Genomic DNA, 72,089 nt, shown 5'->3' on the forward strand with positions numbered 1-72,089 from the left:
TCATGAGTCTAGCACTGAATTCACAAACTCCCTAGTATTTATAGGTATAGAGCAGACAACCTTCGGACAGCTTCAAAGCATGATTTAATTATCAATTTTATAAATAGTATGGTTCATTACACGAATTCATTTGGAGGTTTGTGAACCTTGCATTTGAAGGCAATTAAAGAAATCAATTCTTAGCTTTAATTGAAAGTAAACTTAAGTGAATGAACATTAGGTCTTTGTTACTAGGAGATGATGAATCCATGAAAACATATTTTACAAAATTAATTCAATGATATTGCAAAAAAATAAATCCATTAAAAAGAACTTAATGCCTCCTTAACTTACACACAAGAGGAAAAATTAGTTATTTTTAATAGCAATTGCCCTGTAGACAGGTCTTATATAAAAGAACTCACTTTTTTTTTTCAAGTCCATTTATTAACCTATGTTTATTCATTAGCATATATATATATATATATATATATTAGAACCTTTTTTTTTAAGGGTAATGTGGGACTTCTTTTCCTGACACACTCGCAATTTCAAGTTTCTACTTGACTTCCCATATAAGTTGGTTAGGGAGGGAACGGGGCTCAAATGTTCCCAAATAATGGATCTTGAGCAACATATATATGTGACTATATCTCTTTTGTAACTTAGGGACAAAACATTTATTGTAGTACTTTATAAAAGTTCAAATTATAACTTTGAAGACTATTTTCATACAACTAAAAAGATTTTATTAAAATCATGAGAATTTGAACCTTGAATCTGATCTGCATAAATCCCCTGGTCCATTGTGAACATGCTATCAGGTCCACTCTTAGAACTGAAGCAAAGTGGCGACTGAAAAGAGGACACACATTATAAAGCAACCCTGCCATCCCTTTCAGGTTTTCAGCTTTTTTTTTTTTTTTTATCGAAGGTTTTCAGCTTTAATTGTCTTTTAAAAGATATACTTCTCTTGGCTAATTACAAGGAAAAGTTTTAAAATTTTATTTGGTTCTAAATATTAGGTAAAGATGTACTCGATGTATCTTTATATATAAGATATTTTTAATTTAATTTTTTACATTAATAAAAATTTATTATTTAGTTAAAATTGTATAAAATTACAATAATTTTTTAGTTTTGTTCTTAGTAATATCATAATTAATATCATGGTAATGATAGGTCAAAACACAATTGATGTCTCTTCCATTTTTCAAAACAAGGGCAAAATCATCTAATTATTAAAAAAATATCATGGCACTTCTTATATGTAGGAGTAAAATAAACTTATAGAAAACACCTTATATATATGGAAATGGAAGGGGTAGTAATTAACTTTTTTCTAATATTATCCTTTATAATTGCATCAGGTTGTAGTTATGTTCCTAAAAAAATTTATTGTAGTAATTAGTTTTAACGAAGGGTAAAGCTGAAAAGTCAATTTTTTTTAACAAAAGGGTTAATGGGCAAAACGAATCTTGGAGTATTGTGTGAAAAGTGTCCTTGAATCCTGAATTCTTAAAATGTATAAAATGAGCTCTAAACTTTTAAATTAATAGCAAATTAATCCATACCATTACCTTTTTGATAATGCCGTTATTGTTCATCATGAACTCCTGTCAAACGCTAACATAGCAATCCCTTACTAATGTGTCATTTGTTAATTAGTATCACAGACCCTAAACTATTACGCGAGTACCTTCCTGAATCCTAAACTTTAACATTTTCAAAAAATTACCCCTATCGTTTATGTATAGAACATTCACTACTAAAAAAATATAAATTAGTGAGGAAATTTAGTGAGGGATCGTCTATTCCTCTCTAAAATGTCAAATTAGCGAGGAAATTAGTGAGGAATATTAAATTCATAGCTAAGCTTAAAATTAGCGAGGAAAAATAGCGAGGGACAATCAATTCCTCTCTAAAATAAAATAATTAGCGAGAAAATAGCGAAAAATATTTATTCCTCTCTAAAATATGATAATTAGTGAAGAAAATAGCGAGGGACTATTAATTCCCTTCTAAAATATGATAAATAGCAAGGAAAATAGCGAGAAAAATTTATTCCTCTATAAAATAAAAAAATTAGCGAGGAAAATAGTGAGGGATATTTATTCCTCTCTAAAATATTATAATTATCGAGAAAAATAGCAAGAAAAATTTATCCCTCTCTAAAATAAAATAATTAGTGATGAAAATAGCAAAAAATTATCAATTCTCTCCTAAAGTAAGATAATTAATGAAGGATATTTTTTCTCTCTAAAATAAGATAATTAATGAAAAAAATTATAAGAGATTGTTAATTCTTATCTAAAATAGATAATTAGTGAAAAAAATAGTGATGCATATGAATTCTTTTGTAAAATAAATTTAAGTAATGGTATGTTTGTGTGCAATTTTTTATTTCTCTTTCTAAAATATTCTTGATATTTCTAATATTTTTTAACATAAAATTATTATTTTTTTCATAATTTTTTTTGGAAAAATTTTGTGTCTGGCGCCAATATTTATTCTTCTCCCTCTTTTTTTTTTCATTACTCTCCCTCTAGTTCAGAATGTGAAGGCGGAAAAAACAAAAAAAAAAGAGTCCCTTCTAAAGGCAAACACTGTGTAGCACTAAACCTAACTCGCCTCTTTGCACTTCACCAAGTTCACACCATTTCTTCCTCCAGCTCTGCTCCTTGGTTCCTCCTCCGACCTCGCCACTTTGCTCCTCGATTCCTCCCGCTTTGCTCCTCGGTTCCTCCTCTAGCGACATCATTGTGGGCCTCCTGTTCCTCTTCTAGCGACAGTGTTCTCTAGCTAAAGGTACTGCTTCACCTTAATCATTGTCTTCTCCTCGAAAACACATAGAAACAAGTTGGAAGCTTAGGTTAATGAATCTCGTTTGAAAGTAGATTCCCTTCATTAGCTTTTTCTACAAGCTTTAAATGTAACCAACCTGCCAGATAGAGGAAACATAACTTCAACTCATAAGTTGCAGCTGAAATCATGACTTTATCAAACATATATAATCTCTTCGTTTCTGTCTCAAAGATTTCTAGCATGTGATATTTTGATGAATATAAAGATTCTTGCTTTCTTGTTTATTTTGTTTTGTAAATAAAGTGAAACTAACATTCAAACATAAGTGCTTAACTCTTGAGTTTGATATTCAGTTGCTTTTCTCTCTTCATTGTCTATATTGTGTACATGTATTGGTGTATTCTTTTATTGCTTGCTCTTTGTTCCTTACTCTACTAGTAGACTATTTTCTATAACTTCTGAGCTTATGTGCTACTTTTAATTTAGAGATTATATCATTGGGAGGAAAATGAAACAAAGATAATAAGATATGCCTTTGAGGCCATTGGCTCTAGACGACTTAGTGATATTCTTGGTAAAGAAAGGAAAAAGCATAGGGAAAATGAAAATTATGTTCCCAATTGGATAAGTGGAGCTCACTGAAATGAACTTGTGCGGTATTGGAATACCCTAAAATCCAAAAAGATTTCAACAATCAATTCAAACAATAGATTGGCAAATCCATCTCTTCATACAGGAGGATCTATTCCCACACATTTACATGCTGCAAAATTGGTAAGTTCTAATTTATATAGCTGTAAAATCTGTTTCTTTGCATTATTAATGATTTGATGCTAATTATATAACAATGATTATTACATTTATAGGAAAAAAGCACCGGAAAGAGAGTGATGTTTCCCAATTATATGTGACTACACATAAGAAAAAGAAAGACAATCAATGGGTTGATGAGAAATCAAAAAACACCTATGTAAGTTTAGATTCTCAAAAACTAAAATGATATCTTCATGTTTTGATTATTTATTAATTCATTTGAACTTTTTAGGTGACATTCAAAAAAAATATTCAGCAAGCTGCTGGAATTTCTGAAGAGATTATTGAGGAGCAAGATGGACAACAACGAAATAGTGATGCTGCTGTAGAACTTGAAAATGAACGTGCAGGAGAACAGCCAACCCAACAAGTTGCAGACGATGACTTTCTTCAAACTCAAGCCTCTCTCCCTTCAGAAGAAGTAGCTCAAGCATGGTTGAAGGCTATCGGGGGGACAAAAAAAGTGGTAGAGTTTATGGATTAGGATTACATGCTGCTGTAGTATGTGGCTTTGCTGGCAACTCTGTATTCCACATTAACAATGCTCCATCTCCTGCTGCTCCCCATTCTACAACTGTAGATAATGTTGTTCAAACGCCTGCATTTGAAGAAGCTGTTAACCGTGCTGTAGAGGAAAGGGTACAACGTGTTCTTGAAGAAAAGATGAACTAAGCATTAGATCAAAGATTGTCAATATGAGACTTTCAATACGGCAAGACATATTTAGAGTTATTCGAACTCTAGGTGAAAGGGTCTTAACTCCACAGCAAAATGCCAATAGCTCTAATTCCTCTAGGCAACAAGATTCTAATCATGATTGTGGAAAATAACTTATGTATGAAGTGTTTTGAACTTGCTGTGTACTTTTTTTATATTTTGCATAACTCTTTATGTATGAATTAGCTTGAACTTTATGACTATAATTGATATAGTATCACATTTTTGTTATATTAATGTGATTATTGTTTATGATTAAAAATTTGGATGGATGATTAGCTGTGTGGTTATATAGGAACCAAAATATTAAAACTTTAGAATTTGCTAAATTAAATTAGTGAGGGATTATTGGAGGATTTTGTCAAAAAATTTTATAGTTTTAGCGAGGGATTTAGCGAGGAAAAAATTCCTCGCTAAAACAAAATTAGCGAGGGAATGGCGAAGGTAGAAACAAAATTGCAGGGATTGGTCTCGCCAAAATGTTGAATTATAACCTCAATTAGCGACAGATTAGCGAGGACAGGTTCGTCGTTAAGTTTAGCGAGGGAATTAACCCCTCGCTATTGCCTCGCTAAATGAAAAAATATATCCTTAAATAGCGAGGGATTTAGCGAGGGATATATCCCTCTCTAATTTAGTGAGGGATATATCCCTCGCTAAAATCCCTCGCTACATTTAACGAGGAATATATGTCCTCACTAAATCCCTCGCTATTTAGCGAGGGGATAGCCATCCGTCGCTAAATTTAGCGAGCTTGTTTTTTGCAACGAATTTAGCAAGGGTCTGAATCCCTTGCTAAATAGTATTTAGCGAGGAAATATGGGCATTTAGTGAGTGATTTTTCCCTCGCTAAATCCTGTTTTTCTAGTAGTGATTAACTATTATGTTAACTCTGACTTATTCTTATTTTGAATAATATTTATTTATTTAATGGTAAAAACTTAAAATCCTATTAGAAAAGAAGTTTAAATATCAAAGAGTTTTAATTAATTGGTAAATTTGGGTTTTAAATTTATTGATAAAATTGTCAGCTTTCGCATCTATCATCTATAAAATCCTATGATACTTAAACTTCTTTTCAAATGAGATCCTAAGTTTTCACCATTAAATAAATAAATATTGTTCAAAATAAGATTAAATCAAAGTTATAAAATATATGGAAGCATGAGATAACAAGCATTTGGAAAACATTGCAAAAAAGGGCAAATAATGTCATTTCAAAAAATTATGGGTCATTCGCCACGGCTAATGATGCAATTACTGCGATGAACTACGCTGATACTAATTTGGTCTACATCATAGTCAATATTTCATACATAAATAGTGGGGGTGGTAATTTGTTTAAAATTTTAAAGTTTATGGTCAAGGACGCTACTCGTGTAATAGTTTAGGATTTGTAATACTAATTAATAAATGACATATCAATAGGGGACTCCTATGTCAGCATTTGACTGGGGCCCATGGTGAACAATAATGGTGTTAACAAAAAGATAACAGTAGGGTTTAATTTGTTATAATTTTAAAATTTTAGGGTTTATTTTGCTTATTAATCCATTTAAGAATGTTAACTATTACTTCTTAATAAGAGTAAAATTGATTAATTTTATCTTATAATTAGACCTTGAATGTATAAGGGGAAAATAGTGATGAAAGACCATTGAAAGAAATTTATATTAATCAAGAACTAGTTGTTATCAAAATTTAAATGGAAAAAATCCCAAATGGATAGCTGTTAATTTAAAAAAAATTATTGTTAAAACTTAAATGAATATTTATTAATAAAAAATTAAACTAAATTAATGAATATTCATTTAAATTTTGATGATAAGCAATCCTTAACTAATATAATATTTTTTTAATAGTCCTTCATTGATATTTTTTCAATGTAAAAACTATAGTAAATGCCACAATGAATCCGTGGGAATGGCCATATCCAAATTGCCCTTGAAAATTTCGGCCAAAAAAAGGGCCTTTGAAAACGTGACCTGCAAAAGTTAAATGCATATCCCCAATATTCCGTGAACCTTTTTTCACGTCACTTCAAATTAGTTTGCAAATTTGGCATTATGATTCGAAACAAGATCGCTATTCCATCTGTGAGCCGCTTTATCATTAATACTATGATGCTGTCATTAGTTTAATAGTGGCTAGAGAAAAATGCCAAACCCAAAAGTAAATGGAAACAAATCAAACATATGTCATACCAGCATGAAAATTTTAAAGGAATAACATTTTGAGCCCATAACATCGATCCGCGTCTAAGCCTTTAATAATCTCTCAGCACATATGCACACTTTGAGAAGGTTGGCTCAACTACATTGTTTTCTTAATCATAATTAAAGTACTTTTTATGTACTTTTACTACTAAAAAATAACTTATATATTGTGTCTTTTATATAACGATTATTTAAATAATTATTATATAGAGGAGGTAAGATTTTATTTCAGAGATTATATAACAGTGATATAAAATAACTGTTATATAATCTCTTGATTTATATAACAATTAAAAGCATATCCATTATATAGTCTTTACTTTTTTTAAGGTTAGCATCTGAAAATTATTTAGTGATTGTTTATAAATAACTGCTAAATATATTCTAAGACTATACAGCAGTTATTATAAAGTAACCATTGTATAGTATTTTTTAATATAAATACTATTTAGCAGTTATTTCATAATCATTAAGTAGTTTCAATTTATTTAACAATTATTTTGAAATACCGCTAAATAGCTTCATTTAAAAACTCTTTGCTTTCTCAAATATTCATAGGCATTAAAGATTCTAACTCTTCAAACATCTCTTCCTCTCGCAAACCTCCCCCATTCTCTACAAAACCACTCCCATATTTGTCATGAATTTTTGGCCAAGCCCAGCCTTCTTCTGCCGTCGCTGTCGCCTGTCATGGGTTTTTGCTTTAATTCTATGGTGTTTTCATCATCTTCATGTGCTATCATTTCCTTGTCAAAACTCTTCTCTCTTCTTCAATATTTGAGACTAAGATTAGTGATTTTTATCCTTAATATCTATCCATGATCATTTTTATTCTATTTTGTTTCATTCTTTGAATATATATAGTATATAAGTGAATGCGTTTGGCATTGTTGTACTCCTCTATTTCTCTATTTTTTTAATATAACAAATGATATATTTAATAGGAAAAATTAAATCTTTTAATTCTTCAACTTTTAACTCATTTGTAACTCAGTCCCTCAACTATAATTTACTGTGACTTAGTCCCTCAACTTTTGATTCACCTATAACTTGGTCCTTATTTTTTATTTTTTTTAAAAAATTTCTTATCAAATAAGAGGGATAAAAAATGCTCATATATTATTTTAAAACACTCTTCTCTTGCTCATTGATGTGAGATATAAGTCAATATAAAAAAAATTAACAAAAATTAAGGGACTAATTTGTAAGTGATTCAAAAGTTAAAGGACTAAGTCATAGGCGAGTCATAGTTAAGGGATTGAGTCACAAGTGAATTAAAAGTTGGAGGACTAAAAGATTAATTTTTCCTATTTAATAATTTGAACCTTTGCTTTATTAAATTTTCGATATTTATACGTTTAATTTACTCGCTTTTCATAATGCCTAGCTGAATGCATTGATTGGGTTGCTCTGTGTCACGTATCGCAATGAGAGGCTACGTGCGCCATGACGTATGATCAAAAATCAGACTTAATTTGCTCATCTTTACATGCGAAATCAGAAGAGGAGGAAGGGAGAAAACGAAAGGCACATTTAAGGCCTTGCTAGGCACGACATTGGTTCCTATTGGTAATATTTTGAGGCTTCCAAACACTCAAGGTAAGTAATTCATGCTTTTCTCTTCCCTTTTCTACCATATTTATGAAGAGTCAAGTTAAGGTTTGAGTTGGGAGATTAATTTTTGGTCTATAGGAGCTATGGGTCTAAACCCATTAACTAAAATGGATATAATAAGAGTGGTTTAGAGTGTTTAAATCCTACCTTAATGATTTTATATATGGTTAGCTGATGGGAGTTATTAATATGCAAAAATTGTAATAAATGAGGTTGTTGATGGTGTTTATGGCCCATTAATGGTGGTTTAATGTCTCAATAGTGGTAATGTGAGTTAATGAAACCTAGTGAACCTAATGGGGATGATTTTATGATATTGATAAGAAAGGGATATAAGGTATTTAGTGTTAATAAATTTCCTAAAATGGGATAATAATGTTATCCTTATGGAATTATTTGTAGATCATTGTTATTGGACCATTCTAGAAATCATGCAAAATGGGCATCCTAGTAAAGTTGAAGAAATGAATTGGTCTCAAATTCTAATTAGTTTTAATTTGATTTTTATATATACAATCATATCCATATTCTCCTTATTTACCATATATAATTTGCCATCTCTATTTATTCGGTTCCAACTTTTCATTGATTATTGAAGCCGTTGGCTTCACGTCCATAAGCATATAGACTCACATTATGTTCAACATTCCTCATTCATCATAAGAATTAACTTTTAACATAACAGCTATTTTTGGCCAAAATAATTATTTTAATAATTGCAATATAATTATATATTATTCACAAAACAAAGTTAACTAAAGGGTTCTTAGACTAATGTACTCTTCTATGCACGGAAAATTGAATACATTGTTTATTGGAAAATTATTGAAATTAAAACTTGATATATTTCAGTATTCTCTCTTAGCTTTTTGTTGATAGGGATAAAATTTAGTATTCTATTTATGAAGGAGTTGGTGAATCTAGGGAACGAACAGGGAAATTCATGAATTTTGTCCATACAAGTATAACAGTACCAGAATGGAGTTCAAATTTAGCTAATTGTTAGTTTTTCTCTCCCTGAGTTTGGTAAGAACCAAAAACAGAAAACCTCCCTCTTTCTAACTTAGCTAGATTGTTAGACACTAAATACTAACCACTTCATCCTATATAATCCCCTTCCAATCCATTTCTTCTTCATTCTTTAGTAATTAATTAACAAATAGCTTGGAGAGATCTAGATATCATACAAGGACAAGTGCTTAGCTTACATATATATCATCATGGCTTTTCAGGGCATCCATGAAACTGTTTGGCACTTTGTTTTGACAATAATGATTGTGGCCATTTTTGCTACCAAGCTTGGTGATGCGAAGCAAGCAAAGATGAGTGGGTTAAGAATGAATGTGATTGATCAGTGTTGGAGATTGAACCCAGAATGGAGGAGACATAGGATACAGCTTGCCATGTGCTCTGTGGGCTATGCAGGCAAGATGACAAATAACATTGGGAAGGACGTGATCCACTATAAAGTCACGGATCCAAATGATGACCCCGTTAACCCAAAACCCGGAACATTGAGATACGGAGCCTCTGTGATCCAAGGCAAGGTTTGGATCACCTTCCAAAGAGACATGCACATCAAGCTTGCTAGACCCCTTCTTATCAGCAGCTTCACTGCTATTGATGGCCGAGGCGTTGAGGTCCACATTGCTCACAACGCATGCTTCATGATCTACAAGGTAACATCTATATATATGTGTATAGAGATCACTTCCATTGAATCACAAGCTTAAAGTTTAATGCACTCAAATTTGTTATGTGAATTCTAGGCAACCAACATTATCATCCATGGGCTTAGGATCCATCACTGCAAGCCTCAAGGTCCAGGGATGGTGATGGGTGGTGAAGGGAAGGTGATATCTCTGGGTCATGTAGATGGAGACGCAGTCAGATTGGTTTCCGCTTCAAAGATTTGGATTGATCACAACACTCTCTACAGATGCTCAGACGGCCTTCTGGATGTCACGAGAGGTTCCACTGACGTGACGGTGTCCAATAATTGGTTCAGAGATCAGGACAAGGTCATGCTCCTTGGGCACGATGATGGTTATATCAGAGACCAGAATATGAAGGTCACTGTAGTCTACAACCATTTTGGACCTAATTGCAACCAACGCATGCCCAGGTGATCCTCAATCATGCACAAATCAATATCAACTTCATCAGAAAAGACATTAAAATATGTGACTGTAACAAACATTCTTATAAACTTGTGTATGTTGCAGGATACGACATGGGTATGCTCATGTAGCCAACAATCTGTACCAAGGATGGCTACAATACGCCATTGGTGGCAGCATGGAGCCCAGCCTCAAAAGTGAAGCTAATCTCTTCATAGCACCAACCTCAGGAAGTAAAGAGGTAGACAACTAGACTTGTTTAACATGAATGTGAAACATGATACGACTCCATTCTATTCTTTTGAAGTATGGATGCTAGCTTCGTGGATTGATTAACATATTTATATATATAATGTGAGCAGGTGACGTGGAGGAAAAGTAGTAATGGGAATGACAAAGCATTGGAATTTCATTCCGTGAGGGACGTCTTTGAGAACGGAGCTTCCTTCACTGTAACAAAAGGTGGACAAGTGCCAAAGCCTAATTATAACGCCAACAAAGATTCAAAGTTGCAGATGCTTCATGTGTAAGGCCACTGACTATCTCAGCTGGCGCATTACGATGCAGTAAAACCTCAAGGTGCTGACTTCAGTTACAATGCGGGGATTTCAAATCTGAAGCAAGATTATTCTCTCAATTCGATTTGATGACTTGATTGATGAACCTGTGTATATATTAGCGGGCATTGTACCTTAAGAAGAATGTTGACATCATTTTAATGTTGCTGCTGATTACTCCATGTATTTATTTGTTCCATTTGGGACCCATAATATCTGGAAGTGATGATGAGTTATTTCATTTTATGTTACGTCACAAAGTGTTCAGAATATTCCGATAAACTAAACTACCCATATTTTCTCTAACAAAGCAATCTCGTCTTGAATCTAAACTCCGTCAACGAGCTGCAGGACTGCTTAGTGAAGCAACCTCGATATCTAATGTGCAAGATCCCTTTAAGGCGGCAGCATCAGATGATGACTGAATGAGAAGAGAGAGGCTCAGTACGATTTCTCCCATGCTTGGTCTTGACATTGACTTGCCCACTATGCAAGCCAGTGCCAGAGAAGCCAAGCCAAGAGCATCATCAATGGGATAAAAGCTTCCAAGCTTAGGATCCATCCATTTTCTAAGTCTCTCTTCTCTCTCTTCTTCCAAATCAAACATCCCCTTAAATTCCTTCCACAGCATCATCACCTCTCCTTTTTCATTCGTTTCCATGCCTTTCTTCCCCGTGAGCAACTCCAACAGAACAACCCCAAATGCAAAAATGTCTATTTTAAGCATCACAAGATTCGTGCAAGTTCTAGCCATGGAGAAATTAGCTATCTTGGCCTTGAATTTGGAGTCTAGAAGGATATTACTCGCTGTGATGTTTCTATGGACTATTCTGGGTTGAGTGTGATCGTGCAGGTATTGCAGACCCATGGCAACATCTAGTGCTATGCTTATCCTCTGACTCCATGTGAGAAATGACATACAATTTGAAGAATGGTCGGGATAAAGCCAATCATCAAGAGAACCATTTTCCGCATATTCATTAACAAGGAAGTAATTTCCATCATTGTCTGAAGAGACACCCCTTAACTTCACCAAATTTGCGTGATTCATCTTCTGCATCATTCTTAACTCCTCCTTGGCATTTTGGTCCCTCACTTTTTTAACTGCCACAACCTGCCCTTGAATTCTGGCTCGGTACACTGATTTCCCAATCTTGCACCTTTCACTGAGCTTCTTGGTAGCTTCCATGATCACACCTGCTTCGTACATGATTGGCTTACTTACATAGCAAGAAACCCCATGGAGTAGCTTGTCTGTCGTCTCCGACCTCAAATTATTCCTATTCAAACCCATCCTTTTCCTCCTCATACGGTAAGCGTATAGTAGAATCACTACAACAGAAATGAGAACAGCAAATCCCAAGAATGTACCAATGAAAATTGGAGCATGGTTTGTTTTGCCGTTGTTCTGAGATGAAGGGTGAGGTTGGGAAAGCGCAGGTAAGCTTCTAACAGGGATCAAAACTGGAAGGCTGGCTGAATTTGTGAAGTTCAGATAGTTATTTGCGGTTACAATGTCTATTGAAGAAGCATTAAACTTTGAACTTGTAATAAACAAGTTGTCATTGGGTTGCCACACATAGGTGATTAGAAACTTGATCCCCTTCTGCAATTGGGTCTTTGAAGGGCAACCGCAGAACAAAGGGAAAATTACAGTGGTCCCTGCTAGCAAGAGATTAGGGTCAAGAGTATCATTAAAAGCTTCTGCTGCTCGCCAATTGGTGAGATTCTCGAACTGAGAGGTTGAAACAAAGTGGAAGCTGTCACCTTTCTGCATGACATAGGAGATGTTAGCGAAGGAATGACTACCAGTGCAGCCACAAGTCACAGGTACAAGTAAGAGCTGGCCAGGAATCAGCTTATGGTTATCCTCAAACACTATATTACTGGCCCTCGCAATTGATAGAGGACTGACCCGAAATAAATCAGATATGTTGATTATGCTCAGAAAATTGGGAGACTGAGCAAAGTATGTGACGTATGTTTCACAGGAAGAAGGGGCATCAACAGGGCATGAAAAGTTTGCTCCTTTGTCAATGCTCAGTGGCTGAGCTGCTCTATGGGAAGTGGAAGAGACAAGAATTACTGAAAGAAAAAAATTTGCGGAGAAAATGAAGAAGCGGTCCGCCATTTTTGTTTGGGTTTGTAAAACCGGGAATGGAGGGTTTACGAGACAAGAAACTTTGGGCAAAGGTAGTGAATCTCAGCACAAGTTGATCATTTTTATATCCTAGGACAATGAATGTCTGTGTTGGTTTAGATTTTGACGTTTCTACTGAGAATCATTGATGTGGAAGAGAATGTTGAACTGCCCCGAACGTATACGCGTGAAGACGAAACCAGTTTGACGTCTTCACAAGATTTTAAAGGGACAAGGAGAATAAAATGATTAAATTAAATCTCGTTAGTTAACCCTTGCTGTGCTCTTCAGAGGTTGGACAGAATATAGAATATAATAAAATGGAATTCACCGAGTAACGATTATATGTTCGACTGTGCAGTGTTCATGCAAATAGCTATAAAAGTAAGCATCAGCAGTCAGAGTCACTTCTTCAGCTTAGCACGTTGAAACACTCATTAACTTACATTTTGCTTCGGAAGTATATTTCTTCCACTTTTAATTGGGTAAATTATTTATATCCTTTTTAATTTTCAATTACATGGCGAAAATTCTATATAATTTGATTTTCTTTCAAACAATTCATTTTCTAAAATTTTGATTATATATCCATGCTTCAAATTGATATGGAAAATATGATTTTGAGAGGAGTAGGCAAGTGACACTGAGAGGACGAAGAAAATATTGATTTGATACAGCCGACTGGGAATATAATATAGAATGATGCAGCATTAGACACGTGGAAGCGCATAATCTTTTTATGAAGCATCGAATAGTTTCTTGCCGGAGGAAAAAAATTAAATTAATTAATTAGTGAACCTCCAGAAAACAAAAGGTGTCGAGACCGAAACGGAACAGAATTCTCTCTTTGAGAACTGCTCAAGAGGCAAGTTTTCTCGTCGATAGTTGTTAAAAGCCAACCAGCATTCTTCACAGTTGTTAAATTATACAACTGAGTTTAAAAAACAGAACTTCTCAATTAAGACTAGTTGGATTTTCCTAACTTTCTTCCTAAATTTATTGTTATTTTCAGCCGAATACAAAAAGTCAGATAACATTCCACAAATACTAAAAGCAGAACTAGCCCCAATTCTTCTTTTGATTCTGACCTAAAATCATGTTTTTGGCATCCAATTTTTGTTTATAAATTTATAGTCCCTAAATACTTGACTTTTATTTCATCCCTACATTGCTTATGATAATTTGAACTTTAAATAATTTATATAATACTTGTAATAATATAAATATAAATTTGTATGTATCTTTAACTACAACAAAATATTCGGCATATATCCATTATTAATATTTTAAACATTCAAAATATTTTGTTTAATCTATTTTTTCCAAAACTTATTTTTATTTCCATTAAAAAAATAATAATTTCTATTACTTGAGCAAGACTTAATTTTACCATTCCTATATAATAGATTTTTGCACGAGAAGCATGGCAAAACAGCAATTGAAAAGGAATATTATAAATTTAAAATCCCCTTGAAATCTCACTAATTAATTTCATAAAAACCTTCTTACCGGAGATATTCAACCAGCCTACTTTATTATTAACTTACTACAAAACTTCGATTTATTCAATGACTGAGAGGAAAAGATACTTATTTCTCATGTCGAATTTCTTTCACTGCTTCCAAACCGACATCATGAGGACCACAGTTAATAAATTAATTTTATAAAAAGAAAGACAGAGAATAAACATAGTAGTACAGAAGAAAGTCCACGCCACTTTGCGAGCTAGCAGTAGAGTTGATGAATTGAATGCCAGCGGCCAGCAGGAAAGACCTAAGCCTGAAGGAAACTAGCAAACTTGGCACCTAAGAAAAGCCTTTGGATGCACAGCAGCGCATTTTTAGTGACCTCAGAGTTCTCATGATTCATCAGTTTCATCACTCGTTCTTTGGCTTTAAGGTTCGTCACGATGATCCTCCCAGCAGAATGGTAATTTATGAACTGTGAAAGATCAAAGCAAGCAACAGCCAGAGTCCTCGGATCCCCAGACGTGTCCAAAATTGTTATTAGGACTTTTAGAATCTGCAACATAGACCAACGATATCAGCACATTCATAGATAAACCCTTCTCTTCTCAGGAGATTATATATCATGGTACAATTAATGAACATGCAACAATTAAGGGCAATTCTAATTCTTCGTTTACTTGTTTCTCCTAATTAGATAATGAATTTGAATGATGTGGCTGGATTTTTTGTTAGTTTTTTTTTTTTTTTTGGATTCTCTGAATGATTTTTTGATTTATGATCATCCATGGATTGTTATGTGATTTGTTGATTTTTCCAAGGATTTTTCTTTTGTTTAGATTTTGGTTTGATTTTATCATATCTAATATATAATTTTGTTGTTTGGATTTTCCTTTCTCTTCTATGCTTTTTGTACCCCTCCCTATGGATTCTTTTTTTTCAACATTTTTATTATTTCTTCTCTCTGGGCCTCTTCCCATATCTTTTTGTAATGAATTTTTCCCTTTTAATTTGGTTCTAGGATTGAAGAGTTTTGGAAATAGGAACATGTTCTTGGGTTTTTTTTTTTTTTCATTAAAAAAGGTCCATTTTCAAACAGGCTGAAACGAGCCACTTTGGCCCAGCCCGTTTTGTGCAAAAGAGGACAAGGTTGCTGGCAGCCCGTTAGGCTAGCTCGTCCCTCTTTTCATAGGATTCAAAACCTTCTATCCATCTCTTCTCATTAGTGCCTCCATTAGTCTTATTTGAAACCTTAAATAATTGTCTATCATCTTCTCAACTATAAATGTCATGCAACACTTTCTTAAATATGGTCAAAATCTTATCTTTTCCTGCATGACCATGCATCTATCTCAACAGCCTTATCTTTGCTATCCCCATTTTTTTCCTACCATCTTCATCAGACCTATTAGAAATGGGAAACATTTAAACACACAATTATAATTACGTTTCTGCTGTAATCTGAGGTATTTGATGCAACGAAACACAAAAATATTCCAAAATATACAAAAAATGACACACATGTTGTGGTCATAGCTTTTCTTACATTCCAGGTATATCTCACCCATTATTTCTTTCTTTAAAAAACTACTGAATCAAGGGTCAAAATGCTATGAAACTCTCGAAGTGTCATGTCATGTGTAATCTATCCAATAAAAACAATCAAAATATAATGAGAAGTTGAAAAAGAAATACTTAGAGAGGGTAATAGTTATGCATTGAAAAGATAAATTGGATTCTCTTCATTGGATATAATATAAATAACATAGCACTTTTGGAGTATTCGATAAATTTTCTAAAGCTATATTTGAACTAAATTGTTAGACCATACTTTGCACAGAATGAGGTGAGCCATATTGTTCATGGCTTATTTTATTAAAAAAAAAAAAAACAGCTTCTCAGAAATTCTATATAGATATAAAAATTACTCATGCACAAAAAGAACTTAAATAATGCAATAAAGAAAAGAAATTGATTAATTTTGTCAAGGAGGGTTTTCTAGTCTGTTATCCTACTTCTACTCAGTTTTCTCCACTCATACCCCCTTTCTTTCTAGGACACTCATGTCTGAGCCATCGAGATGAAAAAAAATAAACTACTTTGCATTGACACGCCTTGGACCCACAAAAAATAAAAAGGTATTCGCAAGTCTGCATGGATGCCAACAGTGTATCATGGTGGTGGTGCTAGTCAAAGACAAGTCTGACACGTGACACATCTGAAATTAGGCAGATTGGTGCTTCAAAGGGTAATCTTACTATGAGGACTTAGACAGGGAAGCCAGACACTACGATATTTTAGGTGTCCAGATACTTCATGGATAATAGAAAGTAGTAAAATTTTTTTTTTTTTTTGGGCCGCCCAAGTGGTTAAATGTTAAATCTATATAAGGCGAAGTTTCAAAGACCAAGGCATTTGGCTTGCAGTTAGCATTATGTAATAAACATTTCCCATAAAACGGGAGCCCCATAAGCAACAATTGTATTCTTTTGGTGAACCAGGATAATGACTTCAACTTTTTCCTCCATATTCCACAAAATAATTAAAAAACAAAAACTAAATGAAAGTATTGTTATTCTTACAGTCGAAATAAGTGCATGATTAAATTAGTGACATGAGAAAAAAAAAAAAGGCAACGGAGAGATACCTGGAAGTCATTCTCTTCGAAATTGGTAATATTTTCTCGCCAAAATATGGGATCTTTGTGCATGGGAGACCAGTCCAGATTGCCAAAAAGAACTTCTTGCTTATACTTATCAAAAGAACTTAGTTTCTTAATGTTATCCTTAAGCCCTTCTTCCAGGTAATTTAGTGCCTCCAACAAGTCCTATGACAAGCCCATTGTCAATAAAAGTGTGTTGAGGAAGCACCAGGAAGTATATTCTCTCGAAAGAAAATACAGCAAGGCTACTCAACATCCAGATTTTACAAACTTCATGATGCATAATCTCAGATAATTCGAGCAAAACAATATGAATGTAATAAATATGGTCGATTCAAGGCAAAAAGAAGAGCTAATATAGAGGCATCTCATAATCAAAGAAAAGTGTATGCTTTATGAACATTCCTCAGTATGCCAGTGAGTTGACGACATATTTCAGGAATGCCAGCGGCAAACATGCAAAAGGAAAGAAGAGATCAAATAAATTCTTGGCAGCTATACAAGCCAATCATTAATAAATACCCGGGTAACAAATCATCACATAGGTAACCAAATTTCATTTACCACCATGAGAAGGCAAAAGTCATCAATTGCCTAGCAGTAAATTTTTCAATGGCCAATGGATCTAAGCAGATCTGATTTGAATAACTATTTTATGCATCCAAGAAAAAAAAATTGTGTGCTCTCTAATTAGAGGCAAGATTTTGAAAATTGAGACGAGAGTTTCCATCAAAAGAAATGCAAGTTGCAACAAGTAACTTTATTGTTTCCACAGGCCAGTGTACCTGTATATAACTAAACCTAAAGATTGTAAATATTGTCACAATAGTTTGAACCATATCTAAAACATAATAATTAAAAAAAATCAAATATGATATGACAATAACTACAGAAATAAACACCAAGATTCAAATGAAGAATAATTTCTAATGATTATTTATTCTTAATGATCAATCTTGGCATGACAGACACTAGACCAACTACATCTTTATTTGCACAGCACAATAAGTAGATAATCAGAAGAAGGAAGTTAGTCTAGGTCCATCTTCTTCTCTCACCTCATCACTCCATGCTTGTGCTTTCAAATTCTGAACAACTTGCGGTAGCTGAAGGTCAACCATTTGAGCACCCAATGTTCCTCTTGACAGCAAGTTTTTAAAAGTCAAGGCAACAACTCTAACAACCTAACAAAAATTGACAAAACAATTTTGTTAAGATCACAGACATATACCTCACACAGTTATAAACATAGCATGCATAAAAATATTTATAGAATAATAATTGAAGGCAACAGAAAATCTAACAGAAAGTCAATGTATATTCAACAGGGGAGTATCACATAACACTTGAACAGAGAATAAGAAAGCCAATAACAAAGAAAAGAGATTAATAAACTCCATAAGCAAGTCATACCTTTTCTTTTGTAGAACTCTTTATGACGTCAATAAGTCGCGGAAGGGATCTTGAAGTAGCCAAGTATTCAATTGCAGGCTCATAATAGGACAATAGCCATATGCAGAGACACGTTTCATAAAGAAGCTGTGGCAGAGAAAATTCAAAATTGACTCTCATTTCTAATTTCAACACAAGTTCCTTCAATTCTAACTTTGCAAGTCCCAATATTTAATCTGGCTATTAATACATCAATCATAAAGTCACCAATTCTTTAATTCCTCAACCATCCTCTCTTCCATTGTTTGCAAAAGAAAGAAGAGCCATTCATTATGGACTGAATCCATCATAGGTGTTTAGCCATCTATTAGCAAATGCTCTGGAGGCTATGGGACATCCAGCATACACATCAGGTATAAATAGATGCAAAAACCCTACCCATATTGGCAGAACCAACATGGACCAACTAATGTTTAAACCAGCTTTAAGCCTCTTGGTGGTCAAATTATGAAAAATTACCTGAATCGATTGTTGAGTGGATGCTGGTGAAATCAAAGGTACAAGCAACTTGAACCCATCTGCTCTAACAAAAGAAGATCTAACCATGGGTTCCTTGAGTAAAGTTGACAAGCAATTGACAGCGGTTGGAACACCACGACTAGGGTGAGAAGGCTTCTTCAGCTGCAGATAGTAATAAAATGAAGGTGAGAAAGCGTACATGTGCATGTGCATGTATGTGAGTTCTATTAAACAAGATGAAACATAATTGCCCACAGATCTGAGTGTCTATTTGCATGTACGCCTATCCAGATATGAGGTCCAGATTAAGAGAGAGCCATAAAAGTTCAACATGTTTTCTGTCAACCACATCCACTTAAGTTCAAAATCTTATAAATTCTCAGAATCTCTTCAAGTACTTCTGGCATCTTCTTTTGCAAATTAAAATGAGTACATGTATCCTCAACAAGTTTGTGGGCTTCTCTCATGTAATCACAAGTGAGAAAGAAGCTATCTTTTTTATGGAGCATGATAAATCTTATGATGTTTAGATATGTATAACGTGGAATTGGATTGATACCTTTCTAGGCTACTCTACTCTGTCCTTATTGTAGGATATTCTGAATTACAAATACAATAATACCCAACAAAACTTCTACATGGATTGTGTGTTTTAACGTATCCCCTACTTTTGATCCACCCTTAGTAAGTTTCTAATAATCTAGAAATTATCTAAGACTAGCTTAATTTGTAGTGTGAAGGGAATGCTAGTGACTAAATTGTTTAACAAAGCTATCCTGCATAGACATCAAGTCAATTATCCTATTAAAAGTCCTCGATGATTAGATTACAATTTCTAATTAGATGGAAGAAAGGGAAGAATCTTGGAGTGATGACATGCCTGTTCACAAAGCCATTTCACCAATGCTGTCAAAACATCGTCAATAGTAGTAAGTGGTTTCTTTGAGTTTGACGCTTCTCCATTTGTAACAAAGCCATTTTGATTTTTTGGCCGGACACTATAATCACAGAAGTGGTTAAAAAAGCAATTAGTGAAAAGGAGACATCTTGTGGGGGAATAAGTTGAGATCCTGCAATGTGTTTGAGGTCTTAAAAACTGTGCCCTTAAATTTGCAAATGTATTATGTTTATATTACCTAACTATTGAAGCAAGGATCTTACAACTTTTTTCCTGTATGAACCAATTCCCTTTCCAGAGCAATCTGAAAGATGGATAATATGTTATTTATAACATATATACTTTAAAACTTTGGATTACAGGGGATAGAAGCCACTAACTATCAAATGAAATCACATCAATCATAAACAAATGAACATTTTTTCTCGAAGGCATGCATAAACAGAAACTAGTTCAACTTAAAAAGGCACTGAATTTTATTTTAGGAAGAAATGCATTACAACTTGACTGATATAATATGGAATAATATATAAGCACCAAAAGTGAGCTTCCATAACTTTCAAAGTAATAATTAATATTCAGAGCATAGTTGAGCAGTTACTGACCTTAAGAAAGGTTCATAGGCATCTACATCAGCAAGGGACTTATCATGAAACAATCTAGCCCTTTTTGGGTTTGCTGTGAAAGATGAAAAGGTTAGCATTCACAATTCATAAAGAAATGAGATACCATCATCACCAAAAAGAAAGAAAGAAAGAAATGAGATGCCATATTCCTTCAAATTACCTGCAAGCATTTCATCCACCAACGCCAAAACATATTCTACAGTCTCCTCTTTAAAAATATCACGCAAAACATGAACGAATACACGAATATAAGCTGGACCATCCTGCAACAATGATATTGAATTTTCAATACCATCGCATCAGACAGTAAACTTGGCAACCATTGTTACGATCAATTTGACACCAAGGTCAACTAGAGAGATTGTTTATATTAAAAAATAAACAAACAAAAATTACATCATCCAGCAACTGTTCTCTGTGACTTCGCGATCGATGATCATAACGCCTCAAGAGCTGAAGGCTTGTGCCTGAGATCAGCTTAGTCGCCATGTACGTCTCCCATGGGATATCCCTCCTCAAAACCTTTAGAACATTGAGCGTAATGTCAAAGGAAACAGCAACATAAGTCCACACTGGATAATCAACAACATTCAATACATAACAATACGCCAAACTATGTCAAAACAATCAGAAAAAATAAATCTAAAACCGAATCAGATAGAATAAACGACAATGAACAGAGAAACTAAACAAAGAACAGAAGAGGGATAAAGTGTAACGATCGCGAACCTGTTCGGAGGCTAATTCCGCTATCTCCATATCAATGAAATCCTAGAACCAGAATTTTACTTCTGATTGTAATTGAAAGTCAGAAAAGAGTAATTGATGGAAAATATGAAAAGAGCGTAGCGGGCAAAGAAAGAATTGAGAGAGTTAGGACCAATGATGGATAGACAAGGGCTTACCTCTCCCACAATCGCGATTCGGGCAGTTTTTCCCCCTTCCGGAACAGAACGGGCCAGTGATCTTCGCAAGATAGATCAGAGTGTTGGCTTATGGGAGAGGTGGTTCGGGACGGTCAAGTTCCAGTGTCACTTGGGATATGGATGCCCAGGTAAAACTGAGGCCGTTTGGCAACTCTGAATAACCCATTCAAAAAATATTTGAAATATGTTTTTATTAAATTTAACAAATAATTGAATCTTTTAAATATGTTTTTGCCAGATACAAATTAAAAATCAAACACATAATCTTTAATTTGATTAGAGCACATTCAGCGCTTACAAGATTAGGAACATAATTACTTTAAAATTTAGATTTTCTGAATAAAATTATATTTTATCTATTTGTTCACTTTAAAAATAAACAAAAATAATATTTTAATGGTCATTTCTGAAATATAATAATTAAAAATATAATATTTCAATATAATACTTTGATGATTCTTATCTTATGACTGGTACAAAATCCATTCACTGGCTGGTCATGCTCAAGATTTTTTAAAAAAGCTTTTCCACTTCTGATCATTCTTTAACTTGTAGATAAAAAGTGGTGATTAATAAAAGGAGACTTTTTAAGGAAACTAGTAAAGTACCTGTGTATTTTATATTATAATTTTTATAAATAAGTTTAAAAGAATAATTTGTAGAAGATATTTTATTTATATATATCATCATATATACAGTAGAGTTGTATGACTATAATCATTAATATTATATATACATATTCAAATAAAGCAAATGGTAAAAACTAAATGTATATTGTATAAATGGATATGATGGGAGATAAATTAACAAATTTTTATAATTATTTAAATCAAATTATCGAATATATTTTTGTAAACGACATTAAAAGTTATATTTTTATAGGGACTATCCTCATCAAGAATTAATAGTTTTAGATTCTCCATGCTTTGAACATGAGAAACAACATATAATTGATCATTGGTGAAAATAAAATGAGTTATGTACAAAACAATATGACATGAAATTAAATCCTAGCTCTTATTAATAGGAACTGCAAAGACTAACATAATGAGAAATTGCTTCCTTCTCATAATAAATGACAATCTTAAATGATGAGGTAGATACATAGCAATACCTGATATACATACTTTCATCCTTATAGTTGATCCAGACATTTATTAAGCTTCAATAACATGTTTTCTAGCTCATGTAACTATAAGACATGTATCATTGCACAACTCATAAACTTCTCAATGATTCAATTCACATTAAAATTAGGGCACCTATTTTAAGTCTTATTTTATAATTCAGGAGGTTTGACATTATAATTTAATTTAGAAAATGTTTAAAATGCAAGTCATTGAGTAAATTCATATTTCCAACATGTTTAATAATACTATCAAAGCTCATGTATTCAACTTTCTCTCAAGAAGTAAGAATAACATGTACTTGTTTATTTCTTTAGTCACAAGCTACATAAGAGCTAATGTAGCCCTATCTCTAAAATATGAAGAATTATATATATTGGCAAGGAAAATCAGGAAAGTTGAATTAACAATAGACTTTGTGATTATCTCAACTATCCTATAACAAATAATCTAAGATCTTGATATCCATAAATCTTTCATTAGCTCCAGCAGCTGTTGCATCACCAATTGAGATAACCCAATTAGTAAAATTTTAAAGAGCACTAATAGATACCCTATTATTTGTTCATAGAAGTCTCATGTCTATTGTTAGTGTCAAAAGTTGACAATTGTCCCAAAACAAAAAGTTAATAGTTATAAAAATATCTCTTAACTCACCTAGAATAACAGGAAGGCCAAATTTGCCTTAGATCTCTACCAAACATAGCAACTTTAAGAAAGATCACCAACTAATAGGCTATTTAATTTTAGAATATCCTTTAGGCATCTGTCAAGAGTTTCAAAACAAAACTTGTATGCCATTAGAGCTTCATCTCATATGATCAATGATATGCAAACAAATAATTCAGCCAAGTCGCTTCCATGTTTCATGCTACGTAGAGTATCTTCATTCATAAAAAGAGAAAACAAAATTTGAATGAGTTGTATGTCCTCCTAGTAGGCTATCCTGCTTAATGCTATATTGAGAACTATTTTGCCTCTAGATCTTAATGAAGTAGAAAGTGTCCTCCAAATATATGTCTTCCTAACACCACCATATCCATACATTAAAAAAAAAATATCTTCTTTATCAAATTCAATAGCATTATCAGAGATCTTCTTTTTTATAAAAAGTTAGGCTTTAAAGCAATCTTATCAATTCATCATATAATGCAACCTTATTATAATTTAGCTCATTTCTTATTAATTTGTTTTCACTTGCATCCAAACTTAACATGTCAAGTAAAAGTATAAGCTTTAATCTCTAAGACTTTTTCCATTAGATTGTAGTATTTTTTTGATTTCAATTAGAGTTGGTAATATAAATCAAGCTCGTGAGTCGAACCTTGCCAAAGAGTGGCAGGTTAGGTTGTATAATCTGGAGCTCAATTAGATATTGGCTAGTTTTGGCTCACACCATTTAACCCAAACCCGCCAACCTGTGAGCTAACCCGCTTATAATTTTTTATTGTTTAATTATTCAATCCTTCCTCTTCCAATCTTTATCATTTTGTTCCAACATCTAATTAAATTAACCTTCCTTATTTGATTAGTATAATATATAGCTAGAATAAAATGGTAGCCAATACCATTTATTTTAATTAGAGTAAAATACAATCTTCTCCCTCCATTTTTCTAAAATTACACAAATCTCTCTTTTGATTTTAAAACCTACACTTTACTCCACTTTTTAGCCCCATTAGGAATATTCAATTAAAAATTTTAAAATAATTTAATTTTTTAAATTTTATTATATTAAAAAACTTAAAAGTATTAATTTGTCCTCGTAATGTATTTGTATATTCTCTCTCCTCCTCAAGTTAAGGAACTTTAAATAATTAAATGTGAAAATTTTAAACTAAGTAATTTAGAAATTTTGTGATCAAACTAATAACATTTAAAAAAAAAGAAAGCATAAATTATACTGACTAATTTATTCTCATTATGAATTACTTCCCTATTTCATTAAGCTTTTTTCATATACATATTTAAAATATTATTTTAGATATATTAAATGATTGCTACAAAACATCTACATTTAAATAGACTATTTTAATTTAATATATGACTTAATAGTTAATTAATAATTGAATAAATGAAAATAAAAATTTTAAAATAGAAAGAAAATTTTTGTTAAAAAATTATTAATTCTAGAAAAAGTTCGTGTATGTTTAAAAAATAAAAAAGGATGCATATTTAATGAAATTAAATTAGAAAAGAAGTTAATGTATTCTATTTTTTAATTATTATAATATATACATGGATGAAAATTTAAATTAAAATTGATAATATTTTCTAATCATCATATATTAAAATTTTAATTTATCTAGCTTAAAATTTCAAATTTAAACTTAAAGATTTTTTTTATTAATAACTTAAAGTCTTTTTATTATTAACTACATTATATTGGCAATCCAAAATAGTTAAATATATTGACCAATATTATTAACTTATCCTATTCAAATTATAGCATGCCAAAATTTTAAATACTCCTCAAAGTTATGATTAATTTAGGAGAATTATTTTATCAAAGATATATTTTAAAGATAATTTTTTGTACATTCAATTGGTCGATGTTTTGCACTTTTAACTTATTTTGATAACATATTTGAATTTCAAATCTCAATATTTACTAATTAAATAAAATTATTAGTTATTTAAAAATATCATTAAATTAAGTAATACTATTTTTAATAAGCAAATAGAAATAACATTATTTAATTAAAAATATTACTATTTTTAGATTTTAAACTTTACACAAGAAACAATCAATATCTTAACCTTAAGAAAATATTAAATTTTATGAAAGTTCATCAAATTTTAATATTTCACAATAATTTGAGTTTTAAAGATTTAAATATAGATGAAAATGGATAAAAAATTATATTATATAAGATAGTCGAGAATTTGTTATATAAAATAAGATTATTTAATATATGTACACAATCTTTATATATTAAATAATATTAGACAATCCACAATTAAAATTTTTGAATTGATAATAAAGAATTAAGATAAGGTATTATCTTAAACATGCTAAATAGGGTTTTCAAAGAACAAATTTAAAAAATTTAAATAAATACTAACAAAGTAATTATCATTTATTGCCTCTCTATTTGTAAGTTCCGGAATGTTAGTAAAATTAAACTTAAAGTGATGGATGGATGGAATCCATTTCAAAATGCAATTTTCACATAAAGAACATGAAGCTAATCCTGTAAGGACAATATGTTGTCCGATATGATCAGGAGCACTAGGAGACATGCAATATATCTCTAGAACATTTCACAAAAGGCTTCCAAATGACTGTAGAGATTCGGCCACCCTATAGTAATGTTGTCCTACAGATAGAATAAGTATTATATATTGGATGTAATTCATGAGATTCAAATTATAAAAAAACAAATACAAAAAACATAAACACTTACTCAAACATTCTAAAAGACTAATTCAACACTCCATTGGATTCTTCGAATATATTTCTACCTAGCAATCTCTAAATATGAATCACCCTAACCATAATGCGTTAATCTTTTTTTATTGTATTAATGAAGTGAATTGCATGCATCTTAGACGTAGAAACCATTGATAGTATGAATAACAATTGAGAGAAAAATAAACCAAACATAATTAAAGAAGTGAGATGAATGTGAAGGTGTGAAATGTGTTATTGACCTAATCTAGTAATTTATAATTGAATAAGGCTGAATTGAGAGAGAAAATTAAGAGGTAATTTTTAAAAATCAAGATGATATATATTAAATAATTATTGTTGTGAGTATAGATATTTAATATATTTGAATTTTAATAAACTTCACGAGGGCTTTTTTAACATGTTAGTATTATTCAAAATTTAACATCTTAATACCATAGATAACAAACAATAGTTCTAAATATTTTATTGTTAAATAAATTAATACCTATATTATGAAATTTATAATATATGAAATTTTAACATCATGAGATCTAAATTATTAAATAGATTAATATCTATTCTTTATCATATTTATAACTTTCTAAAATCATGAGGATAGTCTAAATATTCAAACACATATTCTATTTTCTAAATATTTAGATAGATAAATATTAGTTTAAATTTGAATACCAATATATTTACATATATATACTCGATCATATGAATCTATATTTTTGACATATTTTTAGAGTGGATGAAAACTTTAAATGGATAGATATTAATTTGAATTCAAATATGATGAGATTTGAATTTCAAATAGGTAAAAAATAATTTTTATATATATCTAAAAATTAGTAAGCCATCCCACACCTAACTCCAAATTTAAATAACATATTTTATAGATATTAAAAAATAATAATTAGCCTGAACCTAACACCAAACCTAACTCCAGAGCACGAAATCGCAGGAAAGACATTTCAAAATATGAGATTACAACAAACCTAAAAATAAACATGTGGCAATTTCTCATAGCCTTTAACCTTATATATATATATATAATGATTGGTTAATTCTTCATAATAGAGTGAATTTAAGATTTGAATCTTTGCTATAAGATATGCTCTCATTTAGCACTTAGCATTAGCAATATCTAAAACAGAATACCCTCCAAAAAGAGAATTCCTATGTGTAATTAAAATAAAAGAATACTTTGTTGACTTTCAAATGTAATTTATGATTAATGAATCCTCGTTTTATCTAAGTTTTTGTTCTGGAAAATTTAACATAAATCTCATTAATTATAATTTATAAATATATTACTTTTATATATCTTATTATACACATTGATTAACATCAATATATTGGCATACTGATATATAATTTATAATAAATTATATAAACCGCATTCCTTATGAAAATATAAACATCTCAAAGTGACAGAGTAACGCACTGTTAGCAGATTTTTTTTTTTTTATTTCAGAGATACGCTCCATACTCGAAGTTCTTGCTTTTTTGGTTTATTTTTATGTTCAAAACTCTTGCACTGATAACGAATTTTGAGAAATCCATTCTCTACAGTCCATTTTCCCATTTGTCTGGAAAACAAATGAATCAATGTCGCCGTCGTGGTCAACAAGAATTTTTGCAATAATATAAAAATAATCATTATTATAAGAAAAAACATAGCTTTTGATTTTTGTTATCTACTCGCGTTTTTCCTTTAATTTTTATACTTTTTTAATATTTTAATTCCTTATATTTTTATTTTTTATTATTTTTGATTTCCGCAAAATTCTCATACTTTATTCATAGATCAAAAATAATAAAAAATAAAAATATAAGAACTTAAAATAAAAAAAAATATAGAGACAAAAAATAAAACACAAACAAAATATAAGAATTAAAAGCTATATTTTTTCTTTTCAAATAATAAGCTCCCCCTACCTTCCCACCCGACCAAAAAAAAAAAAGGAAGAAGAAGAAAACTTCCCTATTTATCAACACTCCCGAAGGCTTTCTCAACTAGAAGGATAAACTTCCCTCTGAACCAACTGAATATAAACTAAAATATTAAACATTGAAATAAATACAAAATGCAAACATCATTACACCAAACACGCGAATATTAATTCCATATATTCACTGTTTAATTTTCTCAATACCTGTATAGCATCCGTAAAGCATATATAAATGCAGTGACAAACATTTCACATATTACAGCATCTGCACGTTAGAACGGACTACTTATTTTCTCTAAATAAGTTTTAAATGATACGATTTTGGAATCTTTGCATTCTATAGAGTTTATAATTACATGACAAAAAGTTGTGGTATAGGTCCTTGTAATAGTAAAGCAATTTTATTTTCTATCATCTTCATAACGGAAAACTTCCTGTTAGTTGGATATGGTCAAGGGTCCTTCTAAGCCCATACTTGTGCACTGCCTGGTTACCCAATCTGAATCCATCTCCATAAGCTGATGAGGCATCTGACTCAATCTGGTGTTTAAAAAACTCGCCCAGTTTCTTCTCAAAGTCGGATCTTTTGCCTTTCTTTGATGACGTGGAGGAAGAGGAGGAAGGTGAGGATGATGATGAAGATGATGATGAGGATGATGCACCATCGCTCCCAGATCCAGAATACATTTCTGAATCCAACCACATATGAGCCAAAACTTGGCAAATTCCTTCTTCAACTTGAGGGCTCAGATTGGGGTAACCTATCAAAATCCCATAAAATTCAGTGGAACATAACACCCTAGAAAATGATTTTGGGAGGTTTTATTGTTCTTATGGGGTTCATCACAAGATAGCAGGATAAATACCTTTAAGCCTTAGCCATGCATGCATCATCTCATGAGCCAGGATTGATCCTGTTAACAGCCTATTAATAGAAAATTGTTGCATCATATTCAGTGAAATTTCTATGCCGGCGGTGCATAATGAGCATAGATTGAATCATAAAGATACCTCGGAAGGCCATATAAAATAAGAATGGCAGTAACTTCACAGCGACGGATCAGCCTATAAGGTTCAGTTATCATGTCTACGATTCGGTAGCCTGCTCCGATCCTCGGTCTCCTTAAAATCTGGTATAGGATGAAAATAAATAAATAAATAAATAAGGGCAGATATTTGTACAGAGTCTTCTCAGAATTCAGATTGTCTATGAAGACTCAAAAGTTGCAAGGAAGAAATTCCTACAGTGGTGACAGTCTGCTCTTCTGACAAGCAAAGTCCTCTAGTTTCAGGTAAATGGTGATGACCCTGCATTGAAATATAAAAATTAACTCCAACATCAATACACTAGAAAGAGGACCCAAAATAAAGAAAATGTTCAACACACTATAATTTACATTCTTTTCTCCCTCCATGGCCTCATTCAGTGCTTGTCTCTCAACCAAAAGCATAGGAATTTGCTGCTCCACTTTCATGTTTAAGCCTTCATAAAACTCTTGTATCTCAAGGTAGAGTGGCTGGCATTCATGAGTATCCATTATCGCAGAGTCTAGACACTCTAGACATAGCTTCCGGCCATCATCCAGCAAAAGATATTTTGCGTCCCTTGACTGCATTGATTGGAAAAATCATATCAGATAGCACAAAAGGAAAGAAACAAGTAGAGAGAGGGGTCAAAAAGAGACAATACATCAGGACATCAAGGTTGGTAACAAATAAAAGGACAAAATGTTTCTGGCAGCTGATATAACTGACCTCCATTCTTTCACAGCTACAACAGCGAGGAGTGCCGTCACGTTCATGTGATGGACAGTATTTTTGTTGCCAGAAAGGATGTGCTCTATATTCAATGAGGCCATTTGAATTTGTGGGAATCTGTGAGAAAAGAATAAATAAATTAAGATTACTGACTGATAATTGTGACTTGTGAAATTAAAAAAAAAAGGAAAATTGTTGTTTTTCTTTTGCTTTCGTTTAGGAAGGAAGCATCACAGTTGTTATCCTGCTTGAGGTGTATCACTAACACCCTCTTGTAATTAAAGATACAAGTCTTAAAAAAACTGTTAGTTAAAGAAAACACAAGTAGAACTTCATCAGTTAACATTTCAAAAAAAAAAAAAATCAAAATACAATATAGGCGCACCTATTAACTGTAGCACTCTCATCAAATATAAAATGTTTGTACTTGACAAGCAAAGATTGTGCTTCTAAATTTATTGAAATCTTAAGATCACATTTTTATTTCTCCCCTGCAGCATTGGATGATTGAAAATCGTACAATAACTTGTCTGTTACTACAAAAGTTATGATTTGAGATGTTAAAAGAAAAGAAAATGTGAGTTTTCTGTTAATATAGGATTGTGTTTTACCCTATACCTTGACAGCATATACTGATACAAAGGCATGGATAATTGGAAAATCCCAGATCTACTAGCCCAAGAAGTAATGCATTTATATCTGGCATATGATCTTTTACAGTTCCAGTCACAGTTCCGACAATGTATTTCTGTTAGGTAGTTGGCCCATAATTTAAGACAAAGAAAAAACGAGTAAAATGTTCAGCATAGCCTTCTTAAGTACAATCCTGAATTACAATCTGTTCAACATGGTTACAAAAACAGCTAAACATGATTGGTCCTTGCCTCCCAAGTATAAAGATTCAGTTGCAAAGTGCAAAGCATAACAAAATTTAGTGAAATCTTTCACCTAACACAAGCAGACCATGATAGACTATTAGAAAACTGTCAACAAAAAATACAACTGATAAGATACTTACAAAATTCTTGCAAACATCACATTTTGGGTGATGCTGCTCCCTGTAGCAGGATTTGTGGTAAGGGCGATTGCTAGACATGGAAAACTGTAAATGAACGAAGATTCAAGCATTAATTACAACCAAATTTGCCACAAAATAAAAGGAAATAAGCTAAAGGCTCTCATTTTCAAGAAGCCAGTGGCAAACACAAGAAAAATTTCACCTCATAATCAGTAATTGGTAGATTGCAAGCATGACAACGAAAACATTCTGGATGCCAGACACCTCCCATACAGCTTAAAAATCTTCCATGGCCGATCTCAGCATTGCAGCCAGCACAGATCCTAAACAGATTAAACCAGAACAAGGTTAAATCAGTAATTTCAGTAACTTAAAATTATGAAATTAATAAAAGCAACTAGAAAATGCTACGTATAGGGATAAGGGACTGAAGTGATTTCAATTTTCCTACGTGATTGAAACAATTTCAAGATATCCAATTAGTCACTCACCATAAATATGAACTAGCTCAAATTCGTTATCAGATGTTTGCTCCAATGACTAATTTTGTATCAAGTTCATCTGACCCACAATGTATGTTTTGTACAAGCACAAAAACTGACAGACTCTGGGCTGACAATGATCAATCTGACTCAGTTAGATATAACAGCAACAGCAGGCCTTATCCCACTCGGATAATGATATTTAAAAAAATCCTTTTGCAGTATTTATCCCTGTTTGGGACTGCAGACTAAATTATACTAAATTAAGATGACCTGATATCAATTCAAAGCTGCTTGTTTGACAGCTCAGAACTTATGATTTTCTTTGTTGCTCTCTTTCACTTTGACAAGATCAAATAATCTTATAATACAATGTGAGACTTAATGATCAGTGATCACGCTCCTTCAAGCTTTGCTTCTCATCTCATGTCACAAGATTTTGTCATTTTTTATTCTGTTGGTAACTTGTGCTTAAGAGTATCACTCTCCACTCCTTTCCCAAATTTGAGAAGACGAAAGAAAGATAATGTTGTCCATGAGAGAGGAGGTTAGGGCAAAAAGTGAGGGAGAGGGGAAAAAAGAGAAGAAAATCATCAATATCTGCATATGCACATTTGACAATCTACTCATTAGAAAAATCATTTGTTACCCTTTTATCATGACTAACTATTGCAGTTTTCATATACAGAATTTTACTAGTCAGTTGCAACTGAAAAATGACATCATATCCAGTTACCTGTATCCAGTGGAAAACATAGAAAATGGTTGAAATAAAGAACCCGTATTGTATCGAGGAGGAGAACCCATGCTTAAACTCTCTTGAATTGCTCTCGCAAGTTGTTCATCTTCCTCAAGTTGAAGCTTTGTGTGATGTTCGTCTTCCTCCTTTTGATTGTTAGCAAGACTTTCAGCTTCCTCTTCTCGAACTTTACCAAGATGTTCATCTTCCTCCTCATCAAGTGGACAAAGTTCTTCATCTTCTGACCGTGAATCATACTCTGGGATATGATGAGGCAAAAACATGAGACTGTAAGTCAAACTCTGGGATATGATGAGGCAAAATATGAGACCTTATAAATTTTTCTTTCAGCAGGAAAAAATAGAAAACTCAGTTGATAGCAACCACTTCCAAACATATAAACTGAATGAGACCAAACAAAATTTCTCCAGTGAAATCTATCAAATAAAAACTACCAGAATAAACAAAACCCAGTATGTATTGTGAGAAGAGGTTTAAATCATAATTTAGAAATCTTTCATTTTTACTATCACTAGAATTAGAGTATTGACAGATATCTTGATCATTGGCAATGTGTCATCATAGCCTATGAGAAGTCAAGCGAAGTCCAGTCAAACAGGACTTAACTAGAGTGCATAAAAAATAAACCAACTCTAAAATGTGCATATTGGTTACAATATATAGTTTTTAGGGAAAATATCATTCAAGGACGATGAAAGCAATTTAATATCAAACAAATATCTAAAGATTCTGAAATATCACTGCAGGACTAGGGGACTGATTTGAAAATAATTTTAAATGGAAAAAGACTATAACATCCTTGCTTTTCATTTCTTTTTTAAAACTTGTCAACTAATGAATAATTTCTTGTTAAATGCAAATGAGTACTTGTTAATTAACAAATGGCTACTTGTTAAAGCATGATCTACATTTATCCCTTCCCGCAACCAAGTTTTTTCAAATTCTTAAACTTGTTAATTAGCGAATGACCTCTTGTTAAACACAAATGGACACTTGTTAATTAACGAATAGCTACTTGTTGAAACATGATCTATACTTGTCCCTTCCCACAACCAAATTCTTTCAAATTATTGAATTTATCAGTATTTCTGAGAATCAGTTTGGTTTTATGCCAGGTAGATCAACTACAGAGGTGATTTATCTACTAAGGGGATTAATGGAAAAGTATCATCGTAAAGATAAAGATCAACACATGGTTTTTATTGATTTGGAAAAAACTTATGACCGTATATCAAGAGAAGTGCTTTGGAAAGCGTTAGAAAAAAAGGGAGTACGGATTGCTTATATTAAAGCCATACAAGATATGTATGAGGGGGTAAAAACTAGTATAAGAATGCCTAGTGGTCAAACAAAGGATTTTCCTATAAAGATTGGACTACATCAGGAATCATCTCTGAGTCCTTATTTGTTCAACTTGATCTTAAATGTTTTGACGGAACATATTCAAGGGGAAATTCCGAAATGTATGCTCTTCGCGGATGATATAGTTCTTATAGCAGAGACAAGAGAAGAGGTTAATTGCAAACTTGAGTTATGGAGGAGGACATTGGAGTCGAAAGGTTTTTGTCTGAGTAGAAGTAAGACGGAATATTTATATTGTAAATTTGGTAAAGGATTATTTGACAATAATTTAGAAGTGAAATTGGGAGATCAAATTATACCTCAAGTGGAAAAGTTTAGATATTTGGGAGCCATTATTCAAAATGATGACGAAATCAGTGGAGATATTTTACATAGAATTCAAGTTGGATGGTTTAATTGGAGAAAAGCTAAAGGAGTTATTTGCGACCGTAAGGTGCCTAATAAACTTAAAGGAAAGTTTTATCACACTGCTATCAGACCTGCAATATTATATAGTAGTGAATGCTGGGCTCTAACGGGACAGCAAGAGCATAAAATTGGAGTAGCAGAAATGAGAATGTTACGATGGATGTGCAGACATACACGTAAAGATAAAATTCGAAATAAGCACGTACGCAAAAAAATGAGGGTGGCACCTATTGAGGAAAATATGGTAGAAAATCGGTTGAGATGGTTTGGGCATGTACAAAGAAGACCAAGGGAGGCACCAGTGAGAAGAGTGAAACATATAACTTTGAGTCCGATTAAGAGAGGTAGAGGAAGGCCTAAGAGAACACTCTTGGAAGTTATTGAATGCGATCTCTTAATTAATAATATTCCCAAAAGCTTGATAAATGATAGAGCACAATGGCGTCTTGCAATCCATGTAGCCGACCCCACCTAATGGGATAAAGGCTTGTTGTTGTTGTTGTTGTATTGAATTTATCAATTAGTAAATGACTTCTTGTTAAATGTAAATGAATGCTTGTTAATTAATGAATGATTACTTGTTGAAATATGACCTACAATTATCCCTTCTTACAATCAAGTTCTTTCATATTCTTGAACTTATCAACTAGCGAGTGGCTTTTTGTTAAATGCGAATAGGTACTTGTTAATTTAAGAATAACTACTTGTCAATTTAAAAAAGAAAGGCAGGGGTATTATATTCTTTTCTTATTTAAAAGTATTTTCAAATCAGTCCCCTTGCACTACAGTGATATTTAAAAATCTTTTAATCTTTGATTGATATTAAATACCCTCAATAGTACTTGGACTATATTTTCCCTAGTTTTTATCTCACATGCTAACTTGCTGTAGTGTCAAATTCAGGTCAAACAAGCACGCAAGTGAATTTTGAACCACCTTTCTGCAAAAGCATAAACCTTACCAATAACTTTTTTCCCTTTCTGATCCTCCTCTGACAGAGAGAGTGCAATAGCACGGTCGATGTCTTCTTTCTCAATATCAGTCAAATCATCCTGCACCCAGTTTGCCACTGTTACAACTTCAGACGTATCAGATGAACTTGTTTCATGCTAGTTTCATGCTACTAACTTGTTAAAGTCAGATAATAGGATTGACGTGAGAAAGCCTGATAAAATTATTTTATTTCCTTACTAGAAGCAGAAACTGTGATTACCGCTGAATTACGATGACCATCCCAAATTTTGTCATTTCCATATTTTCCGTGATATTGGCCCCTTGAAATTTTATGGTTGGAGCCCTTAATCAACTTTGTAAACCAACCCATAATATGGATTATTATTATTTGCAAGCAGGTCAGCTAACTTATTCCTGCAAGAGCGCCACACAAGGAGATAAGAAAATATATTGCTCGAGTAACATAGAAGAAATTCCCAAAGATTAATCGAACACATTGGACAACTACGGGTAAGGCCAAAAGTCTAGTCTTCAGATGTAGCACGATTATCTTTCTGAAATTGTTTAAAGGCATCAACAGTAACAAGATGAAAGCAGATAAAATATGCTTAAATTGTTAATAAATACTTTGCTAGTTTAAGTGTTGGTGCTGACCGAGATAAGCAAGACAAAGAACAGAGTGACCATGGAATAAAGGACCAAGCCTCTTCCATAAAGAAATCCCTAGCATATTCTCTACTCCTCTAGAGGCAGTAGTAGTTCTTCTGAGTACCGCACACTCGAATGCTACATATGTGACAAAAGGAGTAAAGGAGGAACCGGAACATATAAATATCAATAAACGAAAAATTATCCACGACCGATACTGCGTATCAGAAAGCGTGCTTATATCTAATTTTGGAGGAATCAGTTAGTATGTCGGGAAGAACAATTTAAAACGTAAAAGATGTCGATGAAACTTTTATGGCTAATCCGTTGCAAATGAATCTCAACCATACAAAAACGATGATCTTGCTCTCGAACCAATATCAATCACATCGCATGGCAATTAAACAAGCAAACTCCAAATTTTGAGAAGCAGCACCCAATTCAAGCTCCGTATTTAGAAAATAAACACCCCACAACACACTCTCTCACAGATTCGGCTGTATATTGATAAAAATTTCCGCAAGAATAAAGGTTGCTGGATGATTAGAGGCGACAGTGCAAGGAAGAAAGAAATAATATTCTTGATAACTCACCAGGAAGAGATTAAGAGTCTGGAGAGAGTGTGGAATGTTTAGAATCGGAGCTCAAGTACAGGTTCTGATTCCCGTTAATGCATAGTCAACCACGGAGGAATAGCTATTCCTCCATCGCTCCCTCTTTCTCTTTCTCCCTCTTGTTTGTGCGATCCTACAGTAGCTTTTGAGAGGAAAGAGTGAAAAGAGGAGCACTTGGATTCTACGCAAGTCCAGACCGAAAGGGGTAAAAATGCCAACAGTGGAAACTTTTAGGAACTGCCTGAGATATAATTATTTGGGATCCAAAAAACCCCAAAAAAAGACGGATTTGAAGATAGGGAGAATCAGAGCGTGCATAAATTCAACTTCAACATTAGTGTCTCCATTACCAAGTGGGTCCTGCATCAATTTTCCGCCACACCCTACTAAATGTCAGTAACCTAATAGTGTGCCTGTCGTTTCTGGTTGAAAAAGCGTCAAGTTAAGAAAGAAATAAGTAACAACTCAAATCAATCTTCATTAACTACACTATGCATCCGTATTGAAGGCAAAAGGTTAAAGATAAACCGATGATTAGTGATGACAGTGAGTGGCTCTGGTTGAAGATCATAATTCAAAATGAATGCTCAAATCCAAATCAAAGGGGATATGAGACAAAAGTTATAGAAGTAATACCCATTTAAATTTTAATTGAGAATAATAAATTATAAAAATAATTAATTAAATGATAAATTTTAATTATAATTGATTATATTATAACACAATTTATTTGGATATAATTTTTTTAAAATTAATTTTAACATAATTTTTAAATGACATTGTCTTTCAAAATTAAATTATTAATAAATTTATATCTAATATTATTAAAGTTGTTACATTTTATTTAAAAAGTAAAATATATTATTTAAATTACATATCTAATTAATCAACAAATTTAAATTATATTAATATTAACATTAAAATTTACGTAAATAAGTAACTCAATATATCTTAGTTAAAATAAATGTAATAAAAGAAAAAGATTTAATTCTTAAATATTAAATATCAATTTTACAATAACTAATAAAGATGATAATATACACATTGATCTTTAATGACATCATGGATATGAGTTATATCAAATGAAAACATTAAGCACTACCTTAGAATTTTAGCAACATAAAAAATGTAGCAATATAACAAATGATACAAAATCTTTCTCACTTTCTCTCTAGATCTTTGCAATAATTTTTATAATGACTCTAAATTTTAAATTAAATTAAATTAATTTTCTTCAACTAATTAATATTTTATTTGAATTAGTTTTATAGTAAGTGCTAAATGGATGATAATGATTGACAGGGAAAATAATATTTTATTTTTTTAAAGACTCAAAATTCAAATTTTACTAAGAAAAGAGAGAGAGAGAGAAGAGAATAGAGCTGATTTATTTTTATTAAATTTTGTGCTTTTTTTTATAATTTTTCTTGGGTTTTTCTTTATAATTTTTTCCAACATTTTTTGATCAACTTTTTTCAAAAGCTCAAATCGCTAGCTCTCCAAAAAAAAAAGTGATTTTAACCAAAAAAATTGATTATTTTATTTTATGATGTTTGGATAATTTTTTTCTAATAATCGATTACACCCAAAAAAAAAAATCAATTTTGAAGCATAACCAAACAGGCACGTAAGATGTTACTCCTATTTTTCCCTTTTTACATGAAAATTCTTATAAAACCTCCATGTTCCATCTGACGCAAAGATTACATTAGGAAAACTTGTTAGCTTTAACCTCATATATCCAAATTGACCATCCAAACACAACCAAATGAATGCTACTGGTCAGAATTGACGAGCTAAATTGCCGCAAAGGTGGAGACAAATCTGATCAAGAACACAAGTTAAACATATAGAGAACAGGATTCCGAAATTCTTGGATGAACAATGGAGTAGCAACAACCACCCTATGTAAGGCTAAGTTCCTTTTCCTCCAAATCAGAGTGTGAAGAATAATAATTTATCTCAGTCATTTTTTTTTGTTTTTTTATTTTCCATTATCAGAGATGATAATATAGCATGGATTTTCGAGAAGTCTTATCCGCTAATAAGCTTCTGATCGGATATCTAATGCACCAAGCCATATAGCATGGACATAGGGGCACTTGAAGAAAAGATGTGTCAGAGATCCATCTTCTTTACAACCAAACAGGCATTTTTGTTTGTAGTTAAGATAGAACATCAACCGATGGAATTGCTTTATTTAGCAATTTCCATATAAAACGAAGATTCTTATAAAGGAGATAAAGCTTTCATAATTCTTGCAGTTTAGAATGTGATTGCAAATTCCTGGGCATGGTTTAGACTAACAATTCCTTGAAATCATCTCGAACCAATTATTTTCTTGAGAAGTTCCTTATTTAAATCAATTTATGTAGCTTATCTTGAAGAGAGATTAGCCAACTAAGTATTCTTGAGGTCGTGCGTGGCATGGCTATAAACGATTTGCAATAAGGATTTGTTCCAAGAGAGAGGAATCCATGGGTTAGAATTGTAACAAATGAGATCAGATACCTTGCAGATGGTGGTAAACGCTAGGCCTTTGAGTGTGAGAGATCCAGGTAGGGTTGTCCAAACTAATGGTATTCCCATTACCAACTCTCCAACGAATCCTAGGTGTGATTAACTCTGCACTGCTTAAGATGCCCTTCCATGTTCAAGTTGTATTATAAGGTTGCCTTATAATTTTAGAAGAGCTTAAGTCAATGTATTTCATCTTTCAAGTGTTGGCTAACAAGGAACCATGTTTTGAATCTAATAATCTCCAAATTTGTTTAGCTAGAAAAGCTTTCTTCACCAAGTGGGTAGGTCTCAATCGAAGGCCACCATCTTTAACTGGACAGAATAACATGTTCCTGTCAGCAAGATGCATGTGTCTTTTGGCATTTGACAAACCCCAAAAGAAATCTAAGCATTTTGAATCAATTAAACTGAAGATGTGATGTGGGAGTTCAATACAAGACATTTGATAAATGTTAGCAGCATAGAGAACTGATTTAATCAGAGCTAACCTTGAGGCCTGTGATAATAGATTAATTTCCCAGGAAGCAAGTTGTTTGTCAATAGCTTCAATCAACTGTTTATATACCATAGATTTGTCATGACCTGTATCAATCCAAGATCCCCAACATTTCCCTAATCGATCTATTATTGGAATTCCTAACATTTCCTCACATAAACCTCTATCCTGATCATTAACATTAGGGTTAAGAATAAGTAGGACTTTGATTTATCAATTGTTCGTCCAAACCATTGACTATAAGAATGTAGCACATGATTGACTACTTGCAAACTGGCTGAAAGTAAACTCAAAGAACAGAATCAAATCATCAACATACAACAGACAAGACAGCGGGGATGCATTCATACAAATCTTGATTCCTCTCCAAATCCTAGAATTGTCGACCTTGACAATGAGACATAATAAAATATTAGCTGCCATAATATGCAAGAGAGGACTAAGAGGATCACCTTGACAGTGAGGCATGATAAAATATTAGCTACCAAGGCGAATATGTTTTTCTTTTTTTTTTTTTCAATTTTTAATCTTTAAAATATGTCATGTTAACATGCTACTTAAGCAAAATAAGTCAACTAAACAGTCAAATGTTTGGATTTGTTAGCTTAGGACAACATTGTACCATTTTAAAAAATATTGTGGCAAAATTATACCAAAAAAAGCTTAACGATATTTGGTGCCCCCGGGGACAAATCTAGAAATCTGTGCGAGTGTGTTGGGGGACAACACTGAAATTTTATCAAAAAGTAGGGGGCTAAAATTAATTTTATCATTTCTATAAACAAAATTTTACTTAATTATAAATGAACTTTGAAGCATGGATTCATCACTAGGTACGCCTTGGTGGAAATTTTGAAAATAGATTTATATTTTAACCCTAAATATTTTTAAATAGATTTATATTTTAACCCTATATATTTTTATATAAAATCTTGTAATTTTGATTAAGAACGTGTTTTAGAAGGCACGTTATATTGAAAATTTGAGAAAATATCATTTATTTTAATAAAAATGATTACACCAAAATGCCATAGGCCTATCGCACAACCTGGCTAGGAATATGCTATCATCACGAAGACTCGAAGAATATCAAATGAAGCTATCAATATAGATGCTTTAAAAATTGAAACTACAGCGATTTCTTTCTCGCTATATAGGAATAGGAACATCAACATGCCAATCACATTTTGAAAGCCTCAATATATTAATTACAGGTTAATCTAGAATCTAGAGATAGCATTGGAAGGAGATTGCTTATATGAATCAAGTTAATAAGGGCAAAGAAGATTACCAAATTGATAATGTACATGATATAACATTCATATTGTCAATTTTAGGCTTGACAATGCCAAGATCCAAGCGTGTGACTATCATTTTCATTATTCAATCAATAATGCGTTCTGTTGGTATCATTTCTTTCACTTCAATAATTCATTCACACCAAATCCAATTGTTCTCCTTAGACCTGTACAAAAGATTAGATAGAATTCAACTTTGGCCTAACTCAAAGTCTAGTCTCTTTTATTTAAAAAATTGGATTAGGCAACCCATAATTTAGTATAATTTAGTAATAACCCAAAGATTAATAGGATTAGACTTAGTTCATAGAACTAAAAGACTAGTCCTATTAGTCGAGTACTTACTTAGTTTTTTTTCTTTTTTTCTATGACAGATAATAATACATTTCAACTTAATAAATTCAATTAAGATAATAAAAACACTTATAGTCATAATAAATTCATAATAATTTTCAATAAGAAGAAAAAAATATTTTAGTTATAGTTTAAGTAGTTCAGATTATTAAATTATTAGTCTGAGAGTGCAACCGTGCAAGGAACTAGACTTATGAAATTATTAACAGTCTTAGCTTATTATTATAAATAATTAATAAATTAATTATTATCATATTAAATAAATTTAATAGGACCAAACTAGACTAAGTGGTTCAGATGCCTAGTCTCCTATCTAATTCAACCCGAAGAAATACTTTAATCTTTTTAGTCTTTTCAATCATAAAGAATTAATTTTTAACAAGACTGAATAGGATCAAACTTTCTTGGGTCAAACTGGGTCGAACAGAATTAGAAAACTTTTGCATAGCCCTAATTTTCCTGCTAAAATAATGCTCCCCTTCTATGTATTATTGTTTAAAAAACCAAACCAAACTAGATGGCCAAACCACTATTAAACGAAGCCGTTACTAGCTCAGTTTGAACTAAAAAATTGTTTTCAAGTTGAGCCAGAATGAAGATGAAAACTAGAGTTGAACCGAAAACCAGAATAATTTTCAGAAATTTGAATGGTTCCAAGCATAATGTTAAAAAAATCTTAAAAAATTAAAAAGCTAGAAAAATTTAAAAATTAGACTCCAACTAAAAGTTAAATTTATTTTTGGACAATTCACATACATATAATATGATTTAAAACCACTTTTTTATAATGATGTTGGTAGTTGTATATGCAAATGTAGATACTTTTGAATCTATTTATATCTAATTCAACCAAAATTCACCTATATTTGGCAAGCTATAAATTATAATTTATAAAATTATTAATCTATAGTCATATTGTATCATTTTATTAACAGCTAGGCATATTGCAAATTTGTTTCTTATACTTATTTTATATATGCATTTAATATTAATTTTTATTTAATTATTCCATTACAAATTAGACTATAAAATTGAGAGCCATTGACTTTTCCTGTTCAACATCTAGTCTGGCTTATAAAATATTGCTATCATGCTATGCTATGTGTAAAATAAAATTAACTAAATTCATGATTTTTTTAAGAAATTGTACTTTATAGTTTTAAACTTGCAAATAAATGTTTGAATTTTTAATTCTATCATTTATTAAAATTAATACAATTAATTAAAGACAGTCAATATTAGGAAAAAAAATTTGTTATTACGTCTTTCCCCTCTATTCATGACAAATGGAATTTTAAAACTTTACCCTATAATTAAGCCTTTTTTATTTTTTTTAAATGTTATTAATTTCATTTTGCAAACTGAAGTGTCCCGAACCCCAATTGCACATTGCTTTTTGACAAAAGCAACAATAAGGAAAACAATTAGCAGTCACATCCGCGCCTAACTAAGATGCTATAATAATTTATAGTGAATAATGGAAGATTCATTATATGGTTAATACTTTATATTTATATACATATATATAATGGATTTAATTTAAATTAACTTAAATGAAAAAAAAATATCCAGCAATGTGAGAAACAAATTCAAATAGTTCCGTTGCTTTCAATTGTGGGTGCAAGGAAACACATCATTTACACTAATCCCTTGTTTGGTCAGATGGGAGTCCCCTCCCCATTTGCCAAACATTATTGAAAAAAAAAAAGATTAATAATCACCAATTCATCATTAAGTTAATGGCTATGAAGCACCAATATTTCACATTGTCTCTCATATCCATATTGGTATCATTTTCGATACTGATATTTATTAATACTTATTTAACATTTATCTATAGAGTATCAAAATATTAATTTTTTAATTTTCAAGAGTTTAATTTTTGATATGTATATGATACTTTTAAATTGCGAGTTAATATTTTAAAATAAATATTTCAAGTCTATTTTAAAAAATTAAATTTTATTAAGTATTGTGATATTAATTTTTTTGTTACTAATATATTTTTTTATTTTCTTTTAAAGTCAAAGAATGATTTTTTCTTAAAAATAAGTTTTAAGTGTAATAAAAAGATAGAAATTATGTTTTTATAAAAAAAAAGATAAAAATTATATTTTTTTATTATAAAAAAATAGGAATATAATCTTTTGGTATATAAACCCTATGTAAGAAACTATTAGCAAAGATTAGGTAGTAGACAATTAAGTAGATATTGAATAAAAGATCAATTAATGATTATATTTTATTTGGTATTACTGTAAAGAATTATATATATATATTAGTTTGAATATTTTCTGAATTAAAATTAATTTTTTTATGTTTTTATGATTTTTTAAATATGTGTGGGGGAAGAGGTTGGGGCGCGTGTATTAAAAACATATCGTATCCTGCATTTTTAAAAGTAAAAGTATTGACACATCAAATACCTATCATATATGATATGTATATTAATATTTACGTATCATGGGTTGATAATGAAATTAAAAAAATATTTTTCACAAATTAATTCCTTATAATGGAACTAGTTGAAACTAAATTTTTATCTGAAAAAAAAGGCAGACATTACAAATTAGGATTGAATTTAAAGGCAGGGTGACGCATATCCACACTGTCCCCTGCCCGGCTTTGCAAGTCTGACGTTCGTTATGCTGTTTTTTTGCAGAAAACTAAGCAGAAAGGTAGCCCTCTGCTTTTGCTTTCCCCCCCCCCCCCCCCCGTTTTTTTTTTATTGCCAAAATCTTAATCTTTTGACGCCATGATGACCGATCAACCCCTCTCATGGGACGTGATGTATTTTTGTTTATGAGAAACAAATATATATATATATATATATATGAACTCCTTGCCATGCTGATGTTTTCAGATCATATAGTTTGGTCAGCAAATGTCTGGGGGAAAAGAGATGGCTTTTTCTAGCTCCTCCTTAGAGTCATCTTGTATTTGATAAGCATGACTTGATTTGTTTTGCCATATAAAAGTTAAGAACTTTGTCTCTAAATATGCAGTTGGGCACTTTGGTCACTGGTCAAATCGCTGAACTATTGATTACTTTCTTCTACTTTTATCTTTTCAAAATTTTTAGTTAGCATAGGGTAAAATTACAAGAAAGAGAAATTATTTTTAAAAATGATGCATTGAAAGTAAATTAATAAAATTATTTTTAGAAAATATCAATAATTTAATTATATCATCTTGCTTGCTATATTTATAAATCATTTTAACATATTTTATCAGAATAAAAAAATTTTAAAATTTATTAACTTGGTCAAAAAATTTAAAAAGTTTGTTTCTATTAAATATATAAACTTTAACAATATATTTTTTTTCTCTCCAACATTTGTGGAGAGTAAAGGAATAATTTATTATAAAAATTTAATAACGTAATTTATAAATAAAATTTAAAAAATCTTCTCTCTTCATCCAATAAATAAAATCCAAAAGAGTATTCATAATAAGATTGGGAGAGTATATCAGTACAAGGAACCCTTGCTACTTGCGTGATAGCACTCTCTTCAAATCTTGTGTAATAAACAAATCATTGTTTCACATGTACCTAGAAATATAATTAAAATCAAAAAAATATGTTTCAATTTTTTGTTCAAGATACCTTGATTGATTTTCACAGTGGCTGTTTATTTAGGGTTAAAATATATAAAATTGTTCAGGCCAAAAATAAAATATATAAATTTTTTTAAAAAAATTTTGAGACAACTGCATATAATTTTCATCACCTTTAAAAGTTTAAAATTAACTTTCCTAATTTTTTATTATTTTACCACAAACTCTTCTTTTGTTATTTTTTAATTATCTTACTAACAAAATTGGTCATATCATATTAAAAAAAGACACTTAATATTTTATGTAGCCTATGATGTAAATTAATAATAATAGAAAAAATATGAATAAAATTTTTCAAAGCAACTTAGAGGCACATGAAGCTACCTTGAGGCTGAGGACCAATCAAGCAGCAGTGGAAGGGGAGAATCTCCAAGTTAGAATGACTATGATGATGAGCTCTCATCGTCAAAATCAAAGAACCCCATGTGTCGCTTTGCGATCGCCAAAAATAGTCGCTTGTGAGTATCATGTGGCTGTCGAGTCTCTACAACAGATGACATAGTCATTAATTGGACTTACTTTCTTGGAAGCCTTGGTTGTTTTGCGGTCATATCTTGAACCTCTTTACATGGCTTATCCAGTATTATTAAGCAATTGTGTACCACCATAAGCAAGCGCAACCCTTTGTCTCTTCTTGCAGTCTTGTGGAAATAATTAGTCATGCTCTTTCCCGGAGCCATTATCCTCTTCTCTTCCTCCAGCAACCATGTGATCTCTGCCTTTGCTTTCTCCACAAAACTGTTTAGGGAACAATGGCGCACAAGTAGACTCCCTTCTCTCTCCTTGCTTCGTTTTTTTTTTTTTCCTTTTCTTAGCAGACAAATACCCTCGAGTCTTCAACACACATGGAGAAGCAAAACACCTATCATAGGCTTTGCATTTAAATACAAAGAGAGAGGGAAAAGCTCATGCATAAGAGAGGGAAAAGCTTATGCATGTGTGCTTGAGAATGGCACACAAACGTGTGCTGGCGTCCTTTGTGTGTAACTTCTTGGAGAGAGAGGGAGGAGAAGGTAGAGAGAAAGAGATAAGGGGAGGGAGAGCAATATAAGCTTGGAAGCAGCAAAAAATGATAGGCCTACTATATGTAAAGTAATCCCCATTACTTTCAAATTAAAAGTATGGATGAGATTGCCCTTTGTTTAATTGTTCAAATTTAAAAAGTATTAAATATGAATTTAAGATTCAAACCATTCTTAGATCTATAGTTTAATGTTCATATTGTCAGTCAATTCTATTTTAAATTATTGAAATCTAGAGACTTAGTTGCACCAAATGAAAATGTAGGTACTAAGTTACTACAATTGAGTCAAAATTATAAAGACTGAGTTATATCAAACAAAATCTAAGAATTAAGTTACAATCAAATCAAAATTATAAAGACTGAATTATAATGAGTTAAAGTTCAAGGATTGAGTTACAACTAAATTAAAACAATAACGATCAAATAATTAAGTTTTCCTTAATTTTTTCATTAATTATTAATGTATGTATAGATATGGGGTCAACGAAATATTGCAAGTCTCTCTACCTTCTAGGGTGTAAAGAAAAGGAAGATGCACTTCATTTGTTGCGAGATTGGCCCTGTGGGAAAGAGAGATGGACCTGCTTTGTTAATCCAAACCGTTGGGCTACCTTTAAAAGCCTAAGCAGAGAGGATTGGCTTCATTGGAACTTCAGAAACGAGGTGGGTAAGGATATCACTAGACAGGTTCCTTGCGATGTTCTTTTTGAATATATTTGTCGGGAAATTTGGTGTTCTAGATGTGAGCATATTTTCTCTGATGTGCAAGTAGATAGTGCTAGCTAGGGATTGACGACATTGTACAAAACCAAATTGCAATGAAGTGAGACTTGATGTACATGGCTCCTACAAAGAAGGTGCTGGTGAGTATAGAGGTGTAGTCAGAGACTATAATGCTGATTGGGTATGTGGTTTTGAAGCTAGCATTGGTATGTTACTATCCTCCTGCTATCACTAAAATGATTAGCATTATTTATGACCTCCACTTATGTTGAGAGAAGAACCTTAGAAACAGTCAAATCTACGTAGATTCTGTGGAGGCAACTAACCTCATCACCAAAAGTGACATCACTCATCGGCCTTATAGATATAGTATTAATCAAGTTAAAATGTTTTTCTACTGGGATTGGTCCATTTGTTTAAACTTGATGTTTAAAGAAGCCAACTCTGGTGCCCATTTTTTTGCTCCTCGAACTCAAAATGATTTTGTATGTTATATTACCTTTAATTAACCCCTCACTTTATTGTGTAAATGTAGTGGATGATGAAAGGAGGTTGTTGAATAGACCTGTGTAACTTGTAATCTTTCTTGATTAAGGATCAGTTTACATTAAAAAATATATATATTACAGGTGGAGGGAGGAAGAGCATACCAACCACTCACCTAACGCCGGACCAACATCGTAACTCTTGGATCACTTATTTTCCACAACAAACCAAGAAGTGCTCCAATGGATGCCGATTGTGTTTGGGAAGACCTCTATTTAATGACTCATGAGTTCAGGATCGAAATCATGCTCTCCTAATGTTTGGCCATTTTCTGAAACACACATTCAATTGATTGAGCTCAGTATCAAGTTTGAAAGCTCGGATAATTTTTCTTTTTTAATTTAAGTTTCATATTATCATAATGCATATCTTTTGGGTCTGAGCTCTAAAGAATTGAAAATAAATATTTAAAGTCTAATTTGCATGATACAAGTCCAAACTCAAAAGGACCAAAATCAATGTTCTAAATTCAAATTAAATAATGCATTGTAGCAAAAAAAATTTGAATAATATAAATCCAGGCTTTTAAAGATAAAATAAAGGAAAGATTGTGAATAGGTCCTATACAGAAAACTTATTTATAAATAAGTCTTTCAAAATTTAGAATTACAATCAAATTTCTTGGGACTTGAGTGTAATTTGTGGTTGGAATAAAAAAATAATATTGTCTCTATCAATTTAGTTTTCATTTACAACTATTCATTCAAAACTTGCAAGTCAAAATTCAAAATTTACAAATAAATTTTTCATTTAGGGCTTAATATCATAGAGTCTCCATTGAATTAACCAGTGACAGATCCAGAAAAATTAATTTGTGGGGAAAAAATTTGTACATAAGATAAATATTAATATTATTAATAAATTAATTGTAATTTTTTATTAAATTATATTAAATATAAAATTCATTAAAATTAAATTCTATTAAATAACTATATATAAAATACAAAATTATAATAACACAAAAATTATATATCTATTAGAATTATGCTTTTCATTTTAATTAATAAAATTTAACTATCTTGAGTTTTGATCAATAAAGGTGTGTCCAATTATTAAAGATTAATTAATTCATGTCTCATCTAAACTTTTCTATACCAACAAATTTAACTCTTTTGTATAGTATACATTTTTTTGTGATAAAATTTTAATTTAAACCATGAAAGAAAACTATTTTCTAAGCTATTGCTCTTTTTTTAAAAAAAAACTCTTTCTATTTAAAGTTAAAACACATAAATAAGACTTTGGTCAAATAAAATTTTTAGGAAATTAGTGAAATTTTTAATGGAGCCACATGAATTTTCTTCTCTTTTTTGAGGGGGCAGGGGCAACTAAAATTTTTTAATGAGACAAATGAAATATTTAGGACATTATATGTATTTTTTTTTTTTGGGGGCTTATGAGGGCAATCGCCCCCCTCTATGCTACAAGTAGATACACCCCTAGAGTTAATTATCCATGCTTAAAGTTATAATTGATCCAATTGGGATGTAAGAGAAGTAATAGAGTTCACAAGTTAGACTTAATTAACCAAGTTCTTATTTGTTAATTTAGCTTTCACTTATGGCTACAACTTCACAATTTATAAGTAAAAATTAATAATTCACAGATTAAATTTCTTGTTTAAAGCTTAATATAACATGGAGACTCTATATTATATCAAGCATTAAATAAAAAATTTAACCTGTGAATTAAATTTCTACTTATAAATTATAAAGTTGTAGTTGTAACTTGTAAGTAAAAGTCAAATTAAAGGAACCGTACTATCTTTTCACCTCAACTTCAAATTACACTTAAATCTCAAAGCACTTGGCTATAATTTTTGAATATTGCAGAGTTATTTGTAAATAAATTTTCTATATGAGACATTCACAATTTTCCCTAAAATAAATTTTACAAAGATCAAATTGCAAATACAAAATTAAATATTCTCTAATAAGACAATTATGGTTGACGGGAAAGATCAAACCCTTTTTTTTGGCTTATTTGAAGTTAAGTTTAATTTATGATTTAAATAGACTCTATAGTTGATAACACTCAAATCTAATCTGATCTTGAATTATTAGGTCTTAGATAAATATGAAAAACTCTAAATCATTATAAAAAATATTTTCAACGTAGATTTTCTCTGCTAAATAATATAATCTTCACGATCCATCTATACATTTTTAATCTTTAACTTATAGATGAAATATTTTATGTAAAATCTCATCATTGATTAATATCATTGCTGAGATATTTTAATCATTTTTATTTTAGAGAAAAAAAATGTTAGTCCTTCAAACAACACAATAGAGATTGGAGGACACTTGTCCTACGTGATAAAGGATTTGAATTATATTTCAATTTCAAGACGAGGCCAATTAATTAAATCAAAATAAATAAATGTATTACAAAAGAGATAAGCCCGATATCATCGAATCTATCTAATCGCAAATAATATCTCATGTTCAATCCTATATTAATAAGGATTTTGTGCCCCACTATATATATATAAGATAAGAGAGAGCTCTGCACAAATTAATCTGTTTGTGATGATGGATGAGGAAAGAATGAATTGTGCAAGCTTTGAATACACAAAATCAAAGGGGAGCAACATGTTAGAACAAGGTTTAAGGGACGCAATGTTCCTAAAGAGACTGATATCAAAGAAAGAGAAGCAGCGAGTGTGGATTTCTCCTTTTTCTTCTGAGGGCCCATGTGAATACATCTCCATAGGAAGTCGACCTAATGCCTCGTACAGGCAACAATATCTGAGAATGTACAATCCAATGAAGAGCAGTCATCAAGAAAGAATCTCCTATAATCCAAGTTTTATGCGTCGACTCAAGAAGTGGTTCGTCAAAACTTTTCGACCTGATAAGGTTCATCCTTCATCAATCGTCTTGCTAGTCCCAACACATTCATGACTACTCATCATCATCATTTTTGAGCCTTGCTGTGCCCCACTACAAGTGCCAAGTGGTGACATCAAGCTATGTGCATGTACTCATAATATGTATATATGTCATGCCAACAATTGGTTTTTATTTATTTTATTATTTAACATTACTTCGTCAAATTTTGCTTTTATAACCTTTTTTGTTTTAAAATAATTTTGCTATAGTTTGAGAGTTGTCCATGAAAAAATTACACACAAAAGATGTTGATTCAATGTTGGGCAACTTGGGTGTTCTTGTATACCTACTGCATTTATATGTAGGGATAAATAGGGATGAAAATAAGCCAGGTTTTTAATAGGAACCTACAGCCTGATCTACTTCAAACCTAACATAATCTACTTACTAAATAGGCTTAGGTTAGGCTCAACATTTTAATTAAGCCTATTTAATTAAATAGGCTAAGCTTATTTTTTTAAGATCTAGCCTACAAGCCTAACAGGCTAGCCTATATATATATATATATATATATTATGTACTATATCACAAATACATCAGTTCACTGTATAATTTTTAATCAATTTATTTTTTACTACTTCTAGTTATATTTTTAATCATTTAACTTATATATTAATTTTAATATTGTCACTTTATTGTTATATTATATTGTAGTTAGTAAGTCCTTTCAATTCTTATATATTATAATTGATAAATTAGGTTATATATTATATATTATAATAGTCTTAAGGTATATTTGATATATTTAAAACTGAAATGTGAGTCTATTTAAAATGCTTTATTTTTAAGTAGGTTTTTAAATAAGCTTATAAGCTAGGTCAAGTTTTAAGTAGGCTTAGATATGAGCCATAAAAAAAGTTTTATACAGGTTAGGCTCAGGCCTCTGATTTATTAGGCTCAGGTTTATTTAGTCAGAGCCTAACTCAACTCAACCTATTTCCACCCCTAAAGATAAAGGGTTCAAGCACATTTTTCAAGTACAACTTTTGATCATACCTACACACCCTACTCTCATTACTATAGCTATGAGACTTTATTATTACTTCCTCCATTAAAAATTATAAGGTATTTTTAACTGAATCTCATCCTCCAGTAAAATAGTTACCTTTTTTTAAATAACCCTATTTTTTTATATTTACCTCTATTAAACATCTTCCAATAAATATAAAATTATTTATCAATTAGGGTACTTTTGAGAAAAAAACAATGATTACAATTCAAAAGACTAAAAATGTCTTACATTTTTTAACATTCAACTCTTTTAAAAAATGTATTATATTGGAAACAGAGGGAGTATCTATTATGCATTTATTTCCTTTATGTACCACCAACTCTTAAAGCCTCGATAGAGCTTGGCCTGAATACCTAAATAAACAAATAAATTTTTTTAAATAAATATAAATATAATAAATATTAATTAATTCTTTAAATTTTATGTCATTTTATACTAAAATACTATGTATTTGAGTGTATTATTACAGTTATTTTAAAAAAAATTAAAAATATTTATATTTTCATATTTTTATTATTTTTAATCAATAAACTATATATTTAAAATATATTTTAATATTAATTTTTATATTTTAAGTTCCAATTTTTTTAAAAAAAGTTTTGAGTCCGTCCTATATATCATTTGCATATTCAAAATTTTTTTATATTTTTTTATAAAAATAAGATAATTAATTTTAAGTAAAAATAATTTTACAAATAAAATTTTAGGCATGTATGAAACTCTACTACTAGATAAACATAATAAATAAGATAATATTCTTAAATAAATAGTTATCATTCACACCAAACTTAGTTAAAAATTAAGATAAATTAGAGTAAAAATTTCTATTTGTAAGGGAAAACAATATAAAAAGTTAAAGAAAAATAATTTTTTAAAAAATAGTATTTTACTCATAATTAAATAATTTTATTTTATATAATATAATGATAGCTTTTTTTTTATATTCTTAAAATAAAAAGTACAGTTTATTCAAAAGTTATTAAAAATTTTAAACTGATTAGAACAATAATTTTAAGTTATATTCTAACCATATTGAATTGAGATCAACTTTATCATAATTAAAATAATATAATTTAATTAAAATATATAAAATATTTACATATGACTATGATAAGATAAATATTTAAACAACTAATATATTAATTATAAGTAAAGAAAATATTCATGAATAAATTACACATAATACAATAAAATAGTAACAGAGCTACTTAAGTGCCAAGTTAATCAGTTATTATTTTTTATTTTATTCTTTCAAAGTTAAAATAATATTTTATTCTTAACAGAATTATTTAAAAATTAAAATTGATTCAAAAAGTAAAAAAAAATATTTTTAAAAATTTTTGGTTATTCGGGTCAGCTCAAATAAACCTGAAGCTTGAAAATGTTAGGACCAGATTCGACTATATGAGCTTTTCAAAAAGGTTAAAATACTTTAAGCTTGATTTGAATATGGCTAGCCCTAATTGAGCCCTACTTAAATAAGGTTGACCCGCCTGAATTATCAGCTCTAATAACTCTTCATGTATTTAAGGCACCATTGTGTTAATAATAATTAGTCATAACAATTAATACATCAACAAATAAATATATTCAATTGTTTATTGATTAAAATATAGGAAAAATGATAATAATTTTTTTCAAATTAAATAAATAATAATTTGATCTCTCGAAGTACCATAATTCTACTAAAGTCTCTAGGAACTTTTCTGTCATTAATAAATTTATATAAATGATCAAATTACCTTTATTGAGAATAAAATGATTCACAATTTTTATTTAAATAATCATAAATTTTCTTCTTATATTCACAATACTGCAATATTAAATTATAACTTTACATGTTAAATTCTTGATTTGTTATTGCATTATTATGAATATATGAAGAAAAGTTGTGATTATTTAAATAAAAACTTGTGAATCATTTTTTTTCAATGAGGGCAATTTGGTTATTTATATAAAATTATTAATGATAGAAAAGTTTTGAAGGACTTCAATGAAATTATAACATTTCAAGGGATAAAGTTATCATTTATATATTTTAGAGAGATTTTATTATTACTTTTCCTAAAATATATTTGAATTTAAAAGAAAGCTATCCGCATCTAGAGTTGGTAAACGGGCGGGCCTAGCCCATATGGGCTCGGCTCTTATGGGTCTAGGCCCTAAAGCCCAATTACCCTAATTTTACCTTAAAATTGAAGCCCGGCCCTTATTCATAGAGTTTAGGGCCGGGCCCGTAGCCCAGATAAGAATAAAATAAAATTTAACAATAAAAATTTATTTAGAATATTTTAAAATTTAACATATATCAAACCAAAGTCTCACATAATTTAAAAAATGAACAAAAAATTTAAAAGTCCAAATAAGATGAAGGCAAACATCATCATCAATCCTAATCAAGATCTTCCTCATTATCATCCATAAATAAAATATTAAAACCCTCAGATGTAGGTCCACTTATGAAAAATGGAGGCAAAGGTTCAATATTAATTATTTCTGCAGCTTCTTCATTATCATCTACAATAATTATTAATTAAATTATTTTATTATCAAATATATATCTATACATATATCACAAGATAAAATATAAAAATTACTATAAAATGGCACCAAACAATTCAATCAATTGCTGGTACAAAATACAAATCAATGTTTGCACATTATCTAGAAAGAAGTAAAAACAATACTTTGTGAATAGTAAAACGGGCTTCACGGGCCGCCCGGGCCTGAGCTCGTTTTTCTAGGGCTTAAAAGGGCCGGGCTTTGAAGCCCGGTTACCCTAAAAAATGCCAAATTTTTAAGCCCGAACCCTTATTAAAAATAGGCTTAAATGGGCGGCTCGTCAAGCCCGACCCTTATTCCCGGCTCTATCCGCATCTAGAAGAGGTTTCAAAAATTTGATTACTTTTAAAATTTAACTAATGAAATAACAAAGAAATTTTTAAGTACATCAGGTATATCACGTCATTTATATTCTGTCCAATTAAAATACTTTAAATAATCTAAATAAAAGTTTATATAATATTATTTTAATTGACTTTTTCTTATACAAAATGCATATTAAATTTTTGGCCTTTTTTTTACTATCAATAATATCATAATTAATTTATATTTAATGTCATTTGAATATCATGTTTTATTTGACAGATCACAAATAACGTAGCACACCTAGTCTGCTTAAGAATTTTGAGGGAATTGTACTAAGGGTCTTGAAAACACACAATCTTACATTTTGAGCATGAAAAATTTTAAAATTACAGTACAGGTTTTGGAGCCCTTATTGCTATTTTTCTTAAGATCAAAAATACAATTTTTTCCTTTCCAATCCATATTCACGCACTTACTCTTTATCTCACACATACAGACTCTTTCTCTCTCTTCGCATTAGATTTAAAAACAAAAAAAAGTTTGCAAGTATGGAGGATTTCCAAAATTGCATCAAAATGGAGCTCCTAAAATGAAATGGTTGTATTGTTCCACAACAACTACCTTGCTTATCCACACTCAACTATATGTATCCTTTTTCTTTTTTAGTTTGTCTCTATAAAAATGCTACTTCTTCGCTATTTGCAATTGATTTCTTGCTTGATGACCCACATTTGAATCATCCTATGTGAAGAAGATGAATTACGGCCGTCAATAAGGATTTGCCTTTGCTCTTGACATCATTAGCAATGTCGTTTGTGATATTCGTGGTGTTGATGCATTGTCTTGTGCTTCATGAATGTTATATTGTGCATAACACAACACGACACAACATCTATTAAAATTTCATAGAAAGGCATGAATTTTTAGTTGAGCATACATGGCATTATCTTGTGCATATTGGATGCCCTATTACACATGATTTGCCTAACTTGTTCATTTTGTTGAGCCTAAACTATTGAAATATTAAAAAGGCATGAATTTTAAGTTGAGTATACATGAACATTGTCTTGAGTATGGTGAATGTTGTATTACGCATGGTTTGTCTAACTTGTCAATTTTATTGAACTTAGACTACTAAAATATTAAAAAGGCATAGACTTTTAGTTGAGCTTACATGAGCATTGTCTTGTATGTGTACATGGTCTATCTAACTTGTTTATTTTGTTGAGCCTAAACTATTGAAATATTGAAAAGGCATGGGCTTTCAGTTAAACATATGTGGGTATTGTCTTACATATAATGAATATTATGTTGTACATGGCCTGCCTAACTTGTCTATTTTATTGAGCCTAAACTACTAAAATATTAAAAAGGCATAGACTTTTAAGAGAGCATATATATAAGGATAATCTTGTACATAGAGCCGTAAGGTTGGCAAAGTAATATTAAATTTTTTCAAACTCAAAGTGCAATTATGTGTATTTTCAAGGCCTTTAATGAGATTCTCCCTGAGAATCTCTCTAAAATAACATATACCTTAGTAATCAGATTCACACCAAATCGAAAAATTGATCTTGGGATGATGGGAACGATATGGATCACTTTTATTATTATTATATTTGTTGTAGGCTTGACAAATGCAATTACGCAGTTTACTCCCCGTTTTCCCTTTTCAATTTTTCACCCATAATCACTATTTTTTTTGGTATAATTTTTCATCCATAATTATTAATTAGGAAAGAGGTATCTTGCTGAGTAAACATGGGCCGAAGGGTAGTAAAGTCACATCAAAAATAAAAAAGTCTAAGCTTGGATCTAAATGACAATGCAGTGCAAATTATTGGACTCCACTAAATAGAACTCACTCCAGCTGTAGGCCGGGTTCTTTTGGTAGAAGAGGCCCAAGATATTCTAAATTACACGTAACAAAGTTGAATTATTGACATTACTTTATTCACTAATAAATATTGTGACTTTCTCATGCTAGAGTTTTGAAAAGACGGTTATTTTATTTGCATGATTATCAAATAAAATCTAAAAAAAATTAGATTTAGATGCAATTTTCAATAAATATTTTTATATTTAATTTTTTATAGTAAAACCGTATTCTGATTGAAGTGGAATAGCACTTAGAGGTTATTCTTTTGAAAGTGCAGTGGGAATGGGAATAATGTTATGTTGCAGCATGAGAAAGTTTTATAGGGATTTTTTTTTACAAAAAAAAAAGTGTATCAAATTTAGTTATTTCTAAAAATTGTTTTCATTTTTGATCAATAGATGCCCTAAATTCAACTATAAATTAATTATAACTCTTAATATTAAATTTTCTTTTCCTTATTATCCTGTCATTTTCTTACCATCTCTTCACTATTAGTAGGCCTCATATTATTTTTTAATATTTTTTATTGTAAAGTATTTGAGTTATGAGTGCTTGCTAACCTTTCAGGTAAAAGCTGAAGGGCAAAATAATTATTAATCTAATAAAAATAATAATGAAAAATAGTGAGATCTATTGATGACAAATGGACGGAGTAGAATGACATGAGAGAGAGAGAGAGAGAGAGAGAGAGAGTTTTTAATGAAAAATTTCATTTAAGACCACCTGACTACACTTAATGAAAAAGAAGGTCCCTTGAACTTTAAAATCTCATTACAGATCAAGGGTGCTAAAGTGAAATTAAAATGTTGAAAGAAATAACAAAATTAACCCTCTTTTAATTCTAAAATTCCACAATGTTAACAAGGAGGAAGAGTATGTGACTACAATTTTGGCTGGAAGAGATGAAGGGGATTGTTATTAGGGTCTTAGCTTAGAGTCAATAATTCAAGTTGGCCGAGCTCAATTTGGATCGAGTTTAAAGTATCATACTTTTTTTAAAAAAATTCAAATAGTTAAGCTTGACTCTAACCTTTTTTGATTGGGTTCGTGCTGCTTGGTCAGATTTAGCCAAGATTACTAACTATACATACATATGAAGCTAGTAATTCCAATAGCCAGACTTGTTAGGGTCGGGTTTATTTGGATCGGGTTTAAATTATCCTACCATTTTAAGAAAAGCTCATATAATTAAGCTCGATCTTAAATTTTTTTTGAGTGAATTTGGGTTAGCCTGTCGAGTTTGATTTGAATTATTGGCTCTATGTTGGCTCAAGGATATTGTTGAATCTTGGGGTTTTGGCTCATGGATGGTTGTGAATAGCAGCGGACTTTTGCTCTTTCTCTTTGTCGCTAAGATCCGTTTTGGCAATCTTAAGAGTGCCTAACAACAGATTCTAGTTCAATTTCTAGCATATGCTTTGGATTTTTTGTCATTTGATAATCCTAAGATGACGAGTTTAATGGACAAACCAGAATTGCAACAATGGCGTCCAGCTTTCTGCATTTCTACAGTTTTTCTTAAAAAACTTATAGAGTCAGTTTTCTAGAATACTTGGAATATCTCTATACTTGTTGAATATATATGATAAGCACTTTCTCCTCATTTTCAAAGACAAGGAAATCTATCCTTAATTTTTTTTAAGTCATTTGGTCCCAATATCTTTGACTCAAGATTAATCCAATCATTAAATTTTAATTCAGTGAAACTCAATCTCTATACACTTAGTAATTTAAAATATTAGACCTTATATTTAAAAAAATAAAATTATAAATATTAAAATTATTTTAAAATTTTAATTAGAGATTAAGAATTTTAGTAATTTAAAATATTAGTTCCTAAATTTTAAAAAAAATTTAATCTTATAATTTTATTATTTAAATTATATGAACTAATATTTTAAATAGTTAAAATTATAGGGACAGAGTTGCAAAGAGTCAAAATTTAAGGATTAAATTATAATTGAGTTAAAATTATAAGAATCAAATTATGAGTTAAACTTTAAGAATTTAATTATTTTTTAAATTAAAATTTCAGAGATTAAATGATGAATTTTTTCTTAAAAATGATGAATGTACTCCCCTATGCACACACACAGTAAATCCATTCATTATAGCGTAAAGATTTGTCGACACTCGCACTTCAAATTGTTCTCTGTAATTTTAATTTATATGAATTGCAATTTAGGTGCACGTTTTAATTATGATAATTATTCTGTAGACACTGGATTCACCTTTCCACCGTCCATGTTTAACATATATGCTTGGAATAAATCAACATCAAAATGTTCACTAGAAAAAAAGAACAGAGACAAAAGAAAAATCAACATCGTTCAAGCAGCTCCGAAGGAAATTTGAAGCACTTATCCAAATCCACGCATGCTGTAGCAACTAGCAATAGAATATACTCAACTCTATATATCAAATATCAACAAGTCCCTTCCTTTTGCAGTTTTCATTGGGCCATATGCTTGCAAAATTGAAGCCACGTACACAGATAAGTCTTTTCTGTAGTCGACATCGTGGTTATGAAGTTCTGGATTGGGTTCCAATTCTTTGCTCTTGTTTTCTTCTTTTAAAAGAAACGAACCACTTCAAAATAGAGGCCCAAGTTCTATAGATTGCTTCATTTTGGGTTTTCCCCCCTGTGGAGGTACCCCCAACACACACAAAAAGGTATTTAAAAAAAGAAAAAAGAAAAGATTCTCTCTACAGTTCAATCTTTGATCCAACTCATATTCTCACATAGCTACTCTCTCATGTACCATAATTTTTACAAGGTACTTATTGCATTATAACTTTTTTAATTAAAACATGATAACTATTCAATTCATAATATATTAATTTTAATTCAGGGTTAAAATAAAACATGTTTGTTTTTTCAATTATTCACTTAGGAGCGTTTGATATTTTAAATTTACATGCACTAGTTTTTAAAAAAAGTTAATCTTGATTGTTAGTTAATAAAAAAATTATAAAAAGTAATCTTAAAAATTATAAAAAATAACCTACAGAAGGACACACAAGTATTCTATCAAAAAAATAATATAAATTAACTCCTCTAAGTTATATATAAATAATATAATACAAATGTTATTTCTTACCCATATAAAAAGTTAAAATATAATTTTGACCAACCATTATTTTAAGGATTTAATTGATATTAATTTTCCTATATGGTACTTATTAAAAATAGTGCCTAGTGCATTATTTTTAAATATTGAAAGACAAAATTACACCATGTGCAAGCGTAGGATAGCATATACTCCTAAATGAATAGTTAATAAGCAAAAATTAAAGAACTTGATCATATGATCTATATATCTATAAATATTAGGAGGTGAAGGTGGTATAGAGTGTGAGTAAGAGTTTAGGTTTCAAACCTCATTGATGTTAAAAAGAAAAGATTTATAGGAAACTGCAATATCATTCCATAAACTATTGATGGTACATTTAATTTCAAATTTCATAGTGTATTAGACTCACATATTTGTTAGGATGTCAAGTGTGAGTAAACTTGGCTAAATATAAAGAGAAGTCTCACATCAAATAGAATTAGGCTAGAGTATCTATAAGTGAAAAATATCTATGAATTTAATGTTTAAGTTTTGTAGTTAAGATGTTGAGTGGTCTAGTTGTGCTATTCCCTATTCCAAAATGCTCTCCAGCCCAACAAGATTCCATTGTTTTTCTTTTTATTGTATAAAACTTACGATGAATTGGGTTCTTGAGGTTTAACAAGGTCAATTAGGATTTACGGCTTCACGATATACATATTATATTTTTAATTTTAATTAACAAATTGATAAATTTTGAGTATGAATGTACACATATGATTTAAAATAATCAATCACTCGTGCTAGTCTTTCTAATATCTTTATTTTTATCCTGGTTTCTTTCTTTTATTTATTAGCATATCAATATATCAATACATTTCAATTACATAGCTATCTTTTATTTATGACTATTATTAATCAATTACTCATAACTCATTTGTTATTTTCTGCACAAATGCATGGAAAATATGTATGAGGTTGTCTTAAAAATAAACTCCACTTTATTATCTATTCATTTTAAAATGATTTTTCGTTTCTAATTACAGCCTGGCACACTTCTTGAAACTTCTTGGCCAATCATGGCCAACGGATATATACGGATATGGCATGACTTATTGAGTTATTTCTATTCAATTGAAGTCAGGATGGGAATAATGTTGAATGAAGCATGGGAGAGTTTGAAGGGAGATTTGCTTGGATTTCTTTTTAATTCCAGAGGAATTATATAAAAAATAATATTATAATTGTTTTTTATTCAAAATTTTAAAGCATGAGCTCGTTGATAAATTATTTCTTATCAATATATACTTGTCCTTTAATTCGAGAGAACGAAAACATTGGTTTTTGGTTCAAGTGGAACTTGTGTTGAAATTGAGGAGCGTCCTAAAAAGGGTTGGAATCCAACTCGATTTGGTGAATTTGATACTACATCCATATTTAAGTTGCACTGATAAAAGTTATGTAGAGAAAGTACTCATATTTAATTTAATTTGATGTATTATTTGACATGATAAGTCAAATATCCTGACATTGACATTTCAATAATCTTCTTTTAACGTATGAGTAATTACTAAAAACAGCAATATAGGCTCCCATGCAGTCATATTGGAGATGATGTATAATGCTTGTACCAAGTACAGTTATTAAATTCAAATCCTGATATATAATAGCCCAACCCAACGGCGCAATGATGTCAACTCTACTGATATGTTAATTATAAAGAGATCGTGCATGCGAGGAAGAAGAGGCAGCCATGAACACAGCAGGATGAGGCCTGCGATTTGAAAGAGTGGTACCTAGAGATGGGTCTTGTGTACCTTTAAAAGCTCTGTAATATATAATATACCAACCTGAACCCTAAAATACTTATATCTCTCTATTTCTCCATTGATAATATTATTAAATGATGCTAAACCAGACGTTTAGATATTTTGTAAGGGGTATGAGTCAAACAAAAGTCGTAGGAACCAATGAGAGACCGAATTATATTCTACATAAAAGTCCATGTATAAACAACCCAAAAGAGCTCTCTTCCACTATAGTCAGCCTTTAATGACTTGAAATATTACTTTCACTTTCGCATGGTCCATCCAAAGGGCCAAAAAAAAAAAAAAACAAAGAGAAAAGAAAAAATCATAACAGCCCTTGGCCTCTCATTTGAAAACACGTGTCACATTGTGAATAGTAGTTGATCCCTTAGACCACGGGTACCCACGTGGCCGTGGCCACTCCTGCCGGCGCCCTTGCCATCTGGATTAACTTCTGAGAGTAGAGGAAGGACCACGTTGGACATAAACCCTTCATATATTTGCATTTACAACAAAATGGTTAGGCATCACAAAGTGCTGTTTATATGCTTTCAATAATTTCATGTCGTTCTCGATGTGGGTCCAGAGCTCAACACTCACCCATGATTTTAAATGCTTTTTCCATCATTTTCCTCTTTCTCCTTTTCCTTTGCCCAATCGCTTCACTTCTTCTTCTACTTGTCAAACAATAATTACCTTCGTACTAACATGCATACACTTGGAAAATTCTACCGCGAGGGAAAGAAAAAGGCTCAAAGACAAAGTGAAAAAATAACAGAGAATAAGAAAACAAAAGGGATGGAGTGATCATATACCATCAGAATGTTGGCTCGCTCCTCAGTTAATGTAACAATCCAAGGGAAAGTGACCCTCTTGAGAATGACATTCCCAGCTGTTTGCTTCTCCGCAGTCCCATGAACAACATTCCCTTGAATTAAGATTAATATAAAATACATGGTGATGAGAGTGTGTGTGCATGTGTGTGTGTCTCTCTCTCTAAAAGCTCTATTTTCCTAATCAGATACGTAGGCTATATAATCTAAGAGTACCCTACTAACATTATACCCCTGTGGGAGATAGTTTGAAAAGGAACTTTTGGCATTTTCTTATTATGTATCTGAGGGCTGGTTTATTTAGTTTATTCATGAAGGGTAGCTAAACAAAAGCGTACACTTATTTCTGATGACCATATGTACAAAGAGATTCCGGACAAAGCTTGCTTAATTAGCTAGCAGCATCAAGTTATAATTATAAACCCTCTTGAACCTTGCCTCATCAAATTGGCTTCATTTCAATTGGATTCCCTTAACTTTGATAGAAACTGAGTCGCCACATAATAACAACGAGAGAGAAGACAGGAAAGCGGAAAAGCGACCTTCCACTTCTGTCCCCATCTATACTAATGGAAATGAAGTTTCTAACCAAACTCTTCTGCTTGGTCCCCAGCTAATGAGATCCATTAATTATTAATTCCATCATTAGAGATGTAAATTAATTAATATCTTAATTAATGAGGAATATAAAAGTCTAATTGTTATCATGAACCACGATCTCCGATTCTTTACTCCGTGCCTCATGTAGGGGATCGAGTTTCTGTCTGGCATATCTCACTTGTTTAGCCAAAAACATGAATGGCATATTTAAATTGTGTAGCCAAAGTTTGGCATTAATTACTTTACGAAAAGTTAAAAACCATTTTATGAAAGAACCACGGTTTGGTGGTGCGGGAGTCACGAGACTTGTTTTCAAAGCAATACAAATATGCCTGGTCTTGGTTGCTTAACATTATGGACGATCTAGATATCTCTTGCTACAAGGAAATGTTTAGTTAGGCCTTAACATCAGTAGGTAAGAGTTCTATTGTTTAAGGACAATAATTAGGAACCGATCCAATCATGTGTTAGATTAAAGGAGCAATTAGGATAACCTTAGCCAATTAAAGTCCAAACCAGTAATATTTTGCGCATAATGACGACGCTACCTTATTTTTTAATTAACCTAAGAAAAAAAAATAAAGGCATATGTGTTCCACAACAGTGAATATTATTGAAATGACGCACGTCTCGTAAGTATGACATCCGTATGACCCCACGATCGACACGCTAGAATTTTCAAAGCTTCTGTTTGTGCGCCGCCCCATTTTATAGCGATTAGGTTTTTTTAATCCCCTAGTTAGCCAAAGAAGGACGTTTTAGTTTACTTATCTTATTTGAACAGCAAAAGGTAAAGAAACGATCCTTTTGTGGCATGTTAGAGTTAAGACCAGTTCATTATGAAAAGCAAAAGAAGGTACGAGTTCTAAAAGAGAGACAAAATTTTCGTAGGTGGGTAAAGATTAAAAGGTCTGCTGTAACTAGTACTGGTAATTGATATTTGACATTTGAGTAAACAAATCGGCATTATTAATGGGCGTTGATTCTAGTGGAAGGAGCTATGATCGCTTAAACATAAGGTTATGCACTGATTAGATGTAGGTCATGTTTAAGTGATGAGTGAGAAAAGTAGCTAGGTAGGAAGATTAATTAAGGAAAATTTTAGGCAGTTATGATCATGAGAAAGTGTTTGTTGCAGGAAGAGGCAAGGCCTAGGTAGCTGATCAGGGTAAGTATAACATTGGAGTGTTCCGAATGTAGAGATGTGGCAGAGAATAACTAATTAATGATTGATTGTTTGTTATATTTGGGGGATTAAATTAGTAAAGGAAAGTGTATGAAAATGGAAAGAGGAAAATGAAAGTAAAAGAAAGGAAGGATGAAAATAAGTGAGGAAGTGGTCACGGCCAACATAAACAAAGGGCAAGTGAATGCAAGAGAGAGTGGTGAAAAGCAACACAATAAAGGGGATGGCATCTACAATAGGGCAGGGACCATTCTCCCATTTTCTCATCACTCCACCCTCCCCTGCTGCTTTGTTTATATGGTTACGTTTTAGAGAGAGAGAGAGAGAGAGAGTTAATTCATCTTGAAATATATATATATATATATCTATAAAGAGAAAGGCATATATATATATATATATACAGAACACCACTAGCGTGGTTGCATGTAAATAGAAGGATGGGAATGATGAGGAGTGGCAAGAAAAGGAGGGTGTGGAGAGTGGTTGGGTTGTGTGGTGCACTAACTTTTGCTTTGCATAATTTGCTTTTCCAAGTGGCATGGCAAAATAGACACTTACTAATTGGCGTTGACGCTTCCTTGTATGTCAATTTTGTTTACGTACTTTTCTTACCTTTCCTCTTTTCTTTAACTTCTTCTCCCTCTCCCTCGGTTAATCATTTCCATCAATTTCCCCCAATTTACCCCTGGAGAGAAGTAAAATATTATTCTCACTGAGATTTATTTAAAAAGTTGATTAAATAAAAGACTAAGTAAATTTAATTAAATTGAACAAAATATAATTAGATGAATTTGATTTTGAAACTTATATTAAAATTATAAAATAAAGAAAAGAAAGTAATTCTTAAACTTCAAGTGCATAATAAATTATGACCTAGGATTATTTATTTTACTTGCATCTTATAATGCTAAAATTACCTCTTCTCAAAAATATTCCTAATGGAATAGTGCTAACTTAAGGTTCTAAAAATACTTGAACAAACTCCCTCAAGTCATAAGCAAGTGTTTAATTGAATTAATTGCCCAATCTCTTATTACAATTAATAAAATTTAATTTTAAACTCTAATTCTATTGTGGCTATGCAAGTTTAGCAAGTATATCTCTATTTTTCTAACAAAACTATTCATTTATTATGCAAATTTTAAATTCTTGCACTATTTTATCTAGGTTCTACACTCAACTTAGCCTTTCAAGTATCATCTGAGTGAACAGAACATCTAAGTGATGGCTAAACATTTAGAAGTATTAAAAAAAGAGTAAAATAAGCACTTATATATTATTAAATACAAAAAATAGGAGAAAACACTACTATAAAATAAGCTTACAGGAGCGCTTTTTTTTAACCTTAGGGAGCGCTTTTGAAGTGCTCTCATATCGAGCGCTCTGAAATATACAGGAGCGCTTAAAAAAAGTGTTCCTATATGTATGCTATACAGGAGCGTTTTTACAAAAGTGCTCCCGTAAGAGCGCTCCGCTTTATAAGAGCACACGTCATGTACATGAGAGCTCTCATAGAGAGCACTCTTATATGCCGCATACAGGAGCACTCCCTATAGGAGCGCTCCTGTATGTTGACACCTTACTGGAGCACTTTTTAGAAGAGCACTCCTGTATGCCTCATACAGGAGAGCTCCTATAGGAGCGCTCTCGTATGCTGACAACTTACCAGAGTGCTCTTTTAAAGATTACTCCCGTAAGTTACTTTACAGGAGCGCTCTTCAAATGAGTGCTCCCGTATATTATATTTATTTTTTTAAAATAAAATTTTTTAAATTTCTCCTTTTAAATATATTTAACAATGGCAAATCATAATATCAAAAAATAATTTAAAAATAATATCAACATAAAAATTTATATACAAGAAAAGAATTTGAAACTGATACAACAAGTTCAATTTTCTAACTAACCTAATTTAATTTCTAATAAGCCTAACAAATAAAACTATTGTTATTTTTTTAACATTGAAATCTAACTTCCTATCACAAACAGCCAATAATATATTCTGACCATTCTTCAACTAAATCTTCTATTTGCTCCATAGTAAAATGTGAATATCTTGCTCCAACAAAATACTACACAAGATATGAAAGCAATATATAAGTAATTAACATTATATTAACTTAATTTTAAAGTTTTTGACTTACATTTTCAGGAATGATCAACTCTTGTTGTGTGATTACTTCTCTCATAAACTTCATAACATAGTATCCATACTCCCAACCTTGTAATTGTGTAGGTACTTATAAAACAATAAAAGATGTCATTATCAAAATATGGTAGAAATAAATTCTAACTTAATTTAAAATACTTCAGCGATGAAGTTATATATATGATATAAGTATTTGTTGTCGAAAATCCGACAGAGTCTTCCCTATAACTTGGAAGTTCCAGAATTTTTTAAAAATTTTACATCAAGACAGAACAACATATTCAGAATAACAAATATAAAATATCAATTAAATAATCATTTAGATATGTACCAACTTGTTTTATTAAGAAAATAATACAAACCTTTATTCTTTTTCATGAATAAAACTCAACAGGATCAGGTCTTTCGGTGTTTGGAGGGAGACCTTCACCTCCTCGATAACATGCTATAGCCCTATTATATAATGATTAAGCATACCAAGTAAAAATTAATTGTTATAATAAACATATATAAAGAATATAGAACTAAAAACTTACTGATTAAATAATATCTTCATAGATTTGTAGTTCTTAAAGTCACTATCTCTTAATGAATCAAGATAATAAATCACATGGACGAATGGATTGATGCAAACAAGCACCCAATGTTGCCTGAAAAAAATAAAATATTTCATTAACTAAAATATCAACTAAAGTTAAAAGTAAACAATAATAACAATTTACCCTGGATTGTGAGCAGCTAAAAATAACATGTTTCTTTTGCCTTTGGCTTTGAATGCATCAGTAATCTTTTGAGAATGGTACTCAACATTGTAGGTACTAGTGTTGTGCGGGCTGATAAATGAAAATTTTGTTATCAATGAGCCTGGTACCATAAAAGTATGATATAAGTACCTAAAATGAAAACAAATAGAATCATTCATAACTAAAATTAAATAAATACCACAATAAGTAATAAAATTGAGAAAGTACCTGATGTATAAACTAATTTGTGTGGTTTGTAGCCAATCCCTGGTCAGAATCTCGTTAATATTTTCAGCTGCTAATTTTTCGCTAATTATTTCACCATAAATCTCCTTTTCAAATTCTACTTCACGGATCTCATTTTTAAATGTTGTCCGTATAATCACTTTAAGTGCATTTTGATGAGGATATTTCAATTGAGTAGATTCTGTGCTGGTCTTCCCTGCCTTAGTCACAGAGATAGATCCTTTCGATGGCTTTCGTTTCGCTTTGATTGGTTTCTTTACAACTTCTTTAAATTTTGAGGACTACAAGATGTAAAATGGATTGATAAGACCGTAAGAAAACATGAATGATTTTAAAGAATCATCAATTATTATACCTGTAACTTAATGAGCTTTGAAGGCCAAGCCACATAAGTTCCAATGGTATCAAAAATTGTGAATATATCCTCATCTTCTATTTGCATTGGCAACTCAGCATCATTTTCTATTGGAATAGTTATAGTCACTATTAAGTGGTCAACAGGCAACGGTTTGGAGTGTATAATAATACTATTATCATTATACACAGATCCGAGTGCCACAGCATGACAATGTGGTGATTCTAACCATAATTGATATTGAGACTCGCCTTAAAAATTAAAAATTAATATTTTAAAAAAATGTGAAACATAATTTGTGAATAAAAAGAAGATAATAGAAAGAAAAATTATAACCTTAGGAAAGTCTTCTTTAGTATGAAAGGAGAAACTATCTTTATCACTGGGGCTACCTTGTGGCACATTTATAACTCTAATCATTTGCTCAAATCTCTTTTCCATTTGAACTTGAAATTTTTTTTTTCTATTTTTGCCTCCATTTCTACCATCCTTGCATTAAAATCATCTTCAGTAAAAATTTTGGATTATCGTCCAAAGTAGATGCCATGAGAAATGCCAAATCTGACTCCTCTAACACGACTAGAGACCTCTAGAGCTCCCAATACCCTACCAAGGACATCTACATGCTCCCCCATATCATCTTGTGATATTGATCGTGATAATGCTTCTTATTGAACAAATTGTAAACTAATTATTAAGTAAATAATGTAAATAAAGTAATACACTAAAATATTAATACTCACACAATTCTCCCAGACTTTTCAAGTACGTTCATCAGGTAATTTGCCTTCTTTATCTTCTCGAGCAATCTTCCAAAAAAGAGCTCGAGAAATTGGAGCATTAGGTCCAACTTCTTCCCTCTATTTAAAGAAGATATTAGAATAATTAAAAAATATTTCCTTATATATATATATATATATATAAGTAATATCAACAGACGATATTAATTAAAACTTACCAAACCATGTTCAATATCTGGATAGCTCTTTATTCCTACTCTATATTGAAAAGGAGTACTTGCAGCTCTAGAGCGATTGACCTGGCAAATTTGTTGAAATTCAGGCTGTTGGCGCATTTTAATAAATTTAGCCCAATGCTCTTGTTGGATCTCTAGATACATTTTAGGAGGATGAGGATTGCATTCTTCATTTGCATCTTTTAGATGATATGTTGTGAGGGTAGCTCGAAACTTTCTATGAGCATATGCTACTTTTCTCATGATATAATGCCTATGACTCTTATCCAGGTCAAAAGATATACACAAATCTTCCCATATATTATTTTTTGCTTCTTCAAGCTATGGGTCATTTTTCTTTCTCCAGTCTGCAATGCAACAGGGAACATAATGATGAGCTAAGACCCCTATGTAACTGGCCAACTGAGGAGACTTAACTAATTGGCCCCTATCATTCCAATTTACTGGTAATTTACGACCAGCTGTTCAAGCCCGTATTACTGCTTTCATAACAGTTTTACCCCGTTTAACCTCCTTGAATGCTTCTTCTTCAATGGGTGGAGCATTACCACTATTCTCAGGTGGGGTAGCCATATACCTAAAAGGAAAAAAGTAAATTTTTAGCAACAAAAAAAAATTTAACAACTAAAAATAAATTTTTAACAATTAAAAGGAAATTTAAATAAAGAACTTACGAGTATTAAAATTTATTTTTTCTTTTTTTTTATTTTTTCTTTTGTGTGTTCTACATATCCCTCATCAATCCAAATCCCTTCTACGTGATCTTCTCTAATATAGAAGGCATTATCCCTAGTTGAAACATCAAATGTCCGTGATGTTCCTATGAAAGGGTCATCCTCAACGTTGAAATCTTCATCCTCCTTATTACCCACTATTTTATTTGTTAAAAGAACAATCGACTAATTTTTATGCGCTGGATCTGACACATAAAACACTTGTCAAGCTTGTGATACCAAAATAAATGGTTCATCTTTATGAGCCACTTATTAAGATTTACTTGAATAAAACCTAACTCGAACAATTCGAAAGCCATTTTTATTGTCAACCTATGTGCAACAAAAGACAGGTTTGCGAAACTTGATATAATCCAATTTTCAAATGTGCTCTATAATCCCAAAATATGATATCATTGCATAGATTGGGTTCTTGTCTTTAAAACTAGAGACATGCATTGATTGAGCTTTAAGCATTATACCACTATTTTGCATAGTGCTCTGAGCATCTTGGCTTTTTGTATAAAATGTAAAGTCATTAATTACATAACCTGTATAAGAAAATACTTCAAATCCGGGACCCCTAGCCAAAAACCTTAACCTTTTTGATGGGTGAGACTCCTCAGAGATGTGAGCTTAAATCAATATATAAAGTGCCGGTTGTGATATGTTGCTAGCCATGTTTCATTTTTACCTTTATTTTGACTCTTAACTATTGTCTTGTGTTTGTTGATATATGGTTGAACTTCCTCAATGTTGTGTAAAACATACAAGCAAATCTATGAAACTCTTATCGCTCCATCCATTTGCTGCTTTTAGGTTGTATAGTTTCAAAATAACTAATAGTTTTGTGAATTTTTTACAATCGGGGTATAATGATTTATCAGCATCACTCTTCAATCTCTCAAACATCTCAGGACAGTCTCTAAGATCCTCTTCAATTATATCAATCATTTCATCAAGACGGTCAACATCATATATCCCACTATCACGATCAAATGTTGAGTAGCTCGCACTATCCCTCCAATCACTTGCATTATTCCTTGTCTCCCCATGCATGGTCTAATAAGTATAAGTTGGATCAATCCTATTACATATTAAATAATCTTTCAATTCTATTGGCTTTACTCTTTTTTCATAGCAACATTTCAAATAAGGATATATGACTCCACGGGGGTCTTGATCACGACAAAATACAAATTCAATGAATTTATCCACACCATCCCAATATTCTCTAGATAGTCAATTAGCCGACATCCACTTACGATCCATATCACTAATATGATTACCAAAATTCAATAAACAAAATACTTAAATTTCTATAAAAAAAATTTAAGAGCATCTTCCTTAAAAGAACAACCTCTCAAATGATCAAACAATCAAATTCTACAACACAACACATTTAAACTAAAAAAATCAATTCATCCAAATAAAATTTTAGTAGCATAATGCATCTAAATTCTGTCAATCAATTGTAATTTAATTAATAACAATAATCTCCCTTAAAAGTATATTTCATAAATAAAATAAAAATGTTCAAGTAGTTTTTTCAACTTTAATCAAAATTATCAACTACAAATACTCTATAATTTTAATATAAATAACTTCAATTCATATATTATCTATAATATTGATTATTAAAAAAAATTTAAAATTTATTCTCAAATATATATAAATTAATTATTAAAAAAAAAACCTTCAAAGTGTAGTCTTCACAGCAGAAAATGGCGGTATTTACGGCAGCAGTGATGTTGCTTCCTCCGCTGTACAATAGCGACACACGGCAGTAACAGAGGTCTTCATGGCGTCACTTCCTTTGGTATACAGTAGCAGCACAGATCTGCAATAGCAATACAGATCTGGAACAAAGATTCAGATCTGGAACAGCAAACAGCAGATAAAAAACAGCAGAGACAGATAGACGGTGCGGCGACAGCGACGCAGAGACCGGACGACGATGGCAGCGACGATGCAGGATATGGACGATGAAAGTGACACAGGAGACGGACGACAACAACAATGTAGAGATAGACGGTGACGTGGCACAGAAATAGAGAGAGATGCACGACACAGAAAAGGAACGAGGAGCAACAAAAGAGAGAGAGGTTTGAAAGAAATTGAATGAAGAAAAGAAAACTGATGGAAAATAAGTAAAGTTAGAAAGACTCTTCCGAAGCGCTCTTCGACGAGCACTCCGAAAGAGCTAGCTCTTCTGGAGCACTTAAGTACGAGCGCTCCTGAAGATATTTTTAAATTTTTTATAATATATATATATATATATTAATTAGGAGCGTTATCTTATTAAGAGGCCTGACATACAAGAGCGCTTATTTAGGAAAGTGCTCCGGTAAATTCCACATTCATATTTTAGAGTGCTTATTTAAAAAGCGCTTCTAAATACCCGCTCCTAAAGATATATTCTGTAGTAGTGAAATTAGTATTAATTCATGCAAGGGTCCCAAATTATAATCCTAGAGTAAGGAATTTAGTTGATAGTAATCATCAAGAAGCTATAAATACATAAAATATTTAGACCCATATTAGATCTGTAGAAGAAAAAGGGAAAAGAAATGAAGAAATTGAAAAATGGAGTCTCAAAGGTCTTCAAAGCTTTAACTTTTGATTTCAACTCAGTTAAAGCTCAAACCATTGTACAACCAAACTTTCAAAGTGTCTTCAAGTTTGTAGAATACGTTATGGGTCAAGTAGGCCACATATATGTATCATTTCCAATCAATTTTATCTAAACAAAATGCGATGATTTGCTAATAATGTCAAAAGTCACAAATAAAGTCACAACTTTAGTGACGACTTTGGCCAAGTCTTCACACTTGTATTCATTAATGAAACAAATCATCTTTGCACTTCATTCCTTCATTTAAAAGCTTTCCAAAGCATCATTGAAGGTACAAAATTGCTTCCATTCTAATTGTGAACATTGTATTTTGTTCAGGCATATTTTACATTTAATAAAAATAATAATAAATTCAACCAAAAATATAAAAATATAAAAATAAAATTTAATCCTTTTTAGGATTATATTTTCAAAATAAAAAAATATTTAATTAATAGGGTTTTATTTTATTTTAACCTAGATAGTCTTTTGTTGATTAAGATTTTATTTCTTTTAGTTCATTAAAATAATCAAAAAATATAAAAAATACAAAAATAAAATTTAATCCTTTTTAGGATTAAATATTCAAATAATAATAATAATTTAACAAAATTAAAAAAACTCACTTAAATTTTTGAAAAATATCTCTGAAATTATTTCAACCATTCAAAATATTAACAATCAACTTTTAAGAGTTAACTTTTTTAAATTTCTCTCCTTAAATCTTGTTGTTTCCCATTTAAAAGATATATATTTTCTAATCTAATTTCTAAAATTAATTAACAAAAAAGATAATAATGAGAATTTAAAAAAATATAAGGGTTGGATGAAATGTTGAGTTATCAGCATTTTATGATAGCCCTAAAAGGGGTTTCCCTTTCAATGCCAGACTCATGGGTAGAAGGATGAAGGAGCAGAGCACACCTGAGAAAAGAGAGAGCAGAGCACAGAGATGCATGGGCAAGTCAGAGTAGCACACGCACGAAAGCTAGACGCAGAGTATAAAGGCAAAAATGGAGAAACAAAGCAGAGAGTAGACGGTACACATGAAGAAGGCAAGTCATACACGCAAGCAAAAAGACCTAAGAGAAAAGTAAGAAGGCAGAAGGAGAAACCCAAAGTAGAAAGCAAAAAGCAGGGCAAGCACACACATTAGACAGTACTCAGAGACAGTGATGCAATGAAAGGGAAGGAAAAAAGTGAGAGGCAGAGATGATGATTTGGGACTAAAGCAGAAATTGGTGAGTAATGGTCCTTCCCTTCTATTCTCTATAAAAACCTGAAATTGAGACGATTTTCGGGGATGAAAGATGAGAGAAATTTATAAAAAAAAGAGAGCTTAGACCGAAGGATTAAGAAGATTTTCTGTAGAAAAACTGAGGGGATTTTCTAGAGAAAAATTGAGGGGATTTTTGAGAAAAGAGACTGAGAAGGCAAGGAAGAGAGAGTTGGCTGAGAGTTTAAGGAGGGAAGACTAAAGATCTAAGAGGGATTTCTAGGAATTTTTCAGAAGAGAGGTAGAGATCAAAATCTTTGTTCACTACAGTAGGTTCAAATTCTATGCTTTTATCCTAAATATTCTAGCTCTTCTTATATCATATATCATAATGCTATTATGCAAAATAGAGATTTTCAAACCTATAGAGCT

The 72,089-nt window shown here is 31.2% G+C and overlaps 5 protein-coding genes across 12 annotated transcripts in view; 2 read left to right on the top strand and 3 right to left on the bottom strand.

Annotated features, from left to right (window-relative positions):
• Positions 1–4,545, top strand: part of LOC129310932 (probable calcium-binding protein CML41) — a 5,866-nt gene extending 1,321 nt beyond the window's left edge. The window contains exons 2-4 of one of the 6 annotated variants that reach the window (XR_008593188.1): positions 804–881; positions 2,652–3,754; positions 3,830–4,545. Coding sequence is in view for 3 of the 6 variants with exons in the window: in XM_054952826.1 (XP_054808801.1) it covers positions 2,529–2,593 (65 nt within the window). In the remaining 3 variants the exon portion in view is untranslated. Of the gene's footprint in view, positions 1–803; positions 882–2,528; positions 2,609–2,651; positions 3,755–3,829 lie in introns of those variants that run through there. The other 5 variants (XR_008593186.1, XR_008593187.1, XM_054952828.1 and 2 more) reach the window with 5 other exon arrangements.
• Positions 4,546–9,447: 4,902 nt separating this feature from the next.
• LOC129312072 (putative pectate lyase 17) lies at positions 9,448–11,062 on the top strand. Its single transcript, XM_054954638.1, has 4 exons — positions 9,448–9,823; positions 9,914–10,269; positions 10,370–10,505; positions 10,627–11,062. Exons 1-4 carry the CDS (start codon positions 9,467–9,469, stop codon positions 10,792–10,794), a joined length of 1,017 nt encoding a protein of 338 aa, XP_054810613.1. The 5' UTR covers positions 9,448–9,466; the 3' UTR covers positions 10,795–11,062.
• A 96-nt stretch (positions 11,063–11,158) lies between these two features.
• Positions 11,159–12,952, bottom strand: LOC129312071 (serine/threonine receptor-like kinase NFP). The gene has a single exon (XM_054954637.1). The coding sequence runs from the start codon at positions 12,950–12,952 to the stop codon at positions 11,159–11,161; it is 1,794 nt and encodes a 597-aa protein (XP_054810612.1).
• A 1,524-nt stretch (positions 12,953–14,476) lies between these two features.
• On the bottom strand, positions 14,477–21,587 carry LOC129310534 (V-type proton ATPase subunit H-like). Of its 2 annotated transcripts, none has more exons than XM_054952398.1 (12): positions 21,430–21,587; positions 21,254–21,315; positions 20,921–21,046; positions 20,685–20,787; positions 20,504–20,576; positions 20,137–20,202; positions 19,881–19,998; positions 19,001–19,162; positions 18,503–18,628; positions 18,148–18,273; positions 17,075–17,254; positions 14,477–14,983 (listed from the first exon to the last, which is right to left on the bottom strand). In XM_054952398.1, the coding sequence occupies exons 2-12, from the start codon at positions 21,281–21,283 to the stop codon at positions 14,735–14,737; spliced, it is 1,359 nt and encodes a 452-aa protein (XP_054808373.1). In that variant the 5' UTR covers positions 21,284–21,315; positions 21,430–21,587; the 3' UTR covers positions 14,477–14,734. The 2 variants fall into 2 exon arrangements, with proteins under 2 accessions (XP_054808373.1, XP_054808374.1); XM_054952399.1 differs by having other exon boundaries at positions 21,254–21,312; positions 21,430–21,584.
• Positions 21,588–28,076: 6,489 nt separating this feature from the next.
• Positions 28,077–36,179, bottom strand: LOC129311309 (protein DA1-related 1). Of its 2 annotated transcripts, none has more exons than XM_054953532.1 (12): positions 35,913–36,179; positions 34,909–35,085; positions 34,679–34,786; positions 31,924–32,185; positions 30,908–31,028; positions 30,706–30,789; positions 29,685–29,804; positions 29,327–29,539; positions 29,175–29,237; positions 28,941–29,059; positions 28,796–28,854; positions 28,077–28,690 (listed from the first exon to the last, which is right to left on the bottom strand). In XM_054953532.1, the coding sequence occupies exons 2-12, from the start codon at positions 35,039–35,041 to the stop codon at positions 28,347–28,349; spliced, it is 1,626 nt and encodes a 541-aa protein (XP_054809507.1). In that variant the 5' UTR covers positions 35,042–35,085; positions 35,913–36,179; the 3' UTR covers positions 28,077–28,346. The 2 variants fall into 2 exon arrangements, with proteins under 2 accessions (XP_054809507.1, XP_054809508.1); XM_054953533.1 differs by having other exon boundaries at positions 34,679–34,769; positions 34,931–35,085; positions 35,913–36,175.
• Between the last annotated feature and the right edge of the window lie 35,910 nt (positions 36,180–72,089).

The sequence above is a fragment of the Prosopis cineraria genome, unplaced genomic scaffold, assembly GCF_029017545.1.
Source record: "Prosopis cineraria cultivar Desert tree isolate PC_DT_omini unplaced genomic scaffold, ASM2901754v1 PC5, whole genome shotgun sequence".
In the NCBI taxonomy this organism is placed as follows: Eukaryota; Viridiplantae; Streptophyta; class Magnoliopsida; order Fabales; family Fabaceae; genus Prosopis; species Prosopis cineraria.

Bases quoted from the DNA above. Each gene is read 5' to 3' on its own strand.
- LOC129312071 (XM_054954637.1), bottom strand. From the start codon at position 12,952: ATGGCGGACCGCTTCTTCATTTTCTCCGCAAATTTTTTTCTTTCAGTA.
- LOC129312072 (XM_054954638.1), top strand. From the start codon at position 9,467: ATGAGTGGGTTAAGAATGAATGTGATTGATCAGTGTTGGAGATTGAAC. The intron at 9,824-9,913 runs GTAACATCTATA...TGTGAATTCTAG, and splicing joins CATGCTTCATGATCTACAAG to GCAACCAACATTATCATCCA. The intron at 10,270-10,369 runs GTGATCCTCAAT...TGTATGTTGCAG, and splicing joins TGCAACCAACGCATGCCCAG to GATACGACATGGGTATGCTC.
- LOC129310534 (XM_054952398.1), bottom strand. From the start codon at position 21,283: ATGGAGATAGCGGAATTAGCCTCCGAACAG. The intron at 18,274-18,502 runs GTATGACTTGCT...AATTTTTGTTAG, and splicing joins AGAGTTCTACAAAAGAAAAG to GTTGTTAGAGTTGTTGCCTT. The intron at 17,255-18,147 runs GTGAGAGAAGAA...GGCTTGTCATAG, and splicing joins CACAAGCATGGAGTGATGAG to GACTTGTTGGAGGCACTAAA.
- LOC129311309 (XM_054953532.1), bottom strand. From the start codon at position 35,041: ATGGGTTGGTTTACAAAGTTGATTAAGGGCTCCAACCATAAAATTTCA. The intron at 31,029-31,923 runs GTAACTGGATAT...TAATCTGTTTAG, and splicing joins ATGTTTTCCACTGGATACAG to GATCTGTGCTGGCTGCAATG. The intron at 28,855-28,940 runs GTATCTTTATGA...TTCTATTAATAG, and splicing joins ATTTTATATGGCCTTCCGAG to GCTGTTAACAGGATCAATCC.